Source organism: Vitis riparia, chromosome 17 (genome assembly GCF_004353265.1).
Source record: "Vitis riparia cultivar Riparia Gloire de Montpellier isolate 1030 chromosome 17, EGFV_Vit.rip_1.0, whole genome shotgun sequence".
NCBI classification, from domain to species: domain Eukaryota; kingdom Viridiplantae; phylum Streptophyta; class Magnoliopsida; order Vitales; family Vitaceae; genus Vitis; species Vitis riparia.
In genome coordinates, this window is record NC_048447.1 from 17,454,930 (window position 1) to 17,524,830 (window position 69,901).

General features: G+C 35.6%; 8 protein-coding genes across 18 annotated transcripts in view; 2 read left to right on the top strand and 6 right to left on the bottom strand.

The window, feature by feature from the left end:
• The window catches only part of LOC117904334 (CST complex subunit STN1), a 3,847-nt gene extending 3,350 nt beyond the window's left edge, over positions 1-497 (bottom strand). For 2 of the 5 annotated variants that reach the window (XM_034816895.1, XM_034816894.1), the window contains exon 1: positions 1-492. This exon is cut by the window's left edge and continues 35 nt beyond it. In XM_034816895.1, the coding sequence (XP_034672786.1) occupies positions 1-338 (338 nt within the window). In that variant the 5' untranslated portion in view covers positions 339-492. The other 3 variants (XM_034816892.1, XM_034816890.1, XM_034816891.1) reach the window with 3 other exon arrangements.
• Positions 498-3,159: 2,662 nt separating this feature from the next.
• LOC117934369 (EKC/KEOPS complex subunit bud32) lies at positions 3,160-8,953 on the bottom strand. 2 transcript variants are annotated; one of them, XM_034856013.1, is made up of 7 exons: positions 8,814-8,953; positions 5,018-5,123; positions 4,587-4,700; positions 4,220-4,498; positions 3,978-4,091; positions 3,498-3,570; positions 3,160-3,389 (listed from the first exon to the last, which is right to left on the bottom strand). In XM_034856013.1, exons 2-7 carry the CDS (start codon positions 5,078-5,080, stop codon positions 3,352-3,354), a joined length of 681 nt encoding a protein of 226 aa, XP_034711904.1. In that variant the 5' UTR covers positions 5,081-5,123; positions 8,814-8,953; the 3' UTR covers positions 3,160-3,351. The 2 variants fall into 2 exon arrangements, with proteins under 2 accessions (XP_034711904.1, XP_034711903.1); XM_034856012.1 differs by having other exon boundaries at positions 5,018-5,133; positions 8,814-8,952.
• A 217-nt stretch (positions 8,954-9,170) lies between these two features.
• LOC117904463 lies at positions 9,171-12,205 on the top strand. Its single transcript, XM_034817071.1, has 3 exons — positions 9,171-9,278; positions 9,380-9,542; positions 11,600-12,205. The coding sequence occupies exons 2-3, from the start codon at positions 9,404-9,406 to the stop codon at positions 11,980-11,982; spliced, it is 522 nt and encodes a 173-aa protein (XP_034672962.1). The 5' UTR covers positions 9,171-9,278; positions 9,380-9,403; the 3' UTR covers positions 11,983-12,205.
• Positions 12,206-12,865: 660 nt separating this feature from the next.
• On the bottom strand, positions 12,866-21,457 carry LOC117904462 (homocysteine S-methyltransferase 2-like). The gene is made up of 7 exons (XM_034817070.1): positions 21,160-21,457; positions 19,635-19,691; positions 19,320-19,549; positions 18,780-18,909; positions 18,256-18,459; positions 17,357-17,428; positions 12,866-13,497 (listed from the first exon to the last, which is right to left on the bottom strand). The coding sequence occupies exons 1-7, from the start codon at positions 21,334-21,336 to the stop codon at positions 13,330-13,332; spliced, it is 1,038 nt and encodes a 345-aa protein (XP_034672961.1). The 5' UTR covers positions 21,337-21,457; the 3' UTR covers positions 12,866-13,329.
• A 2,249-nt stretch (positions 21,458-23,706) lies between these two features.
• LOC117904798 (serine/threonine-protein kinase STY13-like) lies at positions 23,707-29,084 on the bottom strand. Of its 2 annotated transcripts, none has more exons than XM_034817560.1 (6): positions 28,067-29,084; positions 25,743-25,864; positions 25,169-25,377; positions 24,917-25,091; positions 24,542-24,676; positions 23,707-24,233 (listed from the first exon to the last, which is right to left on the bottom strand). In XM_034817560.1, exons 1-6 carry the CDS (start codon positions 28,437-28,439, stop codon positions 24,021-24,023), a joined length of 1,227 nt encoding a protein of 408 aa, XP_034673451.1. In that variant the 5' UTR covers positions 28,440-29,084; the 3' UTR covers positions 23,707-24,020. The 2 variants fall into 2 exon arrangements, with proteins under 2 accessions (XP_034673451.1, XP_034673452.1); XM_034817561.1 differs by having other exon boundaries at positions 25,743-25,859; positions 28,067-28,152.
• A 1,348-nt stretch (positions 29,085-30,432) lies between these two features.
• On the bottom strand, positions 30,433-48,294 carry LOC117904635 (methylcrotonoyl-CoA carboxylase subunit alpha, mitochondrial). Of its 3 annotated transcripts, none has more exons than XM_034817330.1 (16): positions 47,915-48,294; positions 45,460-45,581; positions 44,928-45,075; positions 44,146-44,283; positions 43,788-43,883; positions 43,652-43,711; positions 42,491-42,583; positions 42,294-42,405; positions 38,567-38,671; positions 38,150-38,286; positions 33,596-33,830; positions 33,352-33,518; positions 33,070-33,186; positions 31,666-31,908; positions 31,484-31,579; positions 30,433-30,865 (listed from the first exon to the last, which is right to left on the bottom strand). In XM_034817330.1, the coding sequence occupies exons 1-16, from the start codon at positions 48,245-48,247 to the stop codon at positions 30,827-30,829; spliced, it is 2,241 nt and encodes a 746-aa protein (XP_034673221.1). In that variant the 5' UTR covers positions 48,248-48,294; the 3' UTR covers positions 30,433-30,826. The 3 variants fall into 3 exon arrangements, with proteins under 3 accessions (XP_034673221.1, XP_034673222.1, XP_034673220.1); XM_034817331.1 differs by having other exon boundaries at positions 30,433-30,831; positions 38,150-38,289; XM_034817329.1 differs by having other exon boundaries at positions 38,150-38,289.
• Positions 48,295-57,174: 8,880 nt separating this feature from the next.
• On the top strand, positions 57,175-66,670 carry LOC117904941 (protein NETWORKED 1D). Of its 3 annotated transcripts, none has more exons than XM_034817765.1 (6): positions 57,175-57,397; positions 57,741-57,812; positions 57,917-58,211; positions 59,269-59,379; positions 60,007-64,361; positions 65,013-66,670. In XM_034817765.1, exons 3-6 carry the CDS (start codon positions 58,109-58,111, stop codon positions 66,171-66,173), a joined length of 5,730 nt encoding a protein of 1,909 aa, XP_034673656.1. In that variant the 5' UTR covers positions 57,175-57,397; positions 57,741-57,812; positions 57,917-58,108; the 3' UTR covers positions 66,174-66,670. The 3 variants fall into 3 exon arrangements, with proteins under 3 accessions (XP_034673656.1, XP_034673657.1, XP_034673658.1); XM_034817766.1 differs by having other exon boundaries at positions 57,933-58,211; XM_034817767.1 differs by lacking the exon at positions 59,269-59,379.
• Positions 66,671-67,680: 1,010 nt separating this feature from the next.
• LOC117905048 (sulfate transporter 3.1-like) overlaps positions 67,681-69,901 on the bottom strand; it is a 5,158-nt gene continuing 2,937 nt past the window's right edge. The window contains exons 7-11 of the mRNA XM_034817921.1: positions 69,533-69,659; positions 69,161-69,447; positions 68,750-68,940; positions 68,177-68,339; positions 67,681-68,090 (exon numbers count right to left, since the gene is read on the bottom strand). Coding sequence (XP_034673812.1) covers positions 67,914-68,090; positions 68,177-68,339; positions 68,750-68,940; positions 69,161-69,447; positions 69,533-69,659 — 945 coding nt within the window. The 3' untranslated portion in view covers positions 67,681-67,913. The remainder of the gene's footprint in view (positions 68,091-68,176; positions 68,340-68,749; positions 68,941-69,160; positions 69,448-69,532; positions 69,660-69,901) is intronic.

A 69,901-nucleotide genomic window follows, 5' to 3' on the forward strand; every position in this document is an offset into this window, starting at 1 on the left:
AGAACTCCAAGCTTGACCTCCGACGCTTGGTACTCCGCCAAATCGGCAATTAATCTAACATCCGCCGGATTCCGACGAGAAAAGTAGGGGGAAGAGAGGTGGTTGAGCCAGAGAACACAGGGGACACAGCCAGTGCCGTCGTCGACGGTGAATTTGAGGAATTTGTGGGGTTTGAGCTCGCGGCTGGTGACTGTACCTAGGGTTTCGGCGCGTGAGAGGGGCGTGCCTCTGCGAGAGAAGGAGATTGGATCCGAGGATGAAGGCGAAGGAGTTTGGGTGAGGGAGAGAAGATCGAATGCGAGCAGCTTCACGTGAGTATTGTACAGTTGGTTGCTCATGGTTTACCGACAGTTTCTAATTTCAAAATATGTGAGGTTAGGGCTCATGTTGGTTAAGGTGCCAAACTGGACAGTGCAAGGTTTTGGCGGCAAAACTTTGATGATAATAGTCCACTAAGATTCGCCACGTCATGACATCTTAGGCTGATGTGGCAATTTCAAAAGACGTGCGGCTATGTTTGGGAGCCGTTATTAGTTAACATTTTCCTTTTAGGAGAAAAAAAAGCACATAAAAATGCTTTTCGCTGCCAATTATTCCCAAAACAGGCATAGTATTTTTTTAAGAATATATTTTACTTATTTTTAGTTTTTCTTTTTTTAAAAAATATATATATATAAATAAGAAAATAATTAAATATTAAATATTAAAGATAAAAACCATTTTGAAGGAGAAATTGAGAAAATGTTTTTTTCAAGATTATACATAAATTCTCTTATAATATTATATTAAGGTTCTTTTCAGAAATGATATGAAAATTCAATCAAATCGATCATTAAAATCTTATAACTTAAAAACTTGCAAATTTTAAAAGTTACAAGGGCAATTGTCAATCAATTAAGTGATAAGAAAAAAGATCAGGTCGGTGGTAGCTACTAGTCTTAGAATCGATAAAGAGGAATCTCAATTATTCGAGGTGTCAACCGATTCAATTATAACTTACAAAAAGTATGGCTCCAATAATCACATGCAAAAAGCATATCAATCAATAAGCAATTGATCACTCAATTGACTAGTCGAGTTATAACTTGTACTTAACAACTAATTTTAACTTGAAACTCTTATGTAAAACTCCAAACTTCATTTATAAATAGACTACGATTGTAAATCATCGTGTTATCTAAATCTCGAGTCTTTAATATATTTTCAATGTAATTATTTTAAAACTTGCAAAACTCGATGATTGCAACTTAAGACTAGCTACATTTCCCATTGTAATCAATTTGCAATTTGCAATATTTCTTATTTCTAGACTAAGCGTACATCGAAAGATTCCTTGCTTTGAAGAATCCTTGGTATAATATGGTACCTCAAAGCATGGGTTGAAACATGAAGCCATGGACGTAGGCAATATTGTATTGAACTACATTAATATCATTATTTACACACCTTTTTTTTTATCTCTTTAGTTTATTGCACTTTATTTTATGTCTTTATTGATTATAATCTTCTAATTTAACAAAAAATTTAAAAGTAATTATCCTCTAATTCATATCTCCCCTCTACCTAGGTTTGCTAATTAAATTGACTTTGATAAAGTCAAAATTCAATTAAAAAGGTGGAGAAAACCTGTTTGGATATTTTTACCATTAGCCATAAGAATTGGCTTCAAGCTTTCCCAACCTTTCTCATTGGATTCCTAGGCATACAAAGGATTGTGGTTCAATGGATAAATATTCCCACCTGTCCATCTATCTCTAAGACCACCTTTTTCATTTTAGTAAAATTGAAACCAATAAAATAAAATAAATTCAAAATTCAAAATTCAAGAAATGTTGGGAAGTCCAAATCAGAAGGGCCAGAAACTATAAAATTCACATGCTAATAAGCCAAATTAAAAACCATGGCCCATACCCAAGGTAGCAGTGAAGGCAAGTGACATTCTCAAGAGGGAACCACACCACCTAAACTAAATGCTGGTGGCCATCCAAAGAATACATTCTTCTATTGACATTCTCATGGTGAAACCACAACCACCTGCTATGGCCCTGTAATATTAAATGTTGCTCCTCCACAAAATCTCTCTCTCTCTCTCTCTCTCTCCCTCTCGCCCTCTCTCCTTTCCCATCTGAGCCAAGGGCCATGGGCTATTATTGCTGTTAAACTGTCAACCCTGTTATAATTTATGAACAAATGGGACGAGGGACAGCGAAAGATGCGTTTGCATTTATTGGGTCTATAGCCTCTTTACTCATATCATGGTTTCCTAAGGGACCACGGCCGGTTGTTTTAATGGGTACATTCCTTCACATGCGGTCACGTGGCAGGTAGGACAAACGAGCAAACTGGAGAAGGAGATGGAAATTGTAACAACTTAAGGTATGTATGTCGGAGAAGAAGACAATATTTCTTTATCTGTGAAAGGGAAGCCTAGTATGAGATGAATACACAGAATGGGCTTTAACTTGAGACTTATCAGAGGATGGTGTGTGTGGGTGTTGGGCTAAAGTGGAGGTACTACAGGGTTTTATGCAACAGTGGCAACCAACTTCATCAATTCTATCCTAATGGGAGTCATATCTCCAGGCAAGCACTAGGTTCAAATGCCTATATTCAAGTTCCACTCATTCTTGAGAAGGGTAGAGGTTGAGGGAAATGCTGAGGGAGGAGAAAACTCCAAATAGCTCCAAATAGCTCTATCAATTATTGATCACCAAAATCACATGAAGAGAGGTGACTCCTGGTATCACACCATGACACAAAAGGCATAAAAAAATTTCATATACCTTAGTTAAAGCACTCGACTACTTTGGACTAAGCCTGTACTGGTTCTACCAGTCTTAAGATTCCTCTACCCAATCAACGATACAAATCTTCCTGAACTATGGCCCATATTCTACCAGCAGCCGTTGACTAGATACAAGTACCCATATGCCTGTACTGGTTCTACCAGTCTTAAGATTCCTCTACCCAATCAACAGTACAAATCTTCCTGAACTATGGCCCATATTCTACCAGCAGCCATTGACTAGATACAAGTACCCATATGATTCACAGATGCCTTGCTAACAGTCAAAAAGATGTGAAAACAGATGAAGCTCATTTGTTTTGTTATAGTATTGGTGTAACGTTGGGGCTAAAAAGACCGAAAGATATCCCATGTGGACAACACATTGAGTCTTTATCACAACTTGCAAGTTAGAGGTCCAAGGCATGTGTATTAGAATTTAATTACTCCAATAATGTGTAAAACATGCAAATAATAAAATACAGTTTTAGACTTTCTCATAGCATTATCTGTCTGCATAAACATCTCTCTCCTACCTTAATGCAGAACACATTATTGAAGGTGGCTTAGCCAACCATTGTGCGCTTTCGACCTCTTTGTCGCACTGCAATGCATGTGAAGCAATAGAAGAATAAGAAAATGACATAAAGGATAACATGTGAAAAGAAATGCACTAAAACAACAGAAAAAGAGTAGGAGAGGAGGGCTGCACCTTGAGCTAGCTTATTCAATGTGGATGACCACTGTTTTGAGGACTTCCGATATGCAGCAAGTATGCGATCCATCTGTGCAGGAATGCCAAACCATGACAAGATTAGCTTATTTTTATGAGGCTCTATTTATGTGGAGAACATTTCTTCCCAATAAATTAGTTTTCCAAGCATTTAGAATACAAATAATAATGACAAAAACAAGTAATACCAATAATCATAATTATGAAACCAATTTAGAAATATTTTTTCTCCATGTGCCTTACTTTTACAATATCAGAAATTTATGGTTAAACATGTGACTACCATGATAACCATCACCACATTTCAATATAAAGATGCAAATTCTCATCATAAAAAGAGAACCACAAGCATCACCATTGTTGTTTCCAACTATATGCAATCTCAAGTAATGTTTTTGAGCAAAAAATAAGCAGAAGAGTTTGGAAATTAGAATGAAAGGTGGCACCCGCTTCACTTACCACATTCCCACATGAAGAATGCATTGATAGCAAGGCCCGCTCAAGTACATATAAATCAACAGCTTTATCTTCATGAAGGGTTGATGTGAAGCTTAACCCAAAATCAATGAGGACCTAGGAGAAGGTAAAATAGTCATAACATAGTTGGATAAAAACCATTTTATCATGGGATGGGAAGAGGACAACAAAAGGTGTGAACAACCCAAATCCTCACATGATCAAATAAGCGCACAAATCCTCACCAGTTGATTGGTACCACTCTGTATTAACATGTTTGATGTGGTCAAATCACCATGAATAAGGTTACCATCATGCAACTTCCCAATTGCATCACCAATCTGCTTTGCTATATCATCCATCTGTTCTTCAGCAACACCATGCAACCCAAAATCAAGAAATACATCTTTGACAGCTGGACCCTCCACGTACTCAAATGTTAGGGTCTGCAGCACAGGATCCACAGAGTACAGTACTGGAGTTGCTACTCCTAGTCGTCTAGCTCTTGTCATGCATCTGGCCTCCTAGTCAAGGGTGCCGTTTTGGAAGTAGGGCATTGTGTCATTATATTACAGAAACAAAAAGGTAAGAACCCCAGGTCCAGAAACTAACCGCATTCAAACGCTTGAGAGTGAGTTTTGAGTCCAAAGATGGATGCCGGTACTTCTTTGAAAAGCGCTCCTTGACAACACACCTCCTTCCCACAAAGTTTGACTCAAAAACTCTCTGAAAAAGGACATAAGAATTAGAACAAGAACTGGAAATAGTTTTAGTCAAATTTACTTCAAGGGAACTGCTTTGGCAAGACCAAATTCAGGCTGGCCAATAATGGCCTCAGTTAAATTCATTAGAACATTCTAGTACAAAAGTGCTAGTGCTCATAATAAATTCTAAAAATACCCCAGTTCCTTGAAGAAAATCTTGAGACACATTATAGTTGGTTGCTAAGGCACATGTTGTCTGAATATGAGTCGAAAAAAGCAGATGAAATTTTGCAGTTTCCGAAACAGAACCTTAAGTATTCAAATTTTAAATTGACTCACAGCTTCAGCTCCTTGTTTCAACAGAATGAGGGAGCTTTCCTTTCCATCTGCCTTTATTTCCATGATGACACTTTGGTAGCACTGAAGTTGCTTTTGAGCTATGTAACTGCACTTACCTGGAGACAATTACCATGCAAGGAAAAAGGCAAACAGATGGCAGCTGGGAACATCAGTAAATCATGCTGGCATTCACCTCTTCAGAGGCCTCACAGAAAAATGATTTTTTGATGCCACTCTGGAAACTTTTCCAAAAATGCAGCAAAAAGGACAAAAGAAAAGGGAAAAATTAAGTTTTCAGAAAGACACCCGCTTCATTCATATACAAAGTGAACCAAGATGCCATAGAATAAGTAGGTGTGTGCATTACCAACCATAAAAGGTCCCTATATAATATATTCTAAGCAAAACAGTTTTTCATATCAAGGCAAAACTGATTTCTGAGATGTTACGTAAAATTCAGAAGAAAATTGTATTTTAAGCAAATCAAATCATATGTCTGTAAATAACTAAAAAGTAAACTATGACACAGAGACAGTACCAAAAATTTGGTCCACAGGAGGCGCTCTTCGTAATAATAGCAACGTAAGAAAATTTTAGTAAATAAATAAAATAAAAAAACTTAAAATTAATTCATGACACTTCTATACAATAAATTTGTCATATTTATTGACAAGATATTGTACTTAATTAATCTAATAACAATATTATTAAATATGTTTTCTCAAAATACATACCTAAGCAATTATTCATTGACTCATCTTTATTTGATTGCATATTATTATTTTCATATAATTTCATTAATAAATAAGAATTTTTTATAAGATTTGAATGCATTAAATCACTTTGATTTTCAAATTTTAACATGATGATTGAGTGTAGAAAATCTTCAACTAAATTTTTTTTCTTTATATCTTGTTAATTGTTGAGTTTGTACCATCACAAAATGGTGAAGCCAAAGTCATGTAATTAGGAGTTTAATCCACATTGTTGCACGTGCAAACAATGTTGCTTTGTCTAAATGATGGCTCGAAAAGAAGGTTAAGGAAAGTTGTGATATCAAATGTCATAAAAGTTTCGAGATGAATTGATGAAAGGCTAATTCAAAATGTGGTTTCAAGAAGTAGCACAAGGTTCAAGAGAGTCAATGACATAAATCAACCAAAATGGATGTATTACTTGGCCCATTGTCAACATCTCATAACAATATAAACTTAATTTTCAATGTGTGGCCGTAGAGCATATATAAACAAAAATATCCCCATCCTATCCCATTATAAAATAGTAAGCTAACAACTGTGGGTGAATACACTTGATCCCATTGGTTTGAAATTTCATCAAATACCTTCCTTATCCTTTTCATTTGTTACTTTCACTCTTCTTCCCTCTCACTCAAGGTAAGAGAGGTATTTAATAAAATTTCAAACCATTGGAAGCTAAGTGTATTTAACCAAAACTTCAATGAAGGTGAATGAAATTAACCCTTTAAAATATTATAAAAGTAATTAGTTTGGTCTAGACTTGGGGATTTGCTTTTAAATGAGAGTTTTTATTTTATATATGTTTTTAAATAGATAAATTAATATTGAACAAACAACACCCCACTAAAATCTAAAATTAATCATATTGAGGAGAAGGTTATTGATATTATTATAGTTGTTGTTGTAGTTGGCTTTAAGGGGTTTAGTGTTATAGTATACACAATGCTCCACCCAGTCCTAACGTGGCTCTATCTACTATGACAACTAATGGGTAAGCAAATATCAGTGGTGGGACTGGCTGTAGAGGCAGAGGTACTAGTGTTGTGGGAAGGTTTGATCCTGGCGAGATTCTCGGGGTTCAGTAATTTCTTGGTGGAAGGTGATTGAGCCATAGTTATTTCCTTGGTCTCCACAGAAATAAGGCCCTCAGAAATTGGATTTGTTGGCATGCCAAAATTTCAGGTTAGCAATAGAGTTGGAATATTCCTTTTCATGGTTTCCTTGCTCCATGAAGCAGATAGCAAACACTTTGGCTTAGTGAGGGGTTTTGTAGGAGAGTTAATATTCTCCTGACAGTTGTATTTGGGTCCCTTTGTTTTATATTCAGCATCGGATTGTGTTTTATTCTAATACCTTTTTTTTTGGTGGGAGGGCTTTTTGTCCTTATTTGGCTCCAGTAGCTTAACTAAAAATACCTTCTAGACAAAAGGCCATGGCAGGTGATTGGTTACAGATAGCAACCAAAGTGATGATGCATGTGCTTCTCTTCATGCATGCACCCCTTTTCTTCATGCATGCATCTCTTCACATGAATCATGGATGCAATGACTTACCAAGCTTTTAAATATAGGAAAATTGCAATAAGATAATGCGAAAAAAATTATTAATCAAAGTTTTATCTTACTGCAACCAAAACATTTAGAAATCCAATTTCTGCTGGAGAGAATGGCCATGGAAACAAGTGGAAACTAGAAAACTAATTATTATTCTAGGGTCCAAAAAAAAAGGAGACCCCAAGCCATTATGTTTGCATAAAAAATAAAATAAAATAAAAGTAGTAGATACTTGTTTCCACCAAATTGAGCACCCTCAAAAAAGGTTAGTCTTGTACTCCACAAGAAATGCAAATTCTTAAACCCAAATTCACAGGAAGTGAAGGCATTTTTTCTTTGAGTTCAATCAACCCAAAAGAGTTGAGGCGTGAAAGGCCCTAAGAAATGTAAACTGGGTGGGGTTATCCTCATTATTTTGTATTCAAAAGAAGGGTACTTCCAAGTGTTTGACATGCTCTCTAGAACATGCAAATTTAAAGTAACCATGCAGGCTGATTCCAAGTTTGAAAATGTCAATGATGGTTCTTCCTTGGTAGACAACCCTAAGAACTTTTGAAGCTACCGTGTGGTATGAAGATTTCAATGTCATCTGGCATTCAATAACATTCATAAACTGATGTGCGCTAGGAAATAAGTTCAGATATTTAACTACAAAAGTCTACTACCGTCTGCAGGAAGCAAGAAAAGAAATAAAAGAATCTTCCTCCACCGAAAATTCCTCCTTTAAGGTCTATTGGCTCTGATATGTCATTTTGAATCTAATATAAGTGCACTTTGGATATAACCAAAACAGCTTTTTCGAAGACATCTTTTTCCATGAATAGTTGATTCCACATGCTAGCCATAGCCATGCCCACCTCCAACAGCGTCTGTATTTCTTGTTTTCAAGATTTTGCTTTCTACAGAAGTCTACCACTAATTATAAAAATTGAAAAGAACATCTTAACATGGAGGTGGACACGCCTGAAGCCTAAAACAATGGTGTTGAAGTTGAATGACAAAGCATGGGTGGCATTTCTTAAAGAAAAAGAACACCAACAACCAAATTTCATCAACTTAGATACTCATTTTCTGTAGGGTCACAAGGAAGATCTCTTCAACGGAGAAACGCACAAACAACCCATACAGACACAACCAAAACAAAGTAAATTCCAGGAAGGAAGACGCTATAGCAGATGGGATGGAGACGAGAAAGGTCCCATGAATGACCACGTTTCTTTGAGGCATTTTGTCGAGCAGCTTGTAAGCACAACCATACCACAAACAAAGAATAACAGTAGAAAAGAAAATCATAAACCATAATCCAAACCCACCAATGAATCAGAGAAGGAACACAGATTTCAAGAAGATTTAAGATGAAAAGCACCACCACAGAAATTGTACACGCGACAAAAACATAGAAGCCGGTGATAGAACACCTGATAAAAATGGACATGACCGAAGCAAAAATTAACACAGAGAAGTAAAGAACAGAAGAGCGCGTACCGTTGGTTGGTCAGTTGGGTCGTTGATGAACGCCGGACAACGCCCAACAGCGGCGGTTGCAGGGTTAGTCCCTTTCCTCTTCAAAGACGATGCTCAACTTCTTCGCCTATATAACGGTGTCGTTTTTCTATCCAAAAGTTTCCTCCCACTCCCGCGGACCCGCGCCATGCAGGCCCACCTCCGGTCGGGCTTTTTTTATTTTAAAATATATTAACAAAATATATTTTTCATTTATTTTTACAAATTATTTGAATCATTAAATCACAACCGTTGAAAAAAGGAAATAATTAAATTAGAAAATAAATTAATTGCATGGTGTCCGTCCAAAACAGTACACTTTCCCAATGCGAGCACTAAAACGACGTCGTACGGATTCTGCTTGATTGCCTTGGATTTTTTCCTTCATTCGAGCTCAACACCCCAACCCCCAACCCTACCCCTAACCCTAACTTCATACCGATAGAGGTTTGTCCTCTCCCATGAATTCTGTTGTTTTTGCGCTCTTTATTAAGTTTGATTCGTTGATTTCACCACCTCAATTTGATTTTGCTGTTTGTTTGGTTCAGACTTGAGAGACTCGAAATCTAACCATGAAAAGGGCAATGCCATGGGGTGATGAAGAAGATAATTCATCATCATCTTCTTCATCATCCCTGGATACAGACACAGAAGCCGGTGATGGGTCTTCCAGCAAAAAGCCAAAGAATAACAGCGCTGCAGTCGCTCAAGGTATTGTTGTTACCGCCCCAATTTCCAATTTTCTTATATTACAGTGCAAAAGAGGAAGCAAAAATAATTTTTGTTGTTAATTTGTATAAGGGCAAGTGGCAGTTGGAATTACAGTTGATGAATTTGGATTAGGAATGGTGGTGGGTGTCGTATGAATTTGGGTTTGAATGTGGCAAGTTTGGATTTGTCTGAACATCATGACACCCATTTGTTAATTGAAAGCTGTGCTTATTAAGTTTGAAGGAGGAAGAAGTGATATTTAGGATAGGCAAAAATTGAAGGCGAAATTTTCAATTTGGTTAGGGTTTGGGCAGTGGTTCTATACCCAGCTGAACAATATAAGTGGATGTTCAACTATTCTCATGCATCATCTTGGCAGCAGTGTTTAGTGCATTTTCAGGCAATGCTTGGTTCCAGAAAGCACTAAGAAAAAGAAAATAATAAAAATAAAGAAAATAATTTTCTCTTTGGTTTCTCATGAAAAATATAATTAAAATTAGTTAAAAATTTTAAATATTTTCAAATTGTTTAATCTGTATATAGAAGAAGAAAAATAAGTTAAATGAGTTTCTCTATTTTTCATTTTCTTTACCTTTTCTTTTACTCTATGTTTGCTCTTTATTTTCTTTTCCTTTGTATTTTCCGTCAAATTTTCCAAGAACCAAACATAGGGCAAAGGTTTTAAGGTTGGGGACTTGTTTGTCCTTGGAAGAGAACTCTCATCACAGCAGTGCTTGTAATGGTGTGTTTCTGGATGAGCATGCTTGATGATGGTATTTTGTGTTGGGTTGTGATGTGATATTGAGCTTGATTTCAACTGTGACTAGTGTTTAAATCTGTTTTGAGAGATTTTAGTGAATCTGGGGTATTTAGTGGCATTTGTAGTTCATTCACATAGTGCTGCAGGATGATGCTACAGCCTCTTTTCCTATTAACCTTCTTGTAAAAGCAAGTAGACAAATGCTTTCTTGCCACAAAACAAACACAGGATAAAAGGGTTATTTGATCTCTCATTCTTTTCTCTTCTTTACTTTGTTTTTGCTCTGTCTCTCTCAGGCCAAATAAAATGTAATGAACAGTTGCTTACATGGTTTAGGGCATCCACTTATTTTCTGTTGTTGTTGGCCTTGAACGTATAACCCATTGAACCATGAATTAGGTAAGTATTAAGCTAGAGTTACAATATAGTATCTGGGTCTTGTTTGGCATTATGAAAATCATAACCGACATCTTTCATCTGCTTGACCTTATTGGATGTCCAAATATGAAAAATCTATTTAGATGTTGGGAAATTATTGCAGTTGCTTACATAGTTTAGGGCATCCGCTAATTTGCTATTATTGTTGGCCATTAACATTTAACCCTGTTGTTGGGCGTTTGTTTGAATACTTTGTGTGTACTGTTTTCGCCGCTTCTAGGCGTTTCTAATGCAAGCTCTTAGTTACCTATATATATATATATATATACATACATACATAAATAAAAAATAAAAACCCATTGAACCACGAATTAGGTAAGTATTGCAGTTGCTTACATAGTTTGGGGCATCCGCTAATTTGCTATTGTTGTTGACCATGAACATTTAATCCCATTGTTGGGTGTTTGTTTGTATACTTCGTGTGTACTGTTTTCGCCACTTCTAAGCGTTTCTAATGTAAGCTCTTAGTTACCTATAATAATAAAAAATAAAAATAAAAACCCATTGAACCACGAATTAGGTAAGAATTGAGCTAGAGTTACTCTGTAGGATCTTGGTTTCGTTTGGCATTATGAAAATCATAACCGCTAATGAGACACATCTTTCATTTTATTGAAATTATTGCATGTCCAGATATGAAAAATCTATTTAGATGTTGGGAAATTATTGCAATCAGGTATGAAAAAAGGGAATAATTTAACTGATCAAATTTCAGTTATGTAATAGGTTTGATGTTGGACTAAGGTGGTTTCTCAGTGTGATCCATGAAAGTTGGGTAATATGTTGCTTCAGACTTAGTGCTTACTGTTAGTTGTTTATGTTCTATTTGTATTACCTAATTTTAGTTGCATGTATGCAGTCAAGTCTGGAAAGCAAAAGAATGGGGCTATAGACTTTGAAGCTTTGAAACGCCATGGCTATAAGGGTGGCTTATCTGTCTTGAGTGTGCCTCCACCAAAAGAGGATGAGAAGCGAGACTGGTCATGGTCTACTGGTAAAGATAGAGCTACAACTAAGGAAGTTGAAGAATCTTATGATGAACGTCAGAAAACAAGATATGCAATTGCTGATGGAGAGCAACTGATGAATGTTCAATCTCGGAATGAGAAAAAGAATCTTTCTTTCTCACAGAAGGAAAAAAGAAAGAGAGATTTTGGTCAGGCGAGTAGGGGGAAGAATTATGTTGAAGAAGAGAAGCGGTTGTTAAGGGATAGTGGTATCTACTCTGGTTTTGATTCATAATCTACTTATGATCTTGAATCCTTTATCATGTAGAGGGTGTGGTACGTGATTACAACTTACAACTTTTCATCTCTTTGACATTAATCTTTGCAGTAAAACTAAACCTTTGCATTCTATGGTATCATTGGTATGCCACCACGCCACTTGGGGTTTTCATACTGATATCCATTTGTTATGTACTAAGGTTCTTATGTGTTGGAAGAAAAAATGGAATTCACCGTCACCAAACTTGTCATGGCTCATGACTATAAATCGATGCACACATTCCACCAGGCTTACTGATATTTGTTCAAACTGTTTCAATTGAATGTATCAAGACCTACTAATTGAAAAACTAAGAGGATTGGGCCATTTCATTTGACCTTTTTTCAAATTCAATGGATGTTGGTTGATTTGTTTGGAGAGAATCATTTGGTTTTTTAGTGGTAGCCATTTCATCAGATAGGGCACTTCACCATGTTTGAGAACAATTTCTAAGTCTACAGGATGGTATATGACCCTGCACACTCCTAGGGCCTAATTGGCTTATCTAAAGCTTCTAATAGAAGTCTTCACCCATGAACTCTCAATCTTTATGGAAGAGAGCTTTTACACCTAAAAGACCTTTTCAACTACTTTAAATTGCTTAAACTACAATCAGATATGTGGTATAAAGGGCTTTTAGGTAATCAAGAACCCATGCCAAGCATGACCACAATAATGTTTAGAATACCCATCTGTATCGATGCGATCAAGAATAAATTTGGGAATACAAATAAGTTTATTACAATTCAGGGGTCATTGGATGTTTTCCTGCATTCTTTCTTTCTATTATCATTGCCATAAATTTTAGGATGTATGGGCATTATTGGCTCATTAACCCAATATTATGCAGCATCTCAGGTAGTATGGATGGTTTATACTTTATAGATATTCTGAATGAACTTACAATAAGCTTCACAATGAATAAGACTAATCCTTATATCTCTAACACTCCCACCACCTTCTGTCAAAAATGACAGAGACATAAGACATAATTCAGCATCAAGCCAACAGAAACTGCATGGCTAGTCATTTTTTCCCTTTTTATTTTTATTTTTTTTATTTAGTTTAAAAACCAAAACCATCTTCCTCATTGATTTCTAGGGCACCTGCCACATGAGTCCACATGGTCATTACGGAAAGCATTTTTAAAAAACATTAAACCCAAAATTTAATCTAGAATTCCAGAACTCGTGCATACAATTTTGTTGGCGTCTCTTCTCCCCATTACACCCTTCAAGAAAAATCCCACTTATGCAAGCCTCCTCTGCATCTGGTTTGGATTACATAATCTTATCTCTCATCTGATGAAGTCGGTGTGGTTTGTCAAGACTCAAGAGATGCAGTAGCAGATCTATTATTAGATAGGGTCCGGTATATGGCTCTGATGGTGTTTGGCGTAGTCCTGCAGCAACCTCCCACAAGGGAAGCCCCTACCTCACACCATTTGTTAACATATGATACGAAGTCTTCAACTGAAACTCCTGTTTTTTGCTGCAATAGAAACAAGGATAACAGTTAGTATGGCATAATGCAGAATCAAATCCAAAATAAAACATCTAATGGGAGAGAGGGGAGAGGGAGCAGAAGATTGTCTTTGTATTCTTAAAATGGAAAAAGTGTTGCTTTTCCACTGCCACCCAAAGAAGTTTCCTGCCTTTCACGTATGGTGCAAAATTGCATCATGGACCATACTAAATTGCCTCTAAAACAGCTAAACAGGACCTGTTGATTTCTAATCAAAAGTTTTGGATTCCTTAGTAAATAAGTTTGTACGAGTCTTACTTTTAGTTGGGACATGTAAATACAAGGTTTCAAGGATTTGTCTCATTTAATTGACCCTTCTAATACTACCATTCCTACATCTCCTTCAATCACTTCCACCATCACCACTACTATTGTTGTCAAAACCACTATTATTGCTAATACAACCACTTATATGCCACAACCAATACTAATACAATGACTTGCGCCATAACCATCACACCATCTATCATAACAGTCATCACTGCCATAACTGATATTGCCATCACCTTCGTATACAGCCACCACATCCATCAAACCTGCAACAACTGTTGCCATTTCATGCTGTCTTTACCCCGCCACCACTTCTACCTAAAATACAGCCAACCCCAACATGCTGTCACCATCATTAATGCCACCATCTCCACCACCACTGCTCTTGTCAGCACATCCACCATGGCTGATATTGTAGATACAACTATCACTGTAATCATCACTCTAATTCCACTATCACATCCTCCAAAACTACAATTGCCCACCAGCATTATTTCCTACCCCTTCCACAACTTCAGTAGCTCTACCAAATTATAAAAATCGATATCTGAAATAGGAAATTTAAATTCCAGATATTTCGATTGTTGGAATTGGAAGTCCTAAGACTTTAAAATTCCAGTTCGTTTGAAATTTTCAACAAAAACACAAAACCTCAGGAACTTTAGATTGCTGAAGATAAAAATGGTACCTATTGGAAGGTGATTCAGTGATAAATGTCAATTATGATCACCTTCTGCTTGATATCATTCATTCAAAAGAAGGAAGAGAGAAGAGAGAGAGAGAGAGAAACTGCAGTTTTATTCTTATCCAACTGGTGGCACATGCTAAATGGTCCAAATAAACGACTGGCTGGGTTGCATATACCATATAGGAATCCCAACTCAATATGCCTCATCCCGACTGATCAGGGACATCAATACAATCGCCTTTTTCTATTCATCATTCAGGTTGCAAAGGTTCAATTACAGGTTTCAGCAGGATCTCAATTAAAGTGAACTTCTTTGGGTCCTTCCTATAGGCTTGTACACTAAGAAATTTCTGGAGTAATGATTTGATGGTAGTTCTTAAAAAGATGGGTTTTGGGGAGAGATGGATAAAGTGGATAGATTGGTGCATCTCCATAGTGAAATTCTCCGTTTTAATTAATGGTTCTCCATCCGGTTTTTTTCAAAGCTCGAGAGGGTTGAGACAAGGAGATCCCCTCTCCCCTTACTTGTTTGTGATAACCATGGAAGTGTTTAATAGTATGCTGAGAAGGGCTATTAGTTATTTGGGTGGAGGGTGAGTGGTAGGAGGGGTGAGGGGTTGCAAATATCACATTTTTTATTCACGGACGATACGTTGGTTTTTTGTGAGGAGTCTTTAGATTATAGACTTATCTAAGTTGGCTCCTCATGTGGTTTGAGGCGTGTTCGGGGTTGAGGATCAACTTAGAGAAGAGTGAGATGATCCTGGTGGAAATGGCGCATAATATAGAGGGATTGGCCTTGGAGTTGGGTTGTAAAGTGGGTGGGCTTCCTTCTTGTTATCTGGGACTGCCTTTAAGGGCACATTTCAATTTGTTGGCTGTGTGGGATGGGGTTGAAGAGCGTTTTCGCAGAAGGCTTGCTATGTGGAAGAGGCAGTATATATCTAAAAGGGGGAGACTCACCCTAATCAGAAACACTCTTTCCAGTATACCTATTTACTTTATATCTCTCTTCTACTTGCCAAGAAAAATGAGGTTGAGATTGGAGAAAATTCAAAGGGATTTTCTGTGGGGTGGGGGAGCTCTCGCCCAAAAACCTCACCTTGTCAGATGGAACTTGGTTTGCTTGGAAAAAAGGAAAGGTGGGCTAGGTGTGAGAAATTTAGCTTTGATGAATAGTGTCCTTTTGTGCAAGTGGAATTGGAGATATGCTAATAAGATAGAGGCATTGTGGAGGCGTGTAATTAGCCTCAAGTATGACGAAGAGGAGGGGGGATGGCGTACTCGGGATGTGATGGGGAGAAACAGAGTTGGGCTATGGAAGGCAATTAGGAAGAAGTGGGGGTTGTTAGATGGTAGGTTAGCTTACCATGTGGGTAATGGGCAAAGAGTGAGATTCTGGAAAGACAAGTGGTGCGGAGATGGGCCACTTTGTGAGTCATTCTCCTCTCTTTTCTCCATGTCCATGTCGAATAATGTTTGGGTTTCGGAGGTTTGGAACCCCGTTGGATATGGGGATGGTTGGACTCCTCTTTTTGCAAGGGCGTTTAATGACTGGGAGATCGATTTGGTGGAACGTTTGTTGCAAAAGATCCATGCCTTCAAGGTTCAAAGGGAGGAGGAAGATAGAGTGATCCGGATAGCTTCAAATGATGGTGCTTTCTCAGTTAAGTCTCTTTATTCTATGCTGGAGCGGGGGGACTCTTCTATGTTCCCTAGCGAAAGAATTTGGAGGGCCAGAGTGCCTCCAAAGGTAGCTTTCTTTGCTTGGAAGGCTTCCTGGGGTAAAGTATTAACTCAGGAGCAACTTCAAAGGAGGGGGTTCTCTTTGGCAAATAGGTGCTTTCTTTGTCTATCCGAAGCAAAAACGGTGGATCATCTCTTTCTTCATTGTGTCAAGACGTGGGTCTTGTCATTCCTGTGGAACCTTCTTTTCTCCCTTTTTGGTGTATCTTGGACTCTTTCATGTACAGTGAAAGCAACCCTTCTTGGATGGAATGGAGGGTTTGTGGGGAAAAGGCGCAAGAGGGCTTGGCAAATGGCTCCTTTATGTATTTTTTGGTCAGTCTGGAAGGAGAGAAATAGACTAGCGTTTGGGAATGAGGAGCTCTCACTTCAAAGGTTGAAATATTCTTTTGTATGTAATTTTTGGTCTTGGGTCAGGGGTTCCTTAGTAGAGAGTCATTCTTCTCTTGTAAGTTTTTTAGATTGGATAGGCTCCTAGTTAGGGAAGGTGGTGTGTATACTCCCTGTATACTTCGAGGGCACTGTTTTTTTGGTGTTTCCTCTTTTTGATTAATATACTTTCTTTTTACTTATCAAAAAAAAAAAAAAAATCATTACTAGTAACAAAAAATCCTAGTTGTCTCTGGACCATGAACCATGAACCATGTTTTTCATACATAACATTTTTTTATAAAGCAAATGACCAAGTTTAAGTCCAATACTTAGATCTTTACATCATAAAAAGATCAAAAACTTAAAAACAGTTTCCCTAGACACTGGTTCCTAGTGATACTACTAAGCACCTACATGAGAATGACAATTGAGCAATCAAACTGAGATACAACTTTGAAGACGGTAGTCGAAACAATTAATCATATTACTGCAATATTAAAGACTGTCATATAGAACAAAAAGAAACAAAGTGGGAAAAATTCCATTTTGTTACATGGAAGATAAAATCCCCCTATGCTACTGTTTTTAGTTGCATTTGCAATGATGTTTCCATTTAGAGGTGATGACTTGAAATTTTTTGTAGTGAGCACATTTTAGAGGATGGATTTCTGCCTCTGAAATTTATGAAGAAAACAAAAAGGAAGGGTTTTCTCCATATGGAGTCCAAACAATCGAAGAAAGGCAACTTACCACCCACTCTTTCTGTTCAGGATCATAGCTCTCACCACTGTTCGGATATATAAGTATTGGCTTAGTAGTCACCTGAAGGAAACATTATTAAAGTGTAAGAATTCCATTAAATAGATTAGCATATTGGAATAAAATGAGTTCACAACCTAGAAAAACATTAGAGAACCACTCACTCCAAAGGAAATAAGGAGAAAAAAAAACCAGGAAAGAGTTACCTTCTGATCTATTATCAATCAAAAGTTAGGGAATGAAATATAGCTCAACAGAGAGTAGAGGTAATACTATTGTAGTTGCAACAAAAAGCACCCAAATCATCCTGGAATTTAAGGCATCTCAAAGTTCACAAAATGTTTTTTAACCTCACTTGTATACATTAACGTCCATCTTTTCTTTCTCTCTCCTTGTTTTCAGCCTTGGCGCCTTTGTATACTCAGTGTATACTTTCGTGCGCCCTTTTGCTAGATTCTATTAATATATTTTCTGTTTTCCTATAAAAAAAGAAAAAAGAAAGAAAGAAAAAAGAAAAAAAGAAACATTAACATCCATCTTTATTCAATTTTGTAAACTTGGAAAACTTGGATATAAAGGTACCACTTAGACATTTTACAAAAATGATAGCACACCTAACATTTCTTTTTCCTTTTTCCTTCACAATCATTGACGTTTTACAGTGCTGAGCATAAAATCACAGGATTTCATGAAGCAAAGACAAAGCACAGAAACATCATATACTACATCAACTAATAGGGTTCAGATCTTTTATGGTTGACATAAGCTGTGATAACAAATGAGAAACACAAATCCTATCTCTAAGCTTAAATTAAGAATTCCAAAATAAAAGTAAGAACACTTCCACCAGAATTATTATTAATGGGGGAATAGCAACCCAAAGATCATACCTTTTTAATAGACAAAATGAGTCCATGAATAAATCTAGGAGGTGTGCAGTTGATCCCAACAGAAACAACTTTCTTGCATGATTCAGCAATTGAGACACATTCAAGCAAAGAATCACCACTGACCACATGGACACCATCCTTGGAGTTGAAAGAAAACCATGCTGGAATCTTAATATTTTCTTCCTCAAGAAGCTCAGCATAAGCCTGCATGGCCATCCATCATTCAAGGAAAACAAATCAAAACGTGAAATACCAAAAATGCACAAAAGCCATCATTTATAGCAAAGAATAATCCCCCCTGATTATTAACCCTTTTCATAGCAGTTCAAGCTTTGAATCAAGATAAAAAAAATTTGAGCATTGCCCCAATCAAAATCCAGGCACTTTAATTGAGTAATGTGAGAAATCTATGGGCCAGATGCAGTGTGAAGCCATTTGCTGATAATGATAAAAATCAGTCCAACTTCAAATTTCCTTGTGAAAAAATAAAAAAGTTAAAATATTAAAGCCATCTTGCCAAATACCTGAGCTTCAAGCTTATTAGGAACTGTTTCGAATGCAATTAGGTCAGCACCTGCATCTGCTAGGATCTGAACCCTTCTCCGATGAAAATCTTTCAAGGTTTCCACAGTTATTTCATCACCATAAATACCACTGCAGGAAGTCAACAATAAAATAACACATGTTATGACTAAATTACCAGTTCACATGAAGATGTTGACCTGTCATTCACATAATAGGAGGTAGCAATACATAATATTCCACAAATTCCATTCTAAGAATTTTTTCAAGCCAAAAAGGGTCATGTTTTCAGACAGACAGATTTGTAAACAGAGAATTGATGTGAAACTTCAAAAATAATATACCTACAAGGGTAGTAAATTAAAGTATCCATAAAATCAGAAAAATGATGGAGTGAAATGATTACAAATAAAAATAAATAAATAAATTGAACTCCATCAAGATACACACTGCTAATCAACAAACTGGGGGGAAAAACTCTCATAATCACCTAATGAAAACAGTAGCTCATGCAATGACTTTGGGAAGTAGCGTCCACTCACCTGTACTCAGACCCATCAGCTAAATAAGCTCCATAACTCCCCACAGATGCTGCAACTAAAATGGGACGGTGTTTAAGAATCCTTCCATCTTCACTATCATCACAAGTAAATTCAATACATCTGTCATAATACATTTTCCGAGCCTCACAGGCGATCTCCACACTTTTTCTAAGCAAGGCTTCACTTTCTCCTCTAGAGAAGCCTCTAGCTTCAAACCCCTGAATAGTAGCCTGTTCACATATATGTAGGCTGAATTAACCTGAATGTCAATTTAATATAGACAGGTTAGATAGATAAGTAGACAGACAGAGTTACCTGGTAAGAAGCTGTGATTATAATATCTGCACCAGCTTCAAGGTAATCAAGGTGTACCTGCACTATCAAGCAACTCAATAAATTATGCAAAGATAGAAACATGTAATTATCATCCCACCATGTCAGTAAATATAAAGGAAACATTTCCACTCAGCCTACAGATTTCATGTTCATACTTTGCCAGTCAAAAAATTTCCACTCGACCTACAGCTTTCTTGCTCATCCTTTGTCAGTCAGCCCATGTCACCAATTGCAACTCATAGTCAACATCTGTAGACCAGCCACCCCATCCCATCCCAAACCAAGGGGGAAATCCCAACTCAAATAATCATCAACATATGGAACTTTATGAGCACAGCCAAAAAAAAAAGCTCAAACAGTAGCAATTATCCAGTAGAAAAAGAAAATAACTTTCAATTGTATCTGTTATCACAAAATTCTCTTTTCTAATGGAAAAGAGAAAAAATCCCTATGGTGCTTTGTGATGTCATAGTCACCAAAGTGTCCACATCAGCAACATTGTAGTACATATAATGAAGGGAATATCCACCTAATAAGACTCTCAGCAGGCACATAAAAATATTTTCACTTGTAATAGTTCAAGTGTTTAAATCAATCTATTTTTTAGTACAATATTGAATGACAACATTGTAAGTAATAACCCCTTTTTAATACTTGAGTGGGGGACTGTGGTCAGTTATAGAGTAACTAGAAGGGAATTTACATGCAGGGATGTATAATCTCAGGATATAAAATTGGTGAGAGTAAACTTTGCATTGGATGAGTGGGGGTGTGTAATATAGACACGGACCAGAGAGATCCCAGTCCAAGATTTTCTTTTGACAGACAACACACAACTACCAGTAATGCCCCATACTATTCATTAAATAATGCATGTTCACAATGAGAAACCAGACCCACATAGGCGGTCCAAATTCATAATGCATACCATCTTAAATTCCCACACTGCAACATTCTGATTCTTCACTCCAAGTAATCTCAAAGAGTCCCACCCCAAATTCACAAATCTACTCCCCTTCAAGTATGAATCCAGATTCCTAAACTTGATCTGATACTTCCATGGGAAGCTGTGATTGGTTAGTATAACTCACCAGATGAAGATTCAATAAAAAGGAGCTAAACATTTCTCTAGATATATCCTAGTGATAAAAAAATAGTTAATTCTTTAAGGCAAAAAAATAAAATAAAATACCATCAATGGTCCCATACTATTTATTAAATAATCTTGTCTGGGATAAGAAACCGTGCCCATACGCTGGTCCAACTCCATACATCCACAGTACATCTTAGATTCTCATGGCTAAAAGATCCATTTTTCTTTCTCTCCCTACATTTTATCAGAAATCAAACAGAACACACGAAACCCTAATAAGCTTAGCACTTCTTCAATATGCCTGGAATCCATCAAATCCACAGAGATCCACTCAACGTACAAAACAACAAAATCAACAAACGAACAGCTTGCGAATGCGCACAAACATAAGAAATGGGAGCGAGAGACTACCGTGCGAATGAGGTGAGGAGAACTGAGGAGGCATTTGGCGCTCCAGAGAGGGTCATTTAGGTCGGCGCCGTGGCGCTCGAGCTCCGTCGCGAGACCGCCATCTATGACGGCGACACCGCCGGTTTGGAGGAGGAAATCGGAAATGAAAGAGGAGGGTTGGAGGTCGACGTGGCCCATGGGAGACACCAAGTCAAGACCGAGTTGAGAAACTGAGTTCCGGCGACACCGGCTCGTTAGTTGTTTATGGCGGTTAGCTCAGTCCCGGACCCCAACAGCCACATACCATGAAATGTCGATATCGATGCTGTGTGTCTAGATCCTTAGCGTTTTATAAAGAAACTTTTCTCAATTTGACCCCTACATTTTTCAAAAATTACCAATAAACCCACACCATTTAAATTATCATGATTCATGGGGATAAGGATTCCTTTTGGCATGGGAAAGTTGGAATCCAATCTGAGATTTGCAAGCATATAAACATCTTGATTGCTTTTCCCATATTGGTGAAGCAATACAAGCTCAAGTGAGTAGGCTTAATGGTTTTCTTACAAAGCTTTTGGTTATTTCTAACCTAACCTTCATTGAAAATTTTAATGTACTAAAAAGGTACCCATCAAACTCCCAACTATATTCATTGAAATTACATAAAAAAAAGAAAAAAATCTATATGCGTAAGAATGAGATGAACATAACAAAATAATGAAATTCAAATGCACATGAAATGTAATTTGATTTATCATGTTTTTCAATATTATAATATAAACCTATATATTATAAGGTCTCATAGAAATGTACTTTTTCAGTATTTATTAAAAAAATGTCATCAGTGATTTCATATATATCTTTTTAAATCTTATTACTTGTATTATGTCCTGTTTATTTGTATTTATCTACTTTGATTTCATTCATATTGGCAAATTAGAAGTTGATTATGTCCATCAACTCCCATTTATATTTGAATCTCGTGGATGCTTGGATGAATAGATTTTAAGGTTAGGGTATATATATTTTCTAACAATAATTGTTTTTAAGAGCACGTATACATTTATTCAACAATTTGCATCTTATCCGACATGGATAACATTATTATAAATATGTTATCCTACATGTAAAAGACAACAAATGTTTTGTTGGATGATCATTACAATCCCAACAGAAAATCTTCCTAAATGATAATATAAAGATTGGGAGAGGGTGAGGTGGTGATGATGTGATGTGATCTCCTTGGCATTATATGAGACAATCAATGAATTGTGGATGTACACAACGACTCACTGCCAATAAGAAGAAAGCAATGATTCCTTGATTAATCATTTGTGTCTCATCCCCTGTTTAAAAATTTCAACATTTGTTTTGCTTTTAGGCCCAAATTCTCACTTTGAAATTGAGATAAAAATTTTGTAAATAATTTGAGATAAAAGGCAAAAAGACAAATATAGTCTTGATCTATATTCTTTTAAGGTTGAGCAATCATATTTTATTATTTTCACCCAACAAATGGGTATAGGGCAAAATAGTCATTTTCTTTTTCTAAATTAGCATAATGTATCAGTGAAAGGAAGGTAAATTATAAGAGTTTTTTTTTTTTTCCTATAATTTTATGAGCAATAATCGAAAATCCGAATAATAAATTGAAAATAAAATAAGAATAATGAATTGAAAATCTTTACATACTAAAGACTAGACCAAAAAATTAATCTTTTATATTTGAATTATCAAACATAATTTTATTTCTAAAAACTTTTAATTGTTACTAATTCCTAACTAACAAAAACAATTTTCAAAAAACAAATTTTAAAATAATTTTCAAATATTTTTTGCAACAAAATTCTATTTTTGAATTTTAAACATGGGAAATAGTTTGACTTATTCTCTATAAAAGGGTTATACTTTTATATACAATATAAAAATTTTCAAAATATTTTGAATATGTTCAATTATTACTCAAATTATTTTATAAAAAATAAATAAAAACAGTTCAAATTTAGTTAAGAAAATAATGCATTTCAAAATAAATTCTTAAAAAAACTTTGCAAAAATGATTTTTTTTTTTTTCAAGTCAGAAATTTTCAAAGAACAAAAGAAAAGGCATAAATATTCTTTTCTTTTAATATGGGATTCTTCAGTGGAGAATAATAGAAACCACCCATCACTTTTCCTGCAAATCTTTGTACTCGTCCTGATTTGGATCTCACCAACCAACTGGAGCTGGTGATGAATCCACTTTTGATTGAATTGGATCCATGCGTCAGGACTTCTAACACTCCCACCATAGCAACAAGACACATTCCACCTGGCATATGCCCAAATGGGCTACATACAGAAGAATAATGGTGAATTGCCAATCCACCAGCACCTTCAGCTTCAAGACCCAAGTGCCCTAAAGCTGAAAGACCAGTGAAAAGGTCACTTGGGCATATGGGTTTGTTGTGGAACAAAAGGATTTGCACCAAAGTCCCACTTTTGGTGGGGCAGGTTCAACCACATTTGGTTCCCTTCACCATTTGCAAACATTTATTAGACACAGAACCAAGAATATCTATATCATAATTTTAAAATATGAAAATAATAGACTTAGATATACACGAAATCATCTATCATTCACAAGAGTCTCAAATGCTGTGTTAAATAGACATATTTCCATGTCTGATAACCACAAAATTCAATAAGAATTCAAATGGAACTATAGAACTTCATGAAGGGTTTTGATAATTCTCTTACTATGTGCTTATAGGAATCTTCCTTGGGGGAAAAATCAGTCTGAGCTTCATCAGCAGTAAAGCTATGAATGCTACTTCATACTGTTTCATAATTTCCTTCTTCAAACCCATAAAGGATTCAAATAGAGCATAGAGAATATATCAGGGACCACGAGCCACAGAGAAACAGAAACAGCGACAGCTACTAACCTGGTCTTCTGGTATCATGCCGCCTCCTTTGCTCGTATCAATGGCTTCTAACAACCTCACCACCTCATCCATGTCAGGACGTTTGTCAGGGTTCCCATCCCAACATTTCCGCATGATGCTTGCCAATGAACTCGGGCAACATCTAGGGATATCTGGTCGTAAATTCTGTATATTGTCATCAATGGGAAGTCATATTAGAGAGGATAAGAAGACTAATTCCCACAAATTCAATTTGGCTTGAGCCCTTGATATCAGCACGAGAAATGTAAGGTTTACTGGAGCAAAATAGAGCAAAATCAAGATAATTCAGTAGAAATATCGAGATTAGTCCTACACAAGTATGCAATGTTCAATGGTGGCATGCTGACCAACAGCCTGAACAAAAATTTAACATGAGTCCAGTGTTTCAGGACAAATGGACCCATAAAAACTAGTAGAGGAGGTGAACCTTAGACATCTAGCAACAGACAAACCTGTCGAACAACAGCAGATGATATATCAGCGAAGCTAAGATCAGGGTAGGGCATGTCACAGCAATACGTTTCCCATAAGCATATGCCAAAACTGTAGACGTCACACTTCCTATTATATGGTTTACCGTCAAGAACCTACAAAAAATTATCTGGTTAGATTCATTGCCAATATTTAGATACAGAGGAACTACTGCCAGGAAAAGGGGAAAACAATTTCCTTCAAACCTTTCTGTGTATTGTGGTTCCATGTCTCTGAAATAGACATATTCTTGGAACATATTTTTATGTCAAGTAGAATTATTTGTCCATTAGACCATGTAACTCTTCATTATAAAACTAATTAAGTTCATCAGTAACTAGTGAATGCATTAGTACCTCTGGGGCCATGTAACCAAGGGTTCCAGTTTCCCCAGTCATGTCTCTTGGATTTTGAGCTTCAACTCGAGCAACACCAAAATCAGCAATTTTCAATGTTCTATGAGCATCAAGCAACATATTTTCTGTTTTAACATCACGGTGTACAATCTTCTTTGAGTGAAGATAGCTCAAACTGCAAAATTAGAACAAACACACTCCATTAGCACCCAACTACACACAACATCCAACCATGATTGAACTAGCTCTTACCCTCGAGAGAGGTCCAAAGCCAGTTGAATTACAATCTTAAAGGCAAGTTTCTTTCTCCTATTCCTGATTAAAAATTTCTTTAGCGTCCCACCAGGAAGGTACTCGACTACAACACAACATGCTCTGGAAGGAACAGGATTACGACCATCACTTGAAATGTTATTTGAAGGGATCCTCAGATCAGATGTTCCCATCGAAGCTCCAATAAACTATAACAGAAAATATGAGTGAATGGTTAGACCATGAAGATTTAAAGCGAATACACAAGGGAGAGAAACAGATATTCTCTCTCTCTCATATATATAGTTATTTAATTTTTCTTTTCCTCATTTAAAACATGTGACACAACTGTGCCAAAAAAAAAAAAAAATCATTATTTGTTAAAGGGAGTGAGGAAACAGAAAAGCATTAAAATAGCTAGACTGTCAGTGTAGGTTAAATCATGATGTTATAACAAACTTGAGTAATTCTCATATTAGCCAGTTTTAGTACATCATTATACAGAAGTACAACTTTGAGGTGGCATTCCAGCATCATAAATAGCCTGAGAAAAAAAACAATAAGGTACTCTTACCTTTGTAACATTTGGATGGTCAAGCTTATGCCAGACAGCAACCTCTTGCCGAAACGAGGTCCGAAGAGCAGCAGTTTCAGCAGCTGTGGCAAGACCATCCTCCCCCCAATCCAATACCTTCACTAAAATAGTAAGAGATGACAATGGATAGTGAGAAAATTGACAAATAATAGAAACATGATAACTTAATGTCATTAACAATTATTCTCTTTTATGGGTATTTGACATCAAAGCTAGTCTATCGATATTATAGCCATTCATATACAATGTGACACGTACCAAGAGTAACAAATTGAATATAAAGTATTGCACACCAAGTTTGAAAACTTGGCTGAAGTGATATTTAAGCCATTCAAAGCAATAAAACTTAAAAAGGAGTGCACCCAAAGCCCAACAGGGAGATTGAACCTTCATATAAAAGTAATGCTTAGCAAACAAGATATTCAGAGTCTAGAAAGAGCATTATTTCATATAACAAAGTCTTCATGACCATGAAACAAGGATTAATCAATGGTTTGAAGGCATGATATTTAGTTGGTTTGGATGATATATGGAGCTAGCATATTCTAATTCATTATGACAATAAGCTCTATCCTCAACATAAGCCCCATGACATATCAGATAAAACTCATTCCTAGTTAACTGTTTGAAAGCAAAAGAAGCTGGCATGCCAAATGGAAGCACGAATTCAAATGCTGAAAGGGGTATACAAAACCTGATTACAAGGAAATAGTCTAAATAAATGGTATAACTGAACCATCTTTTTGAAGAAAAGAAGTGAAAGAAAATTAAGTCTTGTTTGATAAATGTTTTAAAAAATAATTTTGAAAAACAATATTTGAGAACGGTTTTTGAAAACCATTCTTCAATGTTTTGTAGAACAAATGTTTGTTAGGAAACCTAAAATATTTTTAACCCATTTTTTATGTTTTTATATATGTTTTAAAAATAACTTTTATATATAGTGCTTTATTTTTAATTATTCTCCACATTTATATAATTATTTTTTAAAACAACCTTCATAAAACAAGTGAAAACAACCGAAAACAGTTAAAAGATGTTATCTAAAAATAACCTATTTTCTGTTTTTAAGAACAATAAACTGTTTTCTATTTTTTGATTACCAAACATATATTTTTTTTTTTCTTTTTGAATAAGAGAAAATTGTTTTTGAAAACAATTACCAAATATGACCATAGTTTCCATGGATTAAATGACCTTATCATGTTTTTTTGCAAACGTGGAAAGCAAACAGAAGTTGCAAAAATAAATTTGTAAACCAGTGTTGACATATTAAAAAACCAGACCCCATAGTTGTAAATGTCAGGTTGACAAGTGTACAACAAAATAACAATCTAACAAGAGAAGTTCACCATTTTATGACAGCAAATAATCTGAAACTCCATGTTTATTTTCTAAAACTATTCAGCATGCTTCATATTACTGTATAATGCCAAAAAATGGGGATAAACTAGTATATTAATTAGAGACCCCAGTATATTAATAAAAACATGGTCATCCAATAATCAACATAAAAGTGAAAGAATAAGAATTACTCCCTTAAAAAGAACAGTATAGGAAAAAAATTTCCACTCGGTGTATTTTATTAGAGCACTGTAGTTTCTGATTTATGCATTTCAAAAGATTCAGTTTCTCACTACATTTTTCAAGTGCTAATCTTCTTAAATCTCATGCTTCATTTGAATTTGGGAAAGAAAGGGAAAGGATAAAAAAATGCTGAAGACAACTTAAAAGGGTATTGCCTTTGCAAACTATTTCAGCATTTTCCTTCCCTTCCTATTATTCTTTCTCAGAATACCAGTCAACTGAAACCAATCCTGCTACTAAGGACGACTTTTAGTGTTACAAGAAAAGGTCAAGAAGATTGTGCACTAAAGAATATCCTCCAAGTAACATGCATAATAAAATGCTTACTTGTGGCATACACCAACCCTATTATACTAATGAGAAGAGCCTATATGCTCCCATTTGAATTATTATAGACAATTTCAACAGGCAATGCATGCGGAAGTGCCGTCAAGCCATTGCTCAATTTAACAGAAAATCCGGCCTAACAATTTATGCTAACACACTTAAATCAATAAAGTAATATTCTTGAATGAACTACCAGATTCTGAAAGAGAACTCACTAGAATAAGCATATCACAACCATATGACAATTCAACTAAAAATCAAACACTAAAACCAACCAGTAACCAATTAATTAAATCAAACACAACCCAAATTCTCCAACCTCATAAGAGATAAATTCAAACCCGGAAATAAAATAATTGAAATGGAAGCATAAAGGAAGCGTAAAGTACCTGCAACATCTTGGCCATCATAAATGCCTCGGTACACAGTACCATATGTCCCATGAGCTATAACACTTCTTATATCCAATTTAGACAACTCAATTTCCCAGTCTTCCTTCTTTGTATTGGTATTAACTTCCCTATCCCTTGAAATAACTCGACTCAAGTGCTTATCCAGCTGGATATCCCAGCTTTTGAAATCGATTTTATCTGCTCTAAGAAATAAATCCTTGTTACTAGTATTCCCACCATCCTTCTTTGAACCCAAATCACTACTCGAAATACTAGACTTGTCTGAGACAGTTTCTCCCTCTCCAGTCCTGGATTTCTCAGCTTTTGCAGTCACTAAAACCTCATCATCACTTCTCAAATCCATTTTCATGAAATTTAACTTAATTCAATAATAAAAGTAACCCACCAAAACCCGAAATTTTCTTGAACGCCACAAGTGAAAACCTAAATGAAAACAGCTTTATTATCCGTAATAATTCTCAATTTCCACCATTATCACTACATCAATTCGCAAAGAAACCGATAAAAGAGTCGCTCAAATCAACAGAAGAGGCAAGAACGACTCCAAAGAAGTCCCACCACTTCTGTCAAATTCGCAATTGTATACCGCAAAATCGACAATATCCCTTGATTATCAATGAAATTAAGATTAAAAAAACAGGAGAAATTTTTTTAAAATAAACACACACACACACAAACCTGCAGCCCAGAAGTTCTATGTAATTCCAACCAAGAACAAGATCCTTTTCCTCAAGATCAACCAACACCCAAGAAAAAAAAAATTAAAATTGGAAAAATAAACAAAAGAAATAAACAAAATACCACCTGTAGTGCTAAAAATCAGACACCAAAAAAAAGGAGGAAAAAAAATAGCGAAAAACACAGTAGAGAGATATGAGAGTCTTGGGCAAAGGAGGTTTTGTGGAGGAGATTTATACAAGAAGAAAGAAGAGTGAAGAAAAGGAAAGTCTGTAGAGAGAGAAAATAAAAGGAAAAGGAAAGAAAATGAAAGAAAGTCTGGGAAAATAATGAGAAAAAAAAAAAAAAAAAACACCAAGGCGCGGGGTTGTGGCCTAAAATAGCTGCGTGACTGCTTCAAAAAAATCATACAAAATTTCAACTCTCCCCTAAACGACGTCGTTTTCAGTGAGACCTTTGCCAAATGCCCTATTTTCTTTGAATATTTCAAAATTTGAGACTTTTCTTTTAAACAATTTTCCACAATATTGATTTTTTTTGCACTAATTTGACTTTTATTTCGTGGAAAATTCTCAGATATTTTTTTTTATTAAATATGATAAATATTGTCTTTTTTTTTCCTAAAAAAATTCGATTGCAAAATATTATGTATATGTTAATACTATATTTGAAAATAATTATTAATTATGTGGCATATTGTCTCCCCTTTAAATTTTTTTTTTATAGTAAATATTAATTTTTTTTATAGTAAATATATATATATATATATATATATATATATATATATATATATATATATAATATGAAAAAAATCATTAATTAATTTGTTGCTTAATTTGTGAATTAGAGTGTATTCAGTCATGTAATTAACAATTTATTTAAAATGTAGATTTTATGGAGTGTTCATTAATCAAAATTATTATTTTGATTAAAAAAGAACTATTTTATCTCCTAATTTAGATATGAAGCAAAAGGAATTTTTCCTATTTTGATATTATTTTTCCTTTTTATAATAATAATTATTATTATTATTATTATTTTCTTGAAATGAATTTTGAAAGAACACATCGATTGGGGAAAACGACACAGCTTTACCAAGGCCATGTGGGGGTGGGTAGTTGAGGGGGCATGATCAGAGCGTTAGCCACTCCAGAAAATCCAACTCATGGTACGTTGAAAGTACAGGAGAAGAAGACAAGAAGACTTTGACGTTAGCATTAATTATTCCTAACACTGTTTGGCAGCCAGGAAAGTGCGACCGGAACCTTGAATCCGTCTCTGGAAATGATTCCAAATTCCAATTCACCCCACTTGCCCACCATACAATGCAGGCTTCCCAAGGATATTCCCCCACAAGAAAATACTGTCTTTTCCGGGAGGCCTCGCCATTTCCATATTCTCAACCTTGTCATTTTCCTAGGGCATGCAGAAGGGAAGAAAAAAAAGGGAAAAAGGAATTTCTTTCAATGCCCTTTTGGGAATATCTACGGCCGACCTGAAGAGTGGTTCTTCAAATTCTGGACAAATCAAGCATTAAAGCATATTTCATCTCGCAGAATATATTAACACTTTCCATCATTGGAACATGGAACTTTGAATGTTTGATGGCATCTAAGGTCAAGTAATATGCACTCTGATAGGCTAGCAGTATCAAGAAAGAGGCAGAAAGGAATTATCCACTAAATGATGGACAAGTGATGCATTGAGTTCCCTGGGATAAAATCATAAAAGAAGGAAAAGAAGAAGAAAACCCAAACATTGACCAAGAAGGAATGGCAAAATTATTTTCCCAGACACAAACACTTCTTCTGTAACATCCTGAAAAAGTTGCACTTTTATTTTATTAAATAGATTATTCAATCCAGGCATTATGGCTTGCTTTCTTACCCCATAAATGAAGTTACAACTTGCAGTACCATGAACTGTTGGAGCCTCAATTCACTTTTGCCTGGATGAGGATTGCCAATCAACTGCAGTTATGCTGGGGAGATTGCCACGAACTGTCATTTGTACATCATCAAATTGGGATTTGCCTCAGCAAGATTCGGTCATTTTGACTCATCCTGGCCATATTTGGTAATCTACTTCAGCACATGCCTAACCAAAAATGCTTATATATAATGATAACAATAGATAAAACCGCATCCATCAACCTACTTCAGAGATAACTTAAAAGTTGAAAAATCACAACTACTTGCCTAAGAGGTACATCAACAATAACATACATGTAGAAGCACAAAATATTTGTAAACAAGAAGTACAATGTTAGTAACAGAATTTCATGGTAAGTAATGATGCTGCTATTCTCTTGTTTACTTTTCTTTATATTGGTGTGATATAGAAAGAACTCATGAGGATAAAGCAAGTCTTATTGAGGTGGGTTCAAGCACAAACAGCTTGAAGAGATCCCGCTCCCTTGAGGCCTGGCTAAGTGGCAAAAGGTGACGTGAGAAGTTCTAGGTCTGATTCCAAACAAAGAAAAATGTTTTATATCAAAATCAATGGTCTGAATTTTTAAACCCGTACCCTCACTTTACATCCTTGAGCTATTGCTTAACAATGTATAAAACCGTGTAAGTTTAGGTGGTGTTTTTTTCCATTTATTTTTCTCTCTTTTGGATAAATAATCAATGCAAAGGATTTTACCATTAATATGAATATAATAAAACTCAATATTTAGCCCATATCATGTGTATTAAGTTGCACATGACTAACCTGGACACTGAAGAGAAAACTACCGTCAGAAACCTGTTGGCCAGCTGTGACCTGAAGCCCATGGAGATGCCCAGCAGATGGTGCTTTCACAACATGCTTCAAGAGAGAACATAAACAACATTTACAGCTTTTGGATAAAAACTAATGTAAGATGGACAACTGTAACCAGCTTTAGCACATACCTCCATCTTCATCGCTTCTAACACTAATATAGGTTGCCCTTCTTCCACTTTGGTCCCATCCTTCACTAGAACCTTAACCACTAAACCAGCCATGGGTGCAACCACAGTCCCTGGAGGATGATATGTGGCCTCAAAACTGGGCTTGTGTTGCGCTTCATCATCAGCAGACAACTGAAGCCCAACCCTTTGTCTGAAAGTATGATGATGTGAACCATGCCATATATGGAAATGCTTAGTCTGATCCTGCCAGCCCAAGTTACAAGATTTTACATAAACACAGAATTGGGAGTGAGTGAGAGAGAAAGAGAGAGAGAGAGAGAGAGAGAGAGAGAGGCAGAATTCTTTACTCAGCCTTAGATTGCAATATTTTACCAAATTGTAATTGCATCACTGCTTGAAATTTCAATATTGTGATGCTCAAAATGGTGAGCCTAAAATATGACATGGTTTTGAGAATAATATTGTCAAACATGCATCAAGACCCCCACATTGATAGAAGTCAAATGGACGGATTGGGAATGGAAAAGGATCGCTTGGTACCAACCCATTAGAAGAACCTTGTCCATTACCACTCAGACACAGGATTAAGACTGAAATTCCAATGCAGTACCAGGTTCGAAGATGGCAGAGAAGGCTAGGGAATGCAAAGGGCCATCTGTATAGATCTTATGTAACTGATAAGGTTAACTTAACACTAGGCAATCCCATCCTAGATATTAGTGAAAACCATAGGAGAAAAAGAAACCACACCAAATGTTTGATCAAAAGCAATAAAGTGTGAAGTGAGGAAGTTAGATGCTAAAGAAGAAGATTAATCAATGATGGATTATATTCATTACATAGTGCCTCTTTGTGCATCTCTGCCTAAAATAATACAAAATGACCAAGGCAGGGAGATTAATACTCTAAAAAAGTTATCTCCCCATCTTGCGGAGAATCATTGTTTAAGAAACCAAGTACCCATTTCTAACCCACGAGCTTGGAGAAGAAAGAAGCATTGCAAGGAGGTACAGATACCCTAGCTTACCAGCCCCATTGCTATCACTACATGTTTTATGAATGGTGGTATTTGTAGCTGGACATGTTCTACTATTTTTTACTTTCCTCTTTTATTTTTGGCACAAAGCGGAGGAGACAATAAGCATTGCAGAGAATTCAAAATGTTAAAATGTCTGACTTGTATATATTCAAACAAGAAATCAAAGTTCTTCATATTCAAACGATGTAGCTGCAAGCCTTGAATTATTGTCAAGGAAGCATGGAGCACTTAATAGACAAAGAAAGGAAAACATTACGCATCTCTATTAGGATGCTAGACAAACAAAAATGAAAGAAACTGTGGTCACGAATGCCTATAAAGTATAACATGCATACTCCAGAAAAGAAAACAAGAAAAAAGCTTACCTTGGAGTAAACAGCTAAACTAACATCCCTGCTCAAACCATCAACTTCAACTCTGAAATCAGAATTGCCTAGATGTGCTACTTTGACTTCCCAATCAGGGGAGTTTTCTTCTCCTGTCTGAACACATATATAACTTGATTAGAAACTTAAGATTAGTAGTCTGTGTGACAGTAACAAAAGAAGAAACTAGAAAGGTACTTAGAATAGGTGCAGCCTTAAACCTGGAAATTTCAAATACAATAACTGGCCATTGAACCCTTCCTTAACACACACTTTAAGTACCTCTATTAGATAGTTTCCATCTGGCTGAAAAGTGATGGAAAGTGTCAAAAGCTTTGAGCTACTGCTATCGTATTCATTGTCCCAGTCAAGTTCCATTGTGCGCCTAGCACTATGATGGACTCTGAAAGGGGGATATGCATACCATATTGAGAGTGAGCTTTTGCCACCTGCACATATCAGCAGTCATAAAGATTAAGAAAAATTTTAGAAAATATACTCTGAAAATATTCAAATCAGAGTTTACCAGGAGGACTTTCCTTCAAGTTACAACGTTCCTTTTCACAAACACATGCAGCTATAAGAACTGCACTGAATTTAGCAGCATCATAAGCTTCATTTGCTAATAATAAATTACTTGGATCAACAAATAGGTCATCTTTAAAGTGCTCAATAAAATGGGTTTCAACTTTTCCATTTTCAAATGCCCAATGGTTAGCAAGTTTTTGGAGGAAATTGATATTGGTTGGCAAACCTGCAACCTGAAAAAACACAATATCATTATTGGTTAGGCTGGGATTAAGAAACCTATATAAATTGCAATGCTGCTGAAATAAAGGTTAAACACTCACAACAATTGCAAGCTCTACCAAGGTGCAGAATCTGCCCATGCACACATGCACCAGCAAAATGATCCAAGAGATCACAACATGGAAAGACTAAAAAATTCTTTTGTTTGTTTTCTTTGGTTAGAGGCTAAGTTGTTTATGGATGATTGTCCTCTAACTTTAGTTAGTTTCATTGATTGGTTGGGGTCTTGTTGAGGATGTTGTAGGCCCTTCTGTTTTGTAGATCTTTCTCTGTTTGAGCCTTTTTGGTGGTGGGCGTATGGGTCCTGTATACCTTGAGCCCCTCCTGTATACCTTTTTTTTTAATATTTTTGCTCCTTTATCTATCAAAAAAAAAACATGCAAACCAAGCAAGGCTAATATTTCATACACTTGAAGCACATGTTTACATGCATGCATGCACACACTGATGTAGGACAACCCTAGGATGGTTGCTTACACTCAAGGGTAGGTGGGCTAGGGTTTTATTTTTAGGGTGTAAGGAGAGGAATAAGGAATAAACTTTATGGTAGAGAAAATTATAAGATAAGAAATAGAAAGAAAGAAGAAACAATGAAGAAAAGATGGAAAACCTTAGAGTCTCACTAAGGCCTTCTAGGAGTCTCACCTAGAAGAAAATCAATGGAGTCTCACCATTGAGGGTTGCAACCTTGCAATGAAAGAAAGTATAATATTATTCATCAAAATTCATCCCTTTGATTTACATTGATTAGCCTATTTATAGGCTTTTCTAAGAAATCCAAAGTCTACTAGGACTCTAATAACCTATTATGATTCTAATTCTAATTATAACATTCAAAGTCTACTAGGACTCTAATAACCTATCATGACTCAAATTCTAATTATATTATAACTCAACTAGCTAATCCTAATTAGACTCCAACAAATACCAATCCCTATTCAATTCTAATTAATATTAATCCTACTTAAAGTTTATTTAGGTCTTCCCTTTCTTCCTTGAATAAACTTTAAAAGGCTTTCCCCCATTAATTCTCCCCGGCTTGAAAGAACTCGGTTCCGACGAGTTAGATGCTTGATACAATTCATAAAGATCGGGGTTAATCTTCTGAAAATCCGTTGTCGTAATCCATGTATTCTCAGAATGTGGTTTGCCTCGCCATTTCACCAAGAATTTTTGGTATCCACCTTGTCGAGTAGACACAAGTTGATCATCAAGAACATACTCAATCTCAGGACGTGGGCTAAGAGTAGGTGGTAATTGAAGATCCAACTCTTCACTTACATCATTGTGATGGCCATGGTAGATATACAAATCTTCCACATTAAATATTGGACTAAAATGCAAGTTTGAAGGGAGCTCTAACAAATAAGCATTCTCATCTGACTTCTTAATTGGAGGGACTTCTTTCATTGGACGAAGGATCTTCTTACGTCCGTTGTGTATGAGAGCATATGTATTTTCATAGCCGTCATGTTGAACTTTTCTATCAAAGAGCCAAGGTCTTCCAAGTAAAATATGACTTACTTTAATGGGTAAGACCTCACACCATACAGACTCTTCAAAGTCCTTACCAAAAAGGAATGTTACTAAACAACGAAAACTTGCCGGGATAGAGGTGTCATTAACCCATGCTACTCTGAATGGATTTGGATGTCTCTCTATTTTAAGGTTTAGCTTCTCAACAAGTTCTTGTGAAGCTATGTTCAAACTGCTACCTCCATCAATGATCATGGTGCATAATCTCCCTTGGCAAGAAATACGTGTTTGGAAAATGCTAGTACGTCGCCAATCTTCTTCTCCTTTTACTATTGAAATGGTTAATAAAGGTCATACTACAAGACTATGTCCTTCCGTCATACCATCATAGTAGTCGCATTCTTCACTAACTTCATCTTCATTGTATGTCTCTTCTTCCTTTGGGTAACTTTCCAATTCAGATTCTGGTTCTTCAACACAAAAGTGTAAACTTTTGGTTGGGCATACAACAACATAATGACCATGCCCACCACACTTAAAGCATAAAGGAGTCGCGTCTACTTTTCTATCTCCATTACTCATTGAATTTTTACCCTTACTACCATTCTTATAAGCCACATTCGAAGTTTGTTGAGTGTTGCCCCCACCATTCACATGATTAGGAGTTCTAAAGTTTGATGTGCTTAAAGGTTTGCTTGCTGTCCTGTTGGAGAAAGTGCTCCCAATTTGTGAACTTGGACGCCTGGAAACCAGGAATTTGAGGCCTTTTTCTATTTTGAGGGCTAGTTGATAAACGTCATCTACGGTATAAGTGTGTGCAGCTATCATCTCAAGTTGAATCTCCATTCGAAGTCCAGCTTTGTAGCGGGCTGCAAGTTGAGCATCACTTTCCCGCACTTGATTTCAAATGCTCAATTTATGGAATTCTTTTGTATATTCTTCAACGGACTTGGTACCTTGTTTAAGGGAGAACAATTTTGTATACATAAGTTGTTCATAATCAGTTGGGAGAAAGTGCTCCTTCATCTTCAACTTCATCTCGTCCCATGTGTCAATAGGCGGCTGGCCAGTTTTATGAGCTTGATTCTCAATATTATGCCACCATATACGTGCTGCTCCTTTCAACTTTGCCTTCACAAAACGAACTTTTCTATTTTCGGGCATTGCATACCAATCAAAGTAATCTTCCATTGACATAATCCAATCAAGAAAAGTTGTTGGATTTAGTTTTCCATAAAATTCAGCAACTTCAAGACGTACCTTTTTTGTCACATCATCATCTAGCTCAAAAAGTTTGGCCCTTCTTTGATTCCCCATCATAAAATTGTCTTGTTCTTCGCGTGATCAACTTGGCGATTGTCTAAATTGATGACTTGCAATCTCCTCTTCAATTGGTCGTTTTTCTTGGCTCTTTTCTAATAACTTCATGATCTCATCAAGTTTGCTATTTAGTTGTATTATAGCATCTTGATGGGATTGTTGTGTGGCTGAAATTTCCTCCAAGCGTATTGTAGCGGCATCTTGATTGCTAGAAGTTTTTTTGGAACTCATGCTTGCATAAGTTGCTCCGCTCCTTAATTGCATATGCTTTCAAGCCAAGAATTTTGGCTCTGATACCAAAATTGATGTAGGACAACCCTAGGATGGTTGCTTACACTCAAGGGTAAGTGGGCTAGGGTTTTATTTTTAGGGTGTAAGAAGAGGAACAAGGAATAAACTTTATGGTAGAGAAAATTATAAGATAAGAAATAGAGAGAAAGAAGAAACAATGAAGAAAAGATGGAAAACCTTAGAGTCTCACTAAGGCCTTCTAGCAGTCCAAAATTGATGTAAGACAACCCTAGGATGGTTGCTTACACTCAAGGGTAGGTGGGCTAGGGTTTTATTTTTAGGGTGTAAGGAGAGGAATAAGGAAAAAACTTTATGGTAGAGAAAATTATAAGATAAGAAATAGAGAGAAAGAAGAAACAATGAAGAAAAGATGGAAAACCTTAGAGTCTCACTAAGGCCTTCTAGGAGTCTTACCTAGAAGAAAATCAATGGAGTCTCACCATTGAGGGTTGCAACCTTACAATGAAAGAAAGTATAATATTATTCATCAAAATTCATCCCTTTGATTTACATTAATTAGCCTATTTATAGGCTTCTCTAAGAAATCCAAAGTCTACTAGGACTCTAATAACCTATTATGATTCTAATTCTAATTATAACATTCAAAGTCTACTAGGACTCTAATAACCTATCATGACTCAAATTCTAATTATATTATAACTCAACTAGCTAATCCTAATTAAACTCCAACAAATACCAATCCCTATTCAATTCTAATTAATATTAATCCTACTTAAAGTTTACTTAGGTCTTCCCTTTCTTCCTTGAATAAACTTTAAAAGGCTTTCCCCCATTACACACAGCCCAGCAGAGCGATCCATGAGACCACTACAAGCATACTAAATAGGTTTAATCTTTCATACACTTGAAGCATCATGTCAAATGGTCCATCTAAGATATCTTCCAATTCAAACTTAGCAAACTGAACCATGAAAACCAAGATCATCATTCCAAACAGCAAATCACACTTTTTTCCTCTACCATCAAAAAATTTTTGAGGAAAAAAAAAAAAAAAACTATCAGGATCACCCCACCAGGTTGATCATGTCCCAGAGATATCCAATAAAGGATCCATCAGATGCAATTTTGGTATAGAAGCCAAGGATAAATGTGCAATTCCCAACCGAACATTATGAACCCTTTTTATAGTGCAGTGAAGACAAGAAACCAGGTTTAGGTATACCTGAAATTTTGATAAGCAATCCTTCATTTTAACTAATGCTGCAGCCCGATTTTCTCCCCATACTACGAGCTTAGCAATCATAGGATCATAATGCATGCTAACAGTGTCTCCATGTTCAACTCCAGTTTCAACCCGAACTGCTAAGATTCAACATAAGCAAAAAAATAACTTGTACATTGAAGAAGTAATGGAATCATGAAGTCCTAAAAAATGGCTACAGGATGTTCATAACCATCCTATCTCCCACATATTCTTGAACTTCACAAGGGATTTGACTATTGAACAAAAAGGATATCGAATTGAAAGCCGGTTAAAATTATCTGATTGGAACAATTTTAGCAAAGCTGTCTTCTGACTAAAGTATTGCTGAATATTTCACTATAGTTAACTAAGTTGGCAATTGGCATGTGACTAAACCTGTTGAAGAGACTGGGACAGGACGATAATGATGAAGAATTCCAGTGGCTGGAAGAAATCCTTTTGAAACATTTTCAGCATATATTCGGGCTTCAAAGGCATGACCTGTGACCCAAAATTAAGAATTATGAACATCCAGGAATTCTTGAAGCTCAAGTATCATGTGAATAAATCTGCTCTAAAATTCATGACATGATTACATAGAGTCTGTATCATTTTGAAAAACAACTAACAATAATTAGCCATTTTTATTACACAGATTGAATCAAAGTGATGTAGGACAACCCTAGGATGGTTGCCTACACTCAAGGGTAGGTGGGATAGGGTTTTATTTTTAGGGTGTAAGGAGAGGAACAAGGAATAAACTTTATGGTAGAGAAAATTATAAGATAAGAAATAGAGAGAAAGAAGAAACAATGAAGAAGAGATGGAAAACCTTAGAGTCTCACTAAGGCCTTCTAGGAGTCTCACCTAGAAGAAAATCAATGGAGTCTCACCATTGAGGATTGCAACCTTGCAATGAAAGAAAGTATAATATTATTCATCAAAATTCATTCTTTTGATTTACATTGATTAGCCTATTTATAGGCTTCTCTAAGAAATCCAAAGTCTACTAGGACTCTAATAACCTATTCTACTAGGACTCTAATAACCTATCATGACTCAAATTCTAATTATATTATAACTCAACTAGCTAATCCTAATTAGACTCCAACAAATACCAATCCTAATTTAATTCCAAGTAATAATAATCCTACTTTAATTACAATTAATACTAATTCCCTTTCTTGATATATATCTTGAATATTCATCCTCATCAATTCCCCCTGACTTGAAAAAAACTCGACCTCGAGTTTTAGTGATTTTCCACGATCAATTGAAATTCCGAGCAATGCCTTCCACCCTTTCTTTCTTCGTCGTCTCTTTCCCATGGTAAGACAAGATCTCAAGATCTCTTGAACTTTTTCAATTTCTTGCAAGACAAATACTGGACTTCGAAAAACTTTTTGATGTTGTGCAACAAGTTGATAATTCTCGAAATTATTATGTGTCTTCAACAAACTTGTGGGAAGTTGTTTCCCACACTCTTCTTGTAAATTGTTTTGTGGAAGAATAAGATTCTTGAATTCCCTATATTCAAAAGAAATTTCAGCAGATTCTTCATGTTTGCCACCACTCACGATAATGTTTGGCCTTAGGAAGTTAAACATCGATTCTTCTGAAACTTCTTCAACTTCTTTGAGCTCTTCTATTGGTTGATCTAAGATTAGTTTCATCACCTCTTGCTTTCGAGATTCATCATTGATGATTTCTTCGTCCTTTCTAGTAACTTCGACTTGCTTTTTAATAAGAATATTTGATGGCTCTTCTAGTTTCAAAGGTGCTACTTTTTCCTCTGGTTGCTTAGGTGGTGGAATTTCCTTCATTGGACGAAGGATCTTCTTTCGCCCATTGCGTACAAGTGTGTAAGTGTTCTCATAGCCATCATGTTGGACCCTTTCATCAAAAAGCCATGGTCTTCCAAGCATAATATGGGCAACTTTCATCGGCAAAACATCACACCATGCTGATAACTCAAAATTATTACTGAAATTAAACGTCACTAGACAACGAGAACTCACCAAAATAGATGCGTCATTTACCCATGCTATTTGATAGGGATTTGGATGATCTTCTGTCTTTAGATTAAGCTTCTCAACAAGCTCCTCTGAAGCTAGATTGGAACAACTACCTCCATCAATAATCAAAGTACATAGTCTCCCTTGACAAGCAACACGAGTTTGGAAGATGCTAGTACGTCGCCAATCCTCCTCTTCATTTAGCCTTGGTATGTTCACCAATGGCTGCATAAAAAAGTTGTAGCCTTCAACCATGTTTGCATACGTTGCTCCACTCCTCAATTACATATGCCTTCATGCCAAGAATTTTGGCTCTGATACCAAAATTGATGTAGGACAACCCTAGGATGGTTGCCTACACTCAAGGGTAGGTGGGATAGGGTTTTATTTTTAGGGTGTAAGGAGAGGAACAAGGAATAAACTTTATGGTAGAGAAAATTATAAGATAAGAAATAGAGAGAAAGAAGAAACAATGAAGAAGAGATGGAAAACCTTAGAGTCTCACTAAGGCCTTCTAGGAGTCTCACCTAGAAGAAAATCAATGGAGTCTCACCATTGAGGATTGCAACCTTGCAATGAAAGAAAGTATAATATTATTCATCAAAATTCATTCTTTTGATTTACATTGATTAGCCTATTTATAGGCTTCTCTAAGAAATCCAAAGTCTACTAGGACTCTAATAACCTATTCTACTAGGACTCTAATAACCTATCATGACTCAAATTCTAATTATATTATAACTCAACTAGCTAATCCTAATTAGACTCCAACAAATACCAATCCTAATTTAATTCCAAGTAATAATAATCCTACTTTAATTACAATTAATACTAATTCCCTTTCTTGATATATATCTTGAATATTCATCCTCATCACAAAGCCAGCTGTATGGCTCAAGACATTCTGCTGAGATGTGCCGATTAAATTGGTAGCAAGAATTAAATTACTGGCACCATCTAATTAATCATCAAGAAGTCATCAAAACAACTTAGGACGATAGGGATTCTTCTCCAACGGGTTCTTCTTTGCCTTCATCATGCAATTTTATGCACAAAAGGGAAAATGAATAAGTTGACATTGTAAGATGAAATAAAACATCATGCAATTTTATTTAAAAAAGGGAAAAGGAATAGGTTGACACTGTAAGATGAAATAAAATGGATTTATTTCATTTTTTCATTGACATCCTGCTTGACCCCCAGCCATTTGTATATTTCTATTTGCTTTTGGTAACTCATGGTAATCAGAAGTTCAACTTATCCTAGGTTTTTCTATTTTCATATGCATCTTGCCAGCATCCTTATGAACATATGTCTTCAATTTCTTGCTCCATTTTATTGCTTTCAGCCTGACTTATTCTCTGACCAGATACCACCCTCCTTTTATAGACAGAATAGACACACAGACCACACTTGCCACAAAGATAAATCAGTGGCAAGCTGGAAGAATCACTGGAACTCCCAACGGCTAAAGAATAGTTATCAAATCCAGACCACACACCAACCTGTTTTTGAGGGGCAGGATCACAGATCCACCCATTCAACCATAAGAAGTCATGGCTGGCCCATAACATTTGTAAAAGATCATTCCAAACAATATATAATGATTAAAATAATAGAAAAGACAAACTAAAATTTAATTTATAAAAAAATAGTGAACTTTGATGTTATGTGTACAAATATGCATGTACCGATAATTTTTGGGGATTTATTTGATAATATTCATTCAACCAGTATAGATACCTGAAAAATAAATAAATAAAGAGAAGCCCCTGTCTCATCAATAAAAACTGCAGCTTTTGGTAAAGAGCATATACCACAATAGGATGCTCAAAGCCAGCAGTTGATGTAATCATGTAAACCAATTGTAAGAGAGACACTACTACATTACCTAACACCATGCCATTTTATGAGCAATAAAAGAACGTATTTTCAAAACTAGAATTAGGAGTTATTTGCTTTTCCTTCACTCAGAAATAAGCATAAGAGAAAAAAGTATTCTAGGCAATTAAAAAATGCTAATAAGGGCACTTGTGACTGATTCATGAGCAGATAACAGTGAAGTCCAATTCATGCATAGGGACCTCTTTAATGGGAGGGAAATTAACCTAATAAGGGCACTTGTGACTGATTCATGGGCAGGGGTTCGCCATTTGCAACACGGATTTGCCACTCTACAAGATCTTGCCCAACAATCATCTCAGTCACAGGGTGCTCAACCTGCAAAAGAATGAATATGCTCCACATTAAGATTCTATTGAACTTGTTAATTAACAAAAAAGATGGAACAGAGCGATAAAAGAACCTGAAGGCGGGTATTCATCTCCATAAAATAAAATTGGCCTGAGATGGTATCCACTATAAACTCCACCGTGCCAGCATTGTGATAGCCAACTGCCTTCAGATATCAGACAGGGACGACCACATTAGTGAAAATAATTGAAGTAACTCTTGAAGTGTAAATAACAGGATGTCAAGAATGAACATGTTTTAGATGGAAAAAACAAGAGAAACCATGAGAAAAATGGCAAGATTTTAGATGCAAAATATGGAACATGGATTTCTATGCGCACACAGATGAGTGCATGACCAAAGGCGTATCATTTTCTAGAAATACACATGATCCTAGAGTCCATCATCCTCAATGGTCCATAATTCAGACAATAAACATCCATCACTGCCTTCACAAGGTCAAAAAATAGTAAAATGTACATGGAGTAGGAGAAGCTGCAAAGAAATACTTGAAGATAACACTTAAGATACTCCACGTAAGGTTTGAAAAGAATTTCAATGAGTTATGGATACAATTTGAGCCAAAGTTCAATGACAATGGCAAGGAGTTAATCAGCACGGAAAATGAGAGCCAACATAATCGGCCATGAGGCTTCCAAGAAACTACCACCATTAAACTGAATAGTGTTTGTAAAAAGTTTACACTTCCATGAGACAACAAATAAACCCTAATAAAAGCAATGCTTGAAGGGGGAAAAACAGAAAACAAAACAAAACTTTGCACTTCAACCAATAGTTTAATGCTTTCAGAAAAATAAAATAAAATAAAATGATGGCATTCAACTAACGTTTAAATTTCCTTTGACAACAGACATTAACACTTCAAACCTAAGTGGATTGTTTAATCACACTATCATTAGTACATTTGTAATCCTGAAGCAGCAGTACACAAGACTTCTATCTCACTTGGGTTATGGCTTAAACTATGACAAAAAAAACTAGAGAAACTTATAGTTTAATATATAGTAAATGTCTTGCTTAAACTAGCCCATAAAATGAAGGGTCAGGATAAACAAAGCATGATGGCTTTGTCTAAGGAGTTCCATGCATGATCCATCCTCCGTAGAAGACATGGCAATCAACAAAAGCCAACCCTTCATAATGCCATCATGCTATTGGAAAACTAGGTAAAAATATCAAAATGATCACCAAAATAAATCCAAGAGAGTGTCACCTTGGCTGCAGATACAGCAGCTTGACCCAAGTGGGTGCGGAAGTCATTGACAATGTTTGGCTGCACCAACAGAGTTTCTGTTACAACTCTAGTACACTGGGAAACATGAACTAGAAATATAGAAATGGAGCATTACAGCTGGAGCTTCCTCAATTATCTTCTGGTGTCTTCTCTGTACACTGCAATCTCTCTCATTTAAATGAAGAACATTGCCAAATTTATCCCCAAATATCTGTGGCATCAAGCAGAATGGAAGAGAATTCAATGATCACCATCTAAACTTTATTACAGTTAACTGTTTGCCCTGAGAGAAACAACCATATAAGCTAGAGAAGCTCATTTTCCTGATAAAATTTTAAGCCAAAAAGTCCTTAGCAAGTTTAAGATTACAGGTACTTGAGGCAGTCTTTTTCCCGATAAAATAGAATTTACACTGGACTTGGACGAATGACAAAATAAATGATATTAGAATTTGTAAAACCAGATAACCATACTTGGACTTCTATGTGCCTTGGCTTTGTGATATATTTCTCCAGCAAGATTGTGTTTATGCCAAAAGAAGCAGCAGCTTCACGTTGTGCTCCCAAAAAAGCTTCAACAAATTCACTTGGACTTTGCACAATCCTCATACCCTGTAAAAGAATGCCATATGGCATACAAGCAAAATCGTGAAAACTTTGTTTCAACAAAATGAGTATCCTACTTAACAGAGGATAAATCTATGTAAGCTTTTTTTCTTACTTTCTGTGTCATAGGTACTATCGGTCATTTTTTAACCCACAAGTCCAGTACCTGTATTTTCAATTTATAAGGACAAGCAAGTGGGCTTTGGAAATCACATTGTAGAAGAGAAATGAGATTTTAATTTCAAAAAAACTGCAGCAAAGGTTTATATTTTGAGGATTTTTGCCTTTAAGCTCACTGACCCCAGCAACTAATTAGAAACATTTGCACAAGAGAACATTTTTATTTGTACAACCTACTACACTTTCCAAACTAAGCTTGAATTTATAAACCCATTCCAACCTTTCTTACATGAGAACATATGGCAAATCCAATTGTGCAATGTAACTTAATTTATAGGGCTCATAAATGTGCCAAAAATTATTAATAATAAGGAGCAACTAAATTAGCTAAATAAATGAATATGTAAAATCTCTATTGGTAAACACAGAAACATCATATCTACAATACAAACATCAAGGATCATAAGCAAAACTGATATCAGGGAGAGTATCACATCAAAGATAATAGAAATGGGGGGAATGTGACACACCTTTCCTCCACCTCCATGGGTTGGCTTTATCAAGACAGGATATCCAATTTTCTCTCCTTCTGATTTCATAAAGTCAATATCTTGTTCATTTCCATGGTATCCAGGTACAAGTGGTACCCCAGCTGCACCCATTATTCTCTTTGATGCACTGATAAACATATAAAGCACCAACCAATTGAAAAACTTTTCTAAGTAAACATAGAACACATACATACACACCCCCAGGGGGTTTGTTACTACAGTTGCAGACATGAATCAGAATAAAGTACTATTTGTAGACAAATAAATGGATAATAACTGTGCTTTGCTGCCACATATACAAGCTTACAAATGGACTGATGGACAAGAAGAAAAATCTTATCACACAGATGAGGAGATCTTATAAGATGGTCTCAATCCAAAAACAAAAATAAAAATAGAGAAAGAAAAAGAAAAAGGGAGATGGATGGATTCAAACAAGTTAAGAACAAACCAGAGATAGGAATGAGGCAGGAAAAAAGGAGAAAAAATGCAAGAGGCCAGTGATTTGTACCTTTTATCACCCATGTCACGGATAGCAGATGCTGGAGGTCCTATGAATGTAAGACCCTCATCCTCACAAAGTTGAGCAAATGCAGCACTTTCTGATAAAAAACCATAGCCTGGGTGGATAGCCTAATTATCAAAAGAAGATATACCATTCTGAATAGCAAGCCCTTGCATGTGCCAAAATACCAGACAATCAACCATCTTCAGTTCAGAAAAGTTCAACATGCAGCGAACAACAATGTACAATGAAGATACAGAAGTCAGAAGGTATGAAATAAACAAAGCAATTACATATGTGTTCCCAAATCTACACTCTATCAATAGAAATATTAGAGTTTTCCTTAGTATTAGTTGTTTGGTTCATGAATGAAGAGAGAAAAGATGGAGAAAAGTTTTTAAAAAATTTCCTCTAACACCCACCAAAATTCTCTCAAAATAGGCCAGAGATGAAGAAAAGGTTTTCAGAGAAGTACAATAATTTAGCACAAAGATAAAAGTTCTTTACAAAAGAGATGAACATTTTCCACTTAATTTTCCATCAACTCCTCGTATCAACAAAGGAAAATTCCTGTTTCTAGTCTCTTCCCTTCCTATTCCCCCACCTTTCCCTTTCTTAAGTAAAAGACCAGATTACTTAATTTTTTTACTGTAAGAATATACTACTTTTTCTATATGACAACTCTGATGTTAAGCATCATTCACATTGACATTCAAAAATAATATATGAGAATTTAAATTGTGTCTAAGAATATACATAAGAAGTTTTAACATTCAGAGAGGAAGAAGAGAAACAAGAAGATGACAATTTCATATCTCAGTTTTCCTTTATCTTGATTTCATATTTCAATCTTCTTCGCTCAGCCTCAAGCTTTATAGCCTTACAGGACTTGCCTGATTTCTTGAGCTATGCCTGTTTTAACAGTTCAATAAGAAAACAAGTGCTACTTGAGCTTATGAGCAATAGAGCTCAATAAGAGCAGAGAGCAAGTAAAAACTCCAGGCAAATCCAGCCACAAGATTTCTCGACCAAAGGAACAATTCATAGGGTCAGCAATTGAACTATTGGATTCAGAGATGTAACTTAAATGGATTGTCTCTCACAAAAAGTAACTTCTAAAGTGTACACTTAATTCAACATCTGTTCACTGATCTCCATTATAGTTTCTATATTAGCACTTACGCTTGTTTGGTTCCCGGAAATTAGAGAGAAAATGTGAGAAAAATAAATTAGAGAAGAAAACTAAAAGGACAAAAAAAAAAATGAAAGAAAATAAAAAATCAAATTAAAGTCAATAAATTATTTTTACATATTACTTAAAACTCATTTAACTTATTTTAATTCTTCTATATAAAGATTAAATAATTTGAACATGTACAACTTTCTAACTAAATTTAATTTTATTTCATTTTCTTTCATATTTTTCATAACAAAACCAAACATAAGAAAATCTTTTTTCTTAACCATTTTTTTTTTCTTAATACTTTCATAGAATCAAACATAGCATTAAATTTTATCACGATTTTCCATTGACCGGATAATTTTTTTCAGTTTCAACAATCCCAATATCCACCTCGATTAACTATCAGCAATCCACTAGATTTTAAACACCAATTCCCTCAAAATTTTCTGTCCTCTTTTTGAGCAGCTGCCCAAATATGATCAAGCAAAGCAACACAACAGTGAACAAACTAAAGAGCAATTGCACAAGAAGATGAATATTTTCACCGTTTGGTTTGGTATCCAATAAAAAGGGAGATCAACTTCACTATCAAAAACTATGGCTACAGAGCTCTTTACAAATCAAAAAAGAAAGGAGTTCAAGTGCACTATAAATATGAATGAACTATGGTCAAAGACGCCCTTTACCTTCCAACTCTCAATGCAAAACCCCGAGTACAACAGAGAGGGTATATCCTACCCACTCACAGAAACACTCACATTATGCCAAAAAAAGGATTTTGCTCCGTCAAAAACCCAGCTATGGGCTGCCACTGGAAAAGCTTGCCATCAGCCCTCCAGCCCATGGACTCAGAATGCAAAACATCTACCATAAAACTAAGACTACAGTTTCAGTTTTTCCCTCCCTCCTTTGAAGTTTCACAGTTTATCAACATTAGACCAGATGAAACAGTAACCCCACTATAGTTTATATTCTATAGCATTTTCCGTTTTCCAGGACTGAAAAATCTTCACTCAATTAGGTCAAGCTGTCGTATCAAATTCAGTTGGACCCAAAGCTTTGGGTCACCCCTGATGCTGACAAACGAATCTAAGCACTTTAGGAAACAAACCCCCAAAGGATTTTTCGCGTGTTTCTCATTTTCCTATCCACCTATCCACGAAAAAACAAAGGCAGTTTCTAAAAGAAGAACCAAAGAGCTCACAATTACCAAACAATGACAATCCATGATTCACAACTTCACTATCTCAGAATCCAAACACACAATATCACACTTACCTGCGCGCCAGTATGCACCGCAGCATCAATAATCGACTGAGCACTCAAGTAACTTAATCGAGCCGATGGTGGACCGATATGCACGGCCTCGTCGGCCGATTTCACGTGAAGCGAATCCCTATCCGCATCACTGAAAACGGCGACAGTTCGAATCCCCAACCGCTTCGCAGTCCGAATAATTCTGCAAGCAATTTCGCCTCTGTTCGCGATCAAAATCTTCTCTATCCGTCGCGCAGTGTTGCCTTCGTCCGGAGATGACGAGAATGCCTTCTTCTGAACTATAAAGATTCTGCGTGGAAGCCTTCGCCGGAGCAGCGACGCCATTGATGACATGGCCTGGAGCACTGATAGAGCAGAGTGACGGAGAGAGACTACAGAGGAGGAAGTTATAAAAGTAGTCTACAATCCCTGGGCCGGTTTTGGTCTTTTAACGTAGTCTGAGGGCAGTTTCGTACTTTAAGATAGGATCTCGCGTTACGTGGAGAGTCGTGATTGATAACCGGAGGGATTTGTACTGGAGAAGATCCGAAGAGGCTCTCCCGATATCGATGTGATGTGGCACTCACCCGCCAACCTGATCTCGTTGCATGATTTTTCCCTCCATTCTTTTTTTATATACAATTATTAAAATTAGCGGATTAGAAAAATAATGGGAATTAATTAATATCCTATTTGGAAAGCTTATCCAAATTCCAAAAGTAAAAGCAATTATTTTTGCTTTATGATTGACTTTCATAGTTGGCCATTATCATTATTTTTTAATTAATTAAAAGTAAAAATGTTTATGATATTAATTAAAATTTTAATTGCATGTTTTACTTCTTTACAATATGAATAAATCACATTGAATTCTAAAAAAAATATTTTAAAAAAAATTCTCAAGTTTTGCTTTATTATGAAAAATATGAGAAAATGAAATATAATTAAAATTAATTAAAATTTTATATATTTTTAAATTATTTAAACTCGAAAATTAAAATAAGTAAAATAATTTTGAAAATAATTTATTGATTTATCCACCAAAATCAATTTTACCTAATTTAATTTAATTTTTAAAACATTTTTTAAAATAAAATTAATATTAAATTATTAAATAGACCATTTATTATTATTTTTTTATAATGAAAATTAAAAAAAAAAATTATCCAAAGCATATGCCTCAGCCAAAATTTGTTTGATGAAGCATTTGTTCAAAGTGAAGAAGCCCACCATCTATTTGGAGTGAAGCCCATCATCCCAAGCAAAGCCCATGGGCCGGATTGTTCAATTCAGCCCTAATGAATACTGTCTATCTTGAACCCACAACTTTCAGCATTTCAACAGAAGAAACCACCCCAAAGAGGTAGTAATTTCAGAAGAAAATAAAAAGTAAATGAAACTAAAAAATACGTTTACACGTGTATATGTTTATTATAATGGTTTTTATATAAATGCAATAATTTTTTATTTTATTTTAAATAAGATAGAATTTATAACATTGAAATAAGACTTTTTTATTATAAATATATTTTTTTTTCTCTTTTTCTTTTTTTAATATTTGATGTGAGATTAGAGTTACTTTTAAGAACATAAATATTTAATGATTTTAAATTTATGAATATTGATCTTTTATTTTTATAATAGAAGCAAAAATTATACTTTTCTTTGGCAAAGACATACGTTTGATAATAAATTAAATAATAATTAACTATTAGGACAAAGTCATATTGTCTCGTAGTAGCCAGTTAGAAGAATCATAATTGTATCACTTTCAACCATGTTGATACTATCAACTTTGAACTTTATGGATCTTTACCTCACAAGGTCATTCTTACACTACTACGAGGCCACTCTTATAAAGGAACGAGAATGAGGTAGGTTTTTTCAAATAATCATCACGCTTTGCCCATAATGGGAAGAGTTTAAATTTTAAATAAATGGATTTGGGGTGGGTTTGAGATTTTTTTTTTAAATTCAGGATAGGTTCAAGACAAGTTTAGGTCTTGCTTCTATGTCTCGATTATATACAAAATTAATTTTAAAAATTAAATTAATTTAAATTTTATTTTCCTATTTTTTAAATAATAATAATAGTAATAATACTTTTCAATAAAATAAGTTATAAAAAATTATAATATTTTAATGTATTTAAAAACTTTTAAAAGTAAAAAAAAAAATCAAAAAAAGTTTCCCATATCCACCTTGCTTAATTTTTGGTTAGGATTCAAATTTCATGATTTTAAAAACACATCTATAAAGTTAAAAAGAGTCTATACTTATAGCATTAGAAACTTTTTTGGCTATTTGACTTGGAATATCACAAATAATATAAGCATAATATCATATAAATATATTGATGACCAAGTGAATTCAAGTGTAGTTGTAGATCCTCTTCAAAGCCCAACCCAATTTGGGCTTCTTACCAGCCCATCCCATTGCCTTTCAATACATGTATTTATAAGTTATAACCCATTATACCAAAAGTAGAAGAAATCATAAAAGAGAGTGACTTTTTTCCCAACGGCTAAATTAAAAGGAGTAGCTCCCCAGAATGTACAAAACCCACACCAACTAGGGTTTTTTAAGGGTTGCACATGGCTGGCATTTGAATAGGAGGGGTCTTAGACTCTTATGGCAGTTGGGGTAGGGGCCCTTTTGGGGGTGCCCCTTCACACCTGCCCACGCTTTAACCTAACAATATGATGGCTACTGTGCAAAGGTGGCTTGGCTTCACAATTTGTATGTTTGATGTGGTTTTGTTTTGAGGGTCCAAAAGAACTCATGTGTTCATCACTTTGGACGGTGGGACAGTGGGACTGTGGGACTGTGGGAGAGATCCTAAGTTATGGGGGTGGGTGAGAGGGTTGGTGGGTGGATGTTGTTGATGATGATGATGGGTTTCTTCAAGATTTGTCTTTTGAGCCTCTTGGAAGCTCCAACCATAAGATGCTTCATTGCTTCTTTACCAGCTTTTTCCTCCCCCATTTCATCACTACTTTGCCTTTTTCCCTTTTCAGGTTTTGTTCAGAAAAGGAGAGAGAGAGGGCTTGGAGGTGAAAAATGGGCTACTGAGTTTGTGCATGGCTGCCTTTTATTGTCAACCTAAGGCAGCCCACTTTTCAAATCTAATGGCAAAAAAAAAGTGAATTATAAAGGGGCTTGTGTATAATTTAGGTTGCATTTGTTTTTTTATATAATTCTAATAGTGTTTAATATATTTATTTTTTTAATATTTTATTTTTATTAAACATTAAAAAATTAAAAAAAAATTGATATATTATTTTTTTTATTCAATAAAAATTTTATAATAAATCATAAAAAATAGAAAACAAATAATGTAAAGTCTGAAAGCAAATTACTTTAAACAAAAAATTAAAATATATATATATACTTTACACTCAACTAGCATCCCTAGCATCCCATTGTCTTTTATCTTAATGCACTTTTTATAACTAATATCATTGATTTATAACTTGATTGTATAGATTTGTATTTCATTCCACTATATTTTTAATAATCAAGATTATAAGTTCAATAGGTACCAAATATATAGTCTAAATCGATACCCTAAAATTTTCCTTTCACATATGATAACACTTACTTTATATGAAACAATTTAGATTTTTTTTTTTAAAAAAAACATCAAATAAAATTTGTTTTCCATATTTGAGAGTGTTGATTTTAAATCTTTGCAAAAATAGGAGAGAATGGATTGAGATTCCTACCTTTTGAAAAGAAAATTTTCTAAAAATGGAAATTTTCAACCCCATAGCAAAATAAGAAAACTATAGTTTTTGATATTTTCATTTTATATAATATTTTTTATATTGGCAATTTTTTTGATTTATTAAATTTTTTTAGATAGTAACTTACTTTCCATTGAAGATTCGAGATTGTCATTAGTCGACTAGAATGTCACATGTAAGTTTGAAAAGATTTGAGTAAAGACAAATTATTTTTTTTTTCTCTCATAAGGTAGGGTTGGATTTGAAGTTTTAATCGAGTTAAAATATCTTAATTAATTAAAAAAATCAAGAATTTAAAAATAAAGATCCTTCTAAATAAAAAAAAAATTGAGACTTTAAAAAATGAGAATATTTTTAAATCTTTTAAGAAATTTGGAAAAGATATTTGAAAAAGAAGTTAGATGAATAATATTTTAAAAAACTTTCTAAATATTTTAAAATTTAAAATATAAACTCTTCCCAAATTTGAAATCTTTTTAAAACTCTTAAGTTTCTAAATTGTTTTTCGTAAAATATAATTTATAAATTGATTCTAAGTTCACTAAGTTTTCTCTTATATAACCTTACCTAAATGTATTTTAGGGTGGATGCTTAAAAAACTCTAACTTAACATATCATTTACTAAACTCTCAAGTATTGAATATACGATCTTCAAGTTACTGTAAGGTTTTTCACTTAAATATCTTTGTGTTTTATATGTATTGATCATTCTTTATTCTTATAGGGTTTAATTGTGTTAAAAATAATTAATTCATATTAGTTTAATTTAATTTGGGTTAGGCTTTTCAATTCTTATATTATAATCTTTAAAAATCACACATTCACTCATGTGATGTTATCTCGTGAACATCGACTTTTTCAAAAATTGAGATCACATCTTTGACAACTACCCCAATTGGTCTAGCATTTTCTTCAAAATAAATATATCATTCAAATATTTGAATAAGAAGATTTCATATTTCACATTAAAAATAAATAAATAATTTATACATAGAAAAAATCAAATCAATTTGGTATGGTCAAGTTTAGAAATTACCAAACTCTAGTCAATTTAGTTGTTGGACATGTGATTTGGTCTTTAAGATAGCAACACCATAGAAAATTTGGAGGAAAAATGAGTATGAAAAGGAATAAAGGGCTGCCATGTTGTTCCTATCAAGAATAATACATATACCTAATTCCTTATCACTACTTGTCAATCGCCCTATTTGGATGACTCCATGCCAACCTAGCCACCACCACCACCATTAATTATTCTATTTCCTAGTTTTTGGGCATAGTTCACACTATTCAAATATAAAAATATCATAACTTTTTTAAAAGCATAGTTTTATTGTTTTTCTTTTATCATTTAGTGTTGAGAAATCATTTTTAATTAGGGTTGAGGGTAAATTTTGAGGCGATAATGTCTCGTCTCTCAACTTATTATAAATTATATTTGATAAGTTAATCAGGAAAAACAAAAACCCATAATGATATGTTCGAATAAAATTAAAAAACAGTTGTCAAAAAATATTTTTAAAAACAAAACTTTAGTTGAAAGCTTAAATTTAAACATACATTTTTTTTATTTGTCCTTTGTAATGATGTTGTACATTTATATATAATATAAAAGTTCACCATACATTTTATAAATTTTCTATTATTTATCACAATACTTTAAAAAGACACGGGAAAACAACTAATTTTATTTTAAAAATAATTTGTATTTAAAATAAATTATAAAATAAAATATTTTAAGTTATTTCTTATATTTTAATTTACAAAATTACTTTCAAGAATAGTTTGCAAACGGCCGAGGGATCTATTGCTCCTAATAAAAAATACATATTTTTTATATTTTTAAAAACTTCTTTTTTTTTTTTTTTGCCTTTTTTCCAAATTTTTTGGTTAGCTTACAAGGGAAACTCCATTGACCCATCAAATTTCATTGGTTAACTTACAAGAGAGAGACAAAACACTCCAAGGTTGAGTAAGAAAGGGACCCAACCACACCTTAGAAGTGACCTCACCTCCATCCTATCTCTCTCTCTCTCTCTCTAACAATCTCTCTCTTCATACTCTTGTTATCCAACAATCAAAGCCTCCAAGCTTTCATAATGTCTTTTTTTTTCTTTGTGTTCTCTCTCTCTTCATACTCTTGTTATCTAACAATCAAAGCCTCCAAGCTTTCATAATGTCTTTATTTTTCTTTGTGTTTTTTTTATGAGCTTTCCCACCAAGCAATCCAAAAATTCCTAGCCCACTTATCCCTTCAATAATTCAACTACAACATTGTCTCTTTATAATGAGTCCTCCAAATCACACTCCCCACATATTTAGACTTTTGAAAGCAAACCCTAATCGATTGTCCATTCATCTCCCCCTTGACACAAATGGGTTAAAATCCATATCATCATCTTCGCCTATCTTCATTATTCTATATCCCTTTAGCTCATTACACCCTTATTTGAATTTGTATTGAGTTGTAAAATCAAGTTTCTATTTGCAATTATTTTCAACAATTGAATTATGAGGAAGGTCCCATAAATTATTTCTATTGAATATTTCGGTCCCTAAATTAGATGGGCTTTTGTTGTTTTTGTATGTATGGTGATGTGAAATGATAGAACTTCGAACTTATCTATACAATCAAATTTATTTTTCAAAAACACAATTATACACGCAAATTCCACGTTGGTGAAATTAAGAGAACGAGGAAAAAAATTGGAAATATAATTAATTTGTATTAAGTTTTAATAAATTGTTTGGTGAAAAATAATGCCTATAATCAATAATAGGATTCTAAATTTGATATTCTAAAATTTCATCGCATTTAAAGAATCTGGATAATTGCTATTTGTTCTTTTTAGATTGTTGTGTGAATTATTTTGTTTTGATGTATAATTTGTAATCTTATAAAAATTTTGTCAAATAGAAATTGTATGATTATAAGATTTTTTATGAGTTTATATATTAGGTATGTAATATGTAAGACTCGTCATTTGTTAAGTTCAAATTTGTCGAGATGAACAATCTAACTATTAAATTTTTTATTTGACTATCAACCGGAGAATGACGAGCCCATCAAGATTTTTTGTGTTTATGTTACATTCATATTAATCATAATAATTTATTTTAACTAAAAATAATAATAAAATTTAAAAAAAATTAATTGTGCGTCAAAAAGTTGAAGATAAAAGAAATTATCACAAGGACAAAAAAAAATTCAAACTCTTAAAACCTTCTCCATCTTGGGAAATTCCCTTCAATTGCTCATTAACTTAATCTTCATCTAAAGTATCACACCACTCCATTAGAAAATCAAAATTTTTCCTTAAATAAACTCTTCAAATTCCTTCTTGAAAACCCTTTTTCCTTTTTAATTTTAATTTTATTTTAATATTTTTAATCTTTTAAAAAACCACCCCCTAAAATTATTTAAAACTCTAATACCCACATAAAAAAAATTGTTTTTTTTTTAATTTTAATTTAAAAAAATAGTAAATCATAATTGAGGCATATGCATGAATGATAACAGTCCGTTTGGTGAGCATGCAGGTGGGACACCTTTTTCAGAGCCCCAACAATTGTTATGATTGGACCATCTTTTACCTTCCTCAACCTCTCTTCCATGGAACCCACACCCATTATGCACCTCTACACCTTCTCCTCCCATCAATTATTATTATTATTATTATTATTAAGTCTTCTAATTATTTATCATAGGAAAATAATGCTACAAATATTGGTGGGTTTATGATGATAATGATAATAGTAATCCAAGCTTAGGCTTTTATCCCCTATGAATGAACCACTTCCATTATTTTCTATGATAAATGACAATAAATTTGACTTTTTAAATGGACCTCTAAATAGTAACAATTCTTTTTTCTTTTTTTAAAGTTTGGGTTCTTTTGTCATATATTCACTTTAGAATATTGATGCAATCTTAGAGATTGAGGTGTGAGGGATGGATTTAGAATAACTTTAATAACCCTAATAGTATATAATATTAGTAGAGAATGCGTAAACTATAAGATATCGATATGAAAGAATCTTAATATTAAAATAATTAGTACACATCAAGGGGTGAATATTACGATGCTCAACGATGATGGAAATCTATTACAAATTAATCCTAGATCAAATTTTTATATGAGAGAAGGAATTCATAACATTAAATCGTGAAAGAAAAAAAATAGTGTAGCAAGAATTCATAATTTTAAAGAATAATTTCAAGTATTTGAGTAAGTACAAGATGATCTCGAATAATGTCTTAAGTCTTTCCTTATACTTGTTCTTGTTATATAAATATAAATATGTTTTTAAGTGATATTTGGATTAACAAAATAGATAATGACATTAATTTTATTTATTATTTAATTAATATATTTAAATTATTTTTTAAAATAAGAACAAAATAAAAATTTATTATTATCCAAATTAAATCTCATGTCTAGACTTTGATTTATCTCTTTTACGTGATCATTCTCTGTCTATTTTCTTTTATACACTCTTACTTTAATAGTTGAAAAATGATTTAAATTTACGAAATTATTCATGTGTAATTATAAAACATAATTTTGTTTTTATTTTTAAGTAATTATTTAAGAGAGTTGCGTGCTCATGTGGTCCACGTGGTCTTATTGCTTCGCCGGGTGGCGGATGCGACCGTTGCCACCGTCCAGACGTCTGTGGGCCCCACCATTTAAAAAAAGAGTGACACCGTGTCATTACGTGGAAGATTCGGAGTGAATCATCGGCAACTTCACAATTCCAAAAATGACCTCACCCCTTACTCATAATTGCATTAGGTGACGAGAAACATAAATGTCCTCAGACTTGCTCGAAATTACAAAAAGACCGCATCGAAAACATCGGCCACGGAGTATTTTTAGGTGCTGCAATATCTGTATTTTCTGTGGGCATTTATTATGCCACCTACTATTTTGATTAAGGAGAAATATAGAATTGTAGTACGTCGGGTATCATTGGCAAGGTGAAGTCAACAAATCCGATGGCTGGGAACCATCCGATCGTGCTGAACCGGTGGGCCCAAGGGTTTTGAATTATCACGTGGTTAATTTTATGGGACCGTTGGAATTAAGTTTCATTTATTCTTTAATTATCAATTTTTTTTCCTTTTCAAAATCGTTTCCATCAAATTACGGAACTACCCCTGATCTCTTCTCAAATCTTAAAATTTTTTGTGGAATTATCACGTGGTTAATTTTTTTTTCCTTTTAAAATTTTAATTTTGGAGAATATGGTAATTTGGATACAATAAAGGGAATTCTTTCCAAGAAAACAAGGTAAAGACTGAAGACAAGGAAACAAACCAGTGATTTTGTGGGTAGTCAAACTTGTGGAAACCCAAGAGAAAAAAAAAATCATTTTTGAAAACCCAACCAAGGATAATCTAGTAATTTCTCATTTTCTCCAACATTTTAATTTTTTCTTTTGTATTAAATTCCACGAAATCATTTTTAATTTTTTTCCTTTTTTTTTGTCTTGTATTTGCCACCCCCATTTTTCATTTTCTTGTCGATTTTGACAGTACGCTCCTCAAGGGCGCAAAAGCTTCTGAACAGACAGCATCAAAGCACGCAGAATTAAAAGCAAAGAAAGAAAGAAGCAGGAGAGAGAAAAAGCAAGAGTTTTAGAGAGAAAGAGAGAGATCTAGCAAACATGGGGTGAGAGATGAGACAAGAAGCAGCTGGAGGTGTTTGATTGCAGCTGCTAAGCAAAACCTAGTTCCTGTTTTGATTTTCTTTTGGTGGGTTGCTTTCTGATCTTGCAAAATGGAAAATTTTCATCATCGTGTATGCTTGCATCGTGTAAATAATGTGTTTTTTTGGTCTTTCAATGGTGGGTTTGACTGTTTATGACTTGTTTTTGGATTTTCAGCTTCTGGGTGTGTTGGTTTTTTATCATCTTTTTAATTCCTCCTGGGAGTGCCTTTGACTCTATGAACGTTGGTTTTGGATGATCATGAAAATCTGCGGTTTCTGGTGCTTTGAAGCATTTGGATTTCTTGCTTTCAAGGAATCCCGATTGAATTATGATAACTGACCTTGGTTTTTTTGTTTTTTTTTCTATTACGTGGTGCCTTTGATCAGTAGTTCGTGCACTTTTTGAAGAGAGCCGTTACTTTTTGTACATGATAATTGGACTTTTCTTCCATCAATCAGGTAGCTTGCAAACCATTTCTGATTCAGTCTCAGGACTTGTCTAATCTGATCTCACCCATTTATCAGTTCTTGTTCTTCTCAAACTGAATTATTGCCCTTTTTAGTTGATTTTGGGGTCAGGTACAGCGAGTGGGATGTACAAAGCTTCAGTGTGTCTTTTGGTATTGAATTGGGTGGTTTAAGTCTGTAATCATCAAGCCCTGCTTTGGATCCATTACCCTGGTTTTACAAACGGTACAAGGATCTGGCCTTTTCCAAGGTTTGAATAGTTTGTGGTGGTGTTCTTGACTGGTATCATGGCTAGCTTGTCGCATCCTGATTCTAGACGCAAGTATTCTTGGTGGTGGGACAGCCACATAAGTCCCAAAAATTCCAAATGGCTTCAGGAAAATCTTACAGGTAGATATATCTTTCTTCCACACAGGGCTGGTTTGCTTCTTTGTTTGAGTAATTGTTGTTTCATTCCTTAGATCTTCTATCTGTGTAATTTCTAGATATAATTGTCAATATCTTTTAACTTTTAAAAGGGTATAGTGTGAGGTTCTTAAAGTTGAGAAGAAGGCATCATGGCAGCTCTTAAAGTTTTTGAATGCTTCTGAAGCAATTGGAGAGTCCGTCTAAGATGCCTCGATGTGATGGAGGCTTTTCTATGTAGTTTTGTATATGCATTTGATGAATTATGATGATAGCAGCTGGAAAGGCAGATTTAGCACACTGCACTTCGGTTATAATTCTATGTCCTCAGACTAGCCTTAACACATGCAATGGAAATGGCACCATTTGATTTACATAAATACAGCTGACTTCTGTTTTGTTGTGTTCTGGGGAAAGGCAAGTGTAGTGTATTCAATTTCCACATGTTCTCGAACTGTTTTTCCAGTTGAAGGTTTACTTTGAAGCACAAAAGCAGAGAGTAGATTATTTGATTTATATAATTGATACTCATTTTGTAACGTATTTTGATATTTTTGTACTTTTTCTTTTATAAACTAGGGAGAAAAATATGCTTACAGTGCCTGACCTAAGTTTTTGAGAAGAATGGTTTTGAACCTGCTTTTGGTTCTTGAAAAGAATGAGAGTATTGCTAAAACGCTAAGAAAAACCGATTTTTATCCGAACCATTTCTAAATATTTTTCTTTACTTTTCCTCATTCTTTTTGAGGGCCAAATGGAAGGATGAGGTGTCGACATGGTTTACTTTCTTTTCTTGGCAACTTGATCAACTAGGGAGCTCTCATCCATATTTGGGTTATTATTTAAAAATTAATCAATCAGATGATGTTCTCCTGTATATATTCAGCATAACCTTGGTTTTATTTTTTCACGATAATGCGAATAGAACTTGGCCAAATTTGGCCGTGGATAGCTAGTTGGGTTTATATGGAATGCTGAAGGACCAAAGTTCTGCAATTGTTTTTGAGGTTTTTTCTTTAGTAACTATTTTATTTTTTGATAGGTAAGGGGGATATATGTTTATGTAAAATGGCAGCGCCAAAGGGAGCAATTGCATGGGGGTACACGGGAATTAATGGCTGTAAAGTATTGTTTCAGGGACAAGAATATGGAAGTGCGTAGAACTCTTAAGTATCGATTTTTATTTCTTTCAGCAGAACACTGATTTTAGTATTTGTGAATTTAGGGAATAACATAGACGTAGTCTTCTCAAACAAAGACACTACTGTTGTTTTGTTATACACTGAATTTTTATGAAAAACAATCGTAGAAGGATAAGCTGGTTTTGTGGAAGGTTTGAACACCCTCTGCTTGTTCATTCACAAGTATATATTTATGTTGCAGAAGGTGTGATTTTTGTGTGTATATAAACTCTTATATGTTGACCCATCATGGAGGCAATGTTGCATTTGTAGGGTATGAAATCAAAGTTTGACACAGGAGGTGGTCACAGATTGTGTAAAATCTGAATTATTATCTGTTGTGGCAACAAAAAACTATCCGTATAAACTTGGAACGTTTTTCAGCACATATACAAACATGGAAGTTTATAAATGGGTAGCATAATTAAGTTTAATAATATTAAAATCTGTGCAAAATACATTGTCACACAATATTTACATTTTGTATGTCATTCTAGTTTTAGTTCTGTGCCATGTTTTTCTTTTATCATTATCGATCGCCTTTCTCCCCCAAGACACATGTGATTGACTATGAAAACCCTCCTTATTTGTTTAAACAGATATGGATGCCAAAGTCAAACAAATGATCAAGCTTATTGAGGAAGATGCAGATTCCTTTGCAAGGAGGGCAGAGATGTACTATAAGAAACGTCCTGAGCTTATGAAATTGGTTGAAGAGTTCTACCGAGCATACCGTGCTTTGGCTGAGAGATATGATCATGCAACTGGGGCACTGCGGCAGGCCCAACGAACTATGGCGGAAGCATTTCCCAACCAAGTCCCGTTTTTGACTGATGATTCACCTGCAGGCTCTAGTGCTGAAGCTGAACCTCATACACCTGAGATGCCACCCGCAGTCCGTGCATTCTTTGAACCTGATGAGTTGCAAAAGGATGCTTTGGGACTCTCTTCATCGCATTTCCATGCAGTCAAACGGAATGGAGCTTTTACTGAGGAGCCTGATTCTGTATCAAGCAAAAAGGGTTTGAAACAGCTCAATGATTTATTTGGGTCTGGTGATGCGCCAAACATTGCAAAGTTTGCAGAAGGAAGGGCAAGAAAAGGCCTCAATTTTCATGATGCAGATGAGAAAGAACGAAATGTGCAAAACACTGACAGTCATACTGCAACAGAAATTTTGGCTTTGAAGGAATCACTTGCCAGATTAGAAGCTGAAAAGGAGGCTGGCCGAGTTCAGCACCAACAGAGCTTGGAGAGATTGTCTAATCTAGAGGCAGAAGTTTCTCGTGCACAAGAGGATTCCAAGGGACTTAATGAACGTGCAGGTAAAGCTGAAAATGAAGTTCAAACTTTGAAGGAAGCCCTTACCAAATTGGAAGCTGAAAGGGAAACTAGTCTACTTCAATACCAGCAGTGTTTGGAGAGGATATCTGATCTGGAGAGAACTATTTCTCATTCCCAAGAGGATGCTGGAAAACTGAATGAGCGAGCTAGTAAATCAGAAGTTGAAGCTGCAGCCCTAAAGCAGGACCTTGCTAGAGTAGAATCTGAAAAAGAAGGTGCTCTTCTGCAATACAAACAATGTTTAGAGAAGATATCAGATCTGGAGAGCAAATTGGTGCAAGCTGAGGAAGATGCCAGAAGGATTAATGAGCGAGCTGAAAAAGCTGAAAGAGAAGTTGAAACCCTGAAGCAAGCTGTTGCCTCATTGACTGAAGAGAAGGAAGCAGCTGCACGCCAGTATCAGCAGTGCCTGGAGACAATTGCCAGTCTAGAGCTTAAAATCTCGTGTGCTGAAGAGGAGGCCCAGAGGCTGAATGGTGAGATAGATAATGGGGTTGCAAAGTTAAAAGGTGCTGAAGAACAGTGTCTTCTGCTGGAGAGGACCAATCACTCTTTGCAGTTTGAATTGGAGTCTTTGGCACAGAAGCTGGGGGCTCAATGTGAAGAACTCACAGAGAAGCAGAAGGAGTTGGGAAGACTCTGGACCAGCATACAAGAAGAGCGCCTGCGGTTTATGGAAGCTGAAACTACTTTCCAAAGTCTGCAGCATTTGCACTCTCAATCTCAGGAAGAATTGAGGTCTCTGGCTACAGAGCTTCAGAGTAAGGGTCAAATTTTGAAGGACATGGAAACTCATAATCAAGGTTTACAGGATGAGGTCCATAAGGTGAAGGAAGAGAATAGGGGTCTAAATGAGTTCAACTTATCTTCAGCCGTGTCAATAAAAAATATGCAGGATGAGATCCTTAGCCTAAGGGAGACTATAACGAAACTTGAAATGGAGGTTGAACTCCGAGTGGACCAAAGAAATGCGCTTCAGCAAGAAATTTACTGTTTGAAAGAGGAATTGAATGACTTGAACAAGAACTACCGGGCTATGCTTGATCAGGTTGAGGGTGTGGGCCTTAAACCAGAGTGCTTTGGGCTATCTGTGAAAGAACTGCAGGAGGAGAACTCAAACCTAAAAGAAATCTGTCAGAGGGGCAAAAGTGAGAATGTAGCTCTTTTGGAGAAGCTGGAAATCATGGAGAAACTTCTTGAGAAAAATGCCCTTCTGGAAAATTCCCTCTCAGATTTGAGTGCTGAATTAGAAGGGCTAAGAGAGAAAGTTAAGGCATTGGAAGAATCCTACCAATCTCTCCTTGGAGAAAAATCCATTCTTGTTGCTGAGAATGCCACTCTGACTTCCCACTTACAGACTAAGACCAACCATTTGGAGAAACTCTCAGAGAAGAACATGCTTATGGAGAATTCACTTTCTGATGCAAATGCTGAACTTGAAGGGTTGAGGACAAGGTCAAAGGGCTTAGAAGATTCATGCCAGTTGCTTGATAATGAGAAATCTGGCCTCATCAGCGAGAGAGAAACTTTAATTTCTCAGTTGGAAGCTACTCAGCAAAGACTGGAGGACCTGGAGAGAAGATATACAGAATTGGAAGAGAAATACTTCGGTCTGGAGAAAGAGAAAGAATCCACACTCTGTAAAGTAGAAGAGCTGCAGGTTTCCTTGGAGGCTGAAAAGCTAGAACAGGCCAACTTTGCCCAATTGAGTGAGACCCGACTGGCTGGTATGAAATCTGAGATCCATCTCCTGCAAGTGGAAGGTCGATGCAGGAAGGAAGAATTTGAAGAAGAACAAAATAAAGTTGTAAATTCTCAAATCGAGATCTTCATCTTCCAGAAATGTGTACAGGAGCTGGCAGCAAAGAATTTCTCTCTGTTGACTGAGTGCCAGAAACTCTCAGAGGTGTCCAAATTGTCAGAGAAACTAATTTCTGAATTAGAACATGAAAATCTTGAGCAACAGGTGCAAGTTAACTCCTTGTTTGATCAAGTAAAAATGCTGAGAACGGGGATGTATCACGTATCGAGGGCACTTGATATTGATGCAGAGCATAGGGCTGAGGACAAGATTGATCAAGATCAAACAGTCCTGAATGATATCATATGTCAGCTAGAAAATACAAAAAGTTCTCTGTGTAAAACACAAGATGAAAATCAGCAGTCGATAGTTCAGAAGTTAGTTCTTGTTACAGTGCTGGAGCAACTGGGCCTAGAAGCAACACAGCTTGCAACAGAAAGAAACACCCTTGATGAAGAGTGCAGGATCAGGAGTGAGCAGTTCTCATCATTGCAGAGTGAGACCCACCAACTTCTGGAGGTGAATGAAAAATTGAGATTGAAAGTAAGGGAGGGTGATCACAAAGAGGAAGTTCTGACAGCAGAAATAGGGATTCTGCAAGGAAAGCTGTTGGAATTGCAAGAGGCTCATGGAAATTTGCAGAAAGAGAATTCTTTGATGCTTGAAGAAAAAGGATCTTTGTCAAAGAAGTTCTTATCCTTGGAGGAGGAGAAACGCATCCTAGAAGAAGAAAACTGGGTTGTCTTTGGTGAAACAATATCTCTAAGTAACCTTTCTTTGATTTTCAAAGACTTTATCACTGAGAAATCTGTTCAACTAAAAGAGCTTGGTCAAAATCTTGAGGAACTTCATAATGTGAACTATGCCCTTGAGAAGAAGGTGAGGACAATGGAGGGGAAGTTGGGAATGGTAGAAATGGAGAATTTTCATCTCAAGGATTCATTGGAGAAGTCAGAAAATGAGCTGAACACTGTCAGGTCTTTCGCTGATCAGTTGAATCATGAAATTGAAAATGGAAGGGATATATTGTCTCGGAAGGAAACGGAACTTCTTGAAGCAGGCCAGAAGCTCAGTGCTTTGCAGGATGAGAAGGCGGAGTTGCATAAAACAGTGGAAGTTGTTAAGAGTGAATGTGATGAGGTTAAGGTGATAAGAGAAGATCAGGAGAAGCAGATCCTAAAACTATCTGAAGAGAATGATCATCAAAAGAAGGAAAATGGATGCCTTCGTGAAGTGAATAGGGGTTTGGAGGCCAAATTGTGGAAGTTGTGTGAAGAAATTGAAGAAGCTAAAGTTAGGGAGGAAACCTTAAATCATGATTTGCAAAGGGGACGAGATGAAGTTGAACTGTGGGAAACTCAAGCTGCAGCATTCTTTAGTGAACTTCAAATCTCCAATGTTCGTGAAGCATTTTTTGAAGAGAAGGTGCATGAGCTTATCAAAGCATGTGAGGGCCTTGAAAACAGAAGTCATCTGAAAAATATGGAGATTGAGCTATGGGAAACTCAAGCAGCAACATTCTTTGGTGAACTTCAGATCTCCACTGTTCATGAAGCATTGTTCAAGGAGAAGGTGCATGAGCTAATTGAAGCATGTAAGAGCCTTGAAAATATAAGTAATTCTAGAAGTAGGGAGATTGAGCTGCTGAAAGAAAGAGTTAACAAATTGGAAGGTGAAAATGGAGGACTAAAAACTCAGTTGGCTGCATATACCCCGACCATCATTTGTCTGAGGGATTCTGTCGCTGCTTTGGAAAATCGTACCCTTTCACATACTAATCTTCATCAAGCAGACACCAAGGATGAAAAGGTAATCCTTATTTATCTGACTCTGAATTTGCTCCACTAATTAAACTTGACTTGGTCTGGAAATTGAAGTGATCTGAACTTTTCAAGCCTCAACCAATATTCTCAAAGTCCCATACACTAATATGTGAAGTGATCTCTTATTGCATTTTTGTTTTATGTTCTTAATTTTTGGGCTCCCCTTCCAGCTCCCTTCGAGTCATCACCATATTTTTCTCACTGGCAGTCCTTTCAGAAAACTTGGTTATTTATTCAAGTCATTTTAATTTTAGTGTAGTTAAATTTGAATTGGTTGGCTGTCAGAGAAATTATAAATTTTTAGGGGCTCTCTAGTAGTCTAATACTTGATTTGCTGAAATTGTCTAGCTTCTTGATAACTCAATCTCCTTCAAACAAAATACAATGTATTCGTTACTTTGTTTCACTAAAGTCTAGGTTTCTTTGTAAATATTTCAACAAATTCAGTAATTTAGCACTCCAGAAACTTGTCGAAACAGTTGCTGGATCTACCCTGATCACATTGGGCCAGAGATAATGGGATGCTTTTAGACTTAGGACGAAGGCTCCAAGTTTCCAACCATGCTACCTGTAAAAAGTACATGTGGTTTTAGGTGGTGAATTGAAACCGTCTTATTCATTGTTCACTTCTTTCCAGGATGCTAAATTGGTGGGTCACCTGCATGTTGAACGCAGTCAAGACTGCAGCGAAAATCAAATTGCCATGGTGCCAGAGGGAAATTCAGATTTGCAGGATTTGCAAACCAGGATTAAAGCTATTGAGAAGGGATTGATTGAAATGGAAAGGCTAGCATTGGAGGAACACTTAGACACCAATGCCAAATTAGAGGCTGCAATGAAACAGATTGAAGAGTTGAAATCTCAAAGAAGTTTTCGTCGAGAAAACATTCAAACAAGCAGGCATCTTAATCCACAACAGGAAGAGGAGGAACTTGGGGATGGGACCTGTGATGATCGAAAGCTGCACACGAAAGACATTATGCTTGATCAGATATCTGAATGTTCATCCTATGGGATAAGCAGAAGAGAGACTGCTGAAGTTGATGATCAGATGCTTGAGTTGTGGGAAACCACTGATCCGAACGGCAGTATTGCTCTGACAGTTGCCAAGGCACATAAAGGGGCTACTGCACCTGTTGGATACCATCAAGTTGTGGCTGAGGGACACAAGAGTGAACATCCGTCTTCAGAAATAATGGTTGAGAAGGAGTTGGGGGTGGACAAATTAGAGATCTCCAAGAGATTTGTGGAGCCTGGTCAAGAAGGGAACAAGAGGAAGACACTGGAGAGACTTGCTTCTGATGCCCAGAAATTGACCAACCTTCAAATAACTGTGCAAGATCTGAAAAAGAAAGTGCAGTTTACTGAGGATAGCAGAAATGTAAAAGGTATTGAATATGATACTGTGAAGGGGCAGCTGGAAGAAGTCGAGGGGGCCATCCTCAAGTTGTGTGATAGCAATAGCAAATTAACGAAGAACATTGAAGATAATTCCCTTTCTGATGGGAAACCTGCAATGGAGTTGGAAGAGAGTCGGAGTGTCAGACGAGGGAGAATTTCAGAACAGGCACGAAAAGGGTCTGAAAAAATTGGGCGGTTGCAGTTGGAAGTGCAGAGAATACAGTTTCTTTTACTGAAGCTTGATGATGAAAAAGAAAGCAAAGCCAAAACCAGAATTTCAGAGCCAAAGAGAAGGGTTCTCTTGCGAGATTATCTCTATGGTGGGAGAAGAACCACCCACAAGCGAAAGAAAGCTCACTTTTGTTCGTGTGTCCAGTCTCCAACTACTGGAGATTGAGGTAATACATTCCCATCAACAAATAATCAGTAGAGTTTAAGATAATGGGACAGTAGTTTTCTTTTAAAATTTTCCTTCATAGGAGATGTTGAAGACCTACATGTGTTCCTTTGGTTTACTTAGACACAGACCGATCATCAATTTAGAGAAACTGTTGTACATGTCAGGCCCTATCTAATCAAAAGAAGCTGCTCTCAGGGAGCTTGTTTCCTTTGATCTTAAATAAATGAATCAAATCTTCATCAGAAACTTCTTTTCAAGGCTATCAATGCCAATTGTGTGTTACTGTGTTACACAGTTTGCTACTCTGTATATAAAGCTGTCTGCCAAGGTAATGCTCTTTCATGCCCACCAGTTCGCGCAGGGGAATTCGACGCATTTTGGTAATATTTTTAAGGCAGAATTACTTGTAATGGCCCTTGTTATGAGTTTAAATTTGTAATGCAAATTTTTTGTTCTTTTATAGAGAAAAAATGTTATGCCGGTTTGATTGCCTAGAATCTAGATGTTATATGTGGTAGCATTGCAATCCCACAATAGCCAGATGAATCCAAACTTGTTATAAGATTGCTTTCTCTTTATGTTTTTCCGATTTCTTGGCAAAATTAAGCAGCTTCTAATTGAGGGAGCTTACTTGTTTCTGTGCACCATCTAGGGGGTATGGAGGTAATCAACCTGTCTGGTCATCAGTCCCAACCTCTTTTGTTTTTGTTTTGGGTGCTGGGATGGGGGGATTTCCAACTTAGTTATGGTGGTAGGCATTCTCTCTTTGCGGGTCTTGGGTTTCTGCAAAATAGGTTATACCAAGCTACATCAGGAAATTGAAAACATTATATGAAGTTATGAACCAAAGAAAGAAAAAGATCAAAATCATTTATGGATTAATAAACTTTTTCTTTTGATTATTTCTATTATTCTCTGAAGTTCTCAGTGATTTCAATGACCATTTTAGGCTGCAGGACCTGATCAAAACCCAGGATACCATTTCAGCCATGGCCCTGCATAATGGCCTTCCTAGACAAGCTTTCAACTAGAGTTTACTAAGATGGTGGTGATGGTAACAACAATTGTAGGGGGAGTTGGTGAGGGAAGAGAGGAAGCTTGACAGGTTTAACATTAAGCCACAGAGGCAAAATTCTGCATAAAATCCTCGGTTTCTCGTGTTCTTCTATGATGTATTTGAATAAATGTTTAACTGCAACAGCTCAAGATCACACTCTGTATCACAGATGATGAAAGTACCATCTACAGGCATAGAGCATCACCTGCAAGACTAGAAACTGGGCATAAACCCTACCTGGAGGATTTGGCCGGACAACACATAAAGGTTCACTTGAAGTGGTTTGGTCATTTCTTGTGAATCAAATGCACAACAGCCTCAATGGTCTTGCTGTCTACTCCAAAGACCTGCCAATTTTGAATTCACAGCCTGAGCACATCCAAACTGAATATTTAAACAAGCAAATACAGTAAAGAGAATGAAAATGGTCACCAACACAAATGTTAGAAAAATTACAATTTATTTAGATGGGAAGGACAGCATAGCCTAGTGGCATTCTCCACACAACCCTAAAATGCTACTTTCCATGTCTACTGATCTCCTGTATTACATACATATCTGATAAGTTATGAAAAAACCTCCAACTTTCACCAACTTGGTACAACTTTATGAGCTATATCTGATAAGTTATTATTCCAAATTCTTCGGGTGCTGTTCCTTCTCCACTGATCTCTATTAACTCAAACCATGCTTGAATCATCAGCCATAGCCTTTGGCTTGCATGTATGAAGCATGAAGTTGCATGCTCCCACAGCCTCCCCCACTGTCAGATGTATCCACTCGTGCCCTAATACCCCTATAAACTTGGACTTGTTCATCTTCTTTATCACTTCCCCTCCTGGATTTGCCAGTACAAGCTGCGAAAAACCCAAAATTAACGTTAGTTTTGCCTTGTGTTCTTGAACGGAATTTGAAGATTTAGGTTAATTAAGTAATGAATTACCTTGAGCCCCCTTCTTTCCATGCTCTTCTTCACCTCCTCAAGCATGCTAATCCCACTTGTGTCAATGTTACCAACAGCCCCCATGGCAAGTATAACATACTGTAAACTGGATTCTCCAGCTGCCTCCAGCTTGTCTTCCTCCTCATAGATCCATCTCAATATGCTAACAAAGGGAAAAGTCAGTTCCCTTTGTCATTTCTTTGACTCATAAACCATGGAAACTTTTTATGATATTTATGAATTTTTTTTAACTAAATAAATACATTTTAAAATCATAAAGGTTTTTAGGTGTAAAAGTAGACAATATCTACATAATATGAAGGGTTTTATTGTAAATGGTTTTAGACCTAATCTCCAACTTTGATGTGAGGATTTGTTCAAGGTATTTTTCCGTTGGTCCCCAATCTAATAAGACATAATGATACTATACATGTATGAAATTTTCTTAACTTAAAACTCATTTTTAAAACTGTGAGAGCCCTTTGAACTGAAAGTACTGAAAGCGGATAATATGTAAACAGTTTTGAGTGGGTTATTCCACTCTCTTTATGTATGTCTATATATATATCATACCTTTCTCTCAGATAGCCTGCATTGGCGAAGCAAATGGGAGCATCAATCTCAAGTATGAGAAATCCTGGAACTGTGCTTGCAGCTGGGTATTGATCAACACTTCCGTATATCTTGGAGTTGGGAATGTTCCCAAGCACCGAAGTCCTTGGCCTGGCCACAAAGAGAAGCATCCTGAGGAGAGATATGGCAACCTGCGTTTGGGAACAAATGTGAGGCTGAGTGAGTAGGAGTGATTAGAATTTATTTAAATGTGGGGCTGAGTAAGAGCTTGTTTAACTGTGATTTTAAGAAGTGTTTTTAATTTTTTTAATATCATTTAATATTAAAAAGATTAGAAAGGTTTTTTAAAATCAGTATCAAATGCACTACTCTAAGAGTAAGACAAGTTAAGTGAGTGGTATGGAGTCATACGGCTAGGACTAGGCCGATCTCCACGCTGCCAAATCCCACGCCAATGTATGCGGTCATGCAGACTATGAAGTCGAATTTGTCCACCTTCCAGAGGTGGATGGCTGCATCATAGTCTATGAGGCCAAGCATTGGAGCTATGCTAATGGAGGACAGCACCACTATGGGAGTGTAATGGAGCAGTGGTGTGAGGAACAACAGTGTGATCATCACTGCCATTGCCATCACAATGTTTGACATTGCTGTCTTGCACCCTGCATTGAAGTTCACTTCTGATCTCGAAAATAGCCCTGCAATTTCATCCCCAGACTATGCTTAATTCTCGTGATTTGCTTATCCTACAGACTTAATAATCGAAAAAATGTCAAATTATACCAGTGGTGAGGCAGCAAGAAGTGCAAGAGCCAGCAATGTTCATCATCCCAAAAGCAATCATCTCTTTGTTCCCATCAATAGGGTAGTTCTTAGACATGGCAAAGCTTCTCCCCACTGCTATTCCTTCCTGCATTATTCAGCATCATCATCGATTAAAGCTCGTTTAAAATATCTGTTGAAAAAACAATTCAGAAAATACAGAAATCCGGAAAAGTTTTTCTTTCAAGCCTGCGACCAAGCCTGACCCATAAACAGAAAGATTCATCTGGGTACATTAGCATTATTTGGGTAGCAGCAATGCACCCAACAATATACCAAATGTTAACCCAGGTTCCATGATTCACCCACTCACCTGCAGCTGTTACCATA

Coding starts and splice junctions, on each gene's coding strand:
- LOC117904462 (XM_034817070.1), bottom strand. CDS start 21,336: ATGGGCCACGTCGACCTCCAACCCTCCTCTTTCATTTCCGATTTCCTC. Junction 19,692..21,159: donor CTCCTCACCTCATTCGCACG/GTAGTCTCTCGC, acceptor TTGATAGTGCAG/GTACACCTTGATTACCTTGA. Junction 18,910..19,319: donor GCTGATGGGTCTGAGTACAG/GTGAGTGGACGC, acceptor GACTTCCTGCAG/TGGTATTTATGGTGATGAAA.
- LOC117904798 (XM_034817560.1), bottom strand. CDS start 28,439: ATGAAAATGGATTTGAGAAGTGATGATGAGGTTTTAGTGACTGCAAAA. Junction 25,378..25,742: donor ACCATCCAAATGTTACAAAG/GTAAGAGTACCT, acceptor TTTCTGTTATAG/TTTATTGGAGCTTCGATGGG. Junction 25,092..25,168: donor GCTTTGGACCTCTCTCGAGG/GTAAGAGCTAGT, acceptor CTAATTTTGCAG/TTTGAGCTATCTTCACTCAA.
- LOC117904635 (XM_034817329.1), bottom strand. CDS start 48,247: ATGTCATCAATGGCGTCGCTGCTCCGGCGAAGGCTTCCACGCAGAATC. Junction 43,712..43,787: donor TAATTGAGGAAGCTCCAGCT/GTAATGCTCCAT, acceptor CTGTTGGTGCAG/CCAAACATTGTCAATGACTT. Junction 30,866..31,483: donor GTTTTCTCTTCAGTGTCCAG/GTTAGTCATGTG, acceptor ATTTTTGGTTAG/GCATGTGCTGAAGTAGATTA.
- LOC117934369 (XM_034856013.1), bottom strand. CDS start 5,080: ATGGAAATAAAGGCAGATGGAAAGGAAAGCTCCCTCATTCTGTTGAAA. Junction 4,701..5,017: donor TGAAACAAGGAGCTGAAGCT/GTGAGTCAATTT, acceptor GTCCTTTTTCAG/AGAGTTTTTGAGTCAAACTT. Junction 3,571..3,977: donor ATTCTTCATGTGGGAATGTG/GTAAGTGAAGCG, acceptor ATTCCTGCACAG/ATGGATCGCATACTTGCTGC.
- LOC117904463 (XM_034817071.1), top strand. CDS start 9,404: ATGAAAAGGGCAATGCCATGGGGTGATGAAGAAGATAATTCATCATCA. Junction 9,543..11,599: donor CAGCGCTGCAGTCGCTCAAG/GTATTGTTGTTA, acceptor GCATGTATGCAG/TCAAGTCTGGAAAGCAAAAG.
- LOC117904941 (XM_034817765.1), top strand. CDS start 58,109: ATGGCTAGCTTGTCGCATCCTGATTCTAGACGCAAGTATTCTTGGTGG. Junction 59,380..60,006: donor TCAGGGACAAGAATATGGAA/GTGCGTAGAACT, acceptor TTGTTTAAACAG/ATATGGATGCCAAAGTCAAA. Junction 64,362..65,012: donor CAGACACCAAGGATGAAAAG/GTAATCCTTATT, acceptor ACTTCTTTCCAG/GATGCTAAATTGGTGGGTCA.